This window comes from Salvelinus namaycush, chromosome 42, assembly GCF_016432855.1.
Source record: "Salvelinus namaycush isolate Seneca chromosome 42, SaNama_1.0, whole genome shotgun sequence".
NCBI lineage: Eukaryota > Metazoa > Chordata > Actinopteri > Salmoniformes > Salmonidae > Salvelinus > Salvelinus namaycush.
In genome coordinates this window covers 20,502,522-20,574,610 of record NC_052348.1, presented here as the reverse complement: position 1 = coordinate 20,574,610, position 72,089 = coordinate 20,502,522, and the positions used below count along the sequence as shown (strand labels likewise).

The 72,089-nt window shown below is 43.6% G+C and overlaps 3 protein-coding genes across 3 annotated transcripts; 1 reads left to right on the top strand and 2 right to left on the bottom strand.

The window, feature by feature from the left end:
* Positions 1-12,930: 12,930 nt before the first annotated feature.
* LOC120034781 (GTPase IMAP family member 9-like) lies at positions 12,931-14,836 on the top strand. Its single transcript, XM_038981387.1, has 2 exons — positions 12,931-13,333; positions 13,633-14,836. The coding sequence occupies exons 1-2, from the start codon at positions 13,327-13,329 to the stop codon at positions 14,529-14,531; spliced, it is 906 nt and encodes a 301-aa protein (XP_038837315.1). The 5' UTR covers positions 12,931-13,326; the 3' UTR covers positions 14,532-14,836.
* Positions 14,837-27,109: 12,273 nt separating this feature from the next.
* LOC120034780 (dual specificity testis-specific protein kinase 1-like) lies at positions 27,110-54,626 on the bottom strand. Its single transcript, XM_038981385.1, has 10 exons — positions 54,461-54,626; positions 53,228-53,906; positions 35,187-35,308; positions 34,624-34,672; positions 34,117-34,263; positions 33,862-33,944; positions 32,526-32,616; positions 31,663-31,746; positions 30,826-30,912; positions 27,110-30,635 (listed from the first exon to the last, which is right to left on the bottom strand). Exons 2-10 carry the CDS (start codon positions 53,465-53,467, stop codon positions 29,352-29,354), a joined length of 2,187 nt encoding a protein of 728 aa, XP_038837313.1. The 5' UTR covers positions 53,468-53,906; positions 54,461-54,626; the 3' UTR covers positions 27,110-29,351.
* Positions 54,627-56,599: 1,973 nt separating this feature from the next.
* LOC120035022 (fatty-acid amide hydrolase 2-A-like) lies at positions 56,600-65,568 on the bottom strand. The gene is made up of 11 exons (XM_038981771.1): positions 65,230-65,568; positions 64,053-64,135; positions 63,756-63,892; positions 63,070-63,279; positions 62,737-62,856; positions 58,778-58,913; positions 58,532-58,649; positions 57,990-58,109; positions 57,777-57,888; positions 57,360-57,548; positions 56,600-57,201 (listed from the first exon to the last, which is right to left on the bottom strand). Exons 1-11 carry the CDS (start codon positions 65,419-65,421, stop codon positions 56,972-56,974), a joined length of 1,647 nt encoding a protein of 548 aa, XP_038837699.1. The 5' UTR covers positions 65,422-65,568; the 3' UTR covers positions 56,600-56,971.
* Between the last annotated feature and the right edge of the window lie 6,521 nt (positions 65,569-72,089).

Sequence of the window (72,089 nt, the reverse complement as noted above, 5' to 3'; positions counted from 1 at the left end):
TCCAGAATTAATGTTCATTGGTACATCTGTTTTAGTAGTGTCAGCTCTGCTCGATATTTGAGGAGTCGAAGAAATATCTATTTGACCTTTATTTAACTAGGCAAGTCAGTTAAAAACAAATTCGTATTTACAATGACGGCCTACCCCGGCCAAACCAGAATGATGCTGGGCCAATTGTGCGGTCCCCGATGGGACTCCCGATCATGACCGGTTGTGATACAGCCCGGGATTGAACCACTGATAGTGGCGCCTCTATCAGTGTGATGCAGTGTGTTAGACCGCTGCACCACTCTGGAGCCCCAGGGTCCTAAATGTTCACTTTTCCTCTATTACAGGTCAATAATGTCTCCATGTGTTTCAAGTGTCCATACGACCGATTATTTTGGATCAAACCTCAAATGCAAATTGCGAGTTGAAATCGTTTGTCAGAGGAAGAAGTGATCTCTCATCTTTGTAGTTGTGAGTGGTAGGTGGAGGGACTTGGGAGAAAGAGGCAAAGCGAGAGGTTTCACTCTCGCCAAAAACTGTCCAAAATAAGCCCAATGCGTTTCTTTGCGTTTATTTTTAACCTTGTCGCCTGCCTCCCCGCCTTTGAGACAACAACTCCTATTTTTAGGGCGGAGACATGAGCATCTCGTCATTATATACATATCTCTGGTGTAAATGGGAAGGTGTGGATGGCTGAGCTTGTGCAGAGGTTTCTCTCACACCCCCTCTCCCTTGATTTAGCTAGCTAACTAGCATAATTAGCTGTACACTGGTCGAGATGGCTTGCTCGCATTGGTGTGCAGTTGTAACTTGCTTGTATAGCTAACTAACAAACAAACAACTATTTGCACTGTCAATTGAAGAAGCAGTGCCCAAGTCTCATCACATCATCCCTCAGTACTTGGAAAATCATATCAAGCGAATGGTTTTACGAATGCTCAGTTCTTGGGTCTCGAGCACTGCACGAGTGGAACTTTTTAAATGGAAGTTACGGAACTCCCTCGTGTGCTTCTGTTATGGGGAAAAGTCCTCAATTAAACTCTTGTGAAATGATGACTGTATGTAAGGGACTGCATACTGTTAGGATTTATGTTTATGCACTATAGCCTGTTAGCATCAATCAATCAAGTTTATTTTATATAGCCCTTCGTACATCAGCTAATATCTCGAAGTGCTGTACAGAAACCCAGCCTAAAAAACCCAAACAGCAAGCAATGCAGGTGTAGAAGCACGGTGGCTAGGAAAAACTCCCTAGAAAGGCCAAAACCTAGGAAGAAACCTAGAGAGGAACCAGGCTATGAGGGGTGGCCAGTCCTCTTCTGGCTGTGCCGGGTGGAGATTATAACAGAACTATGCCAAGATGTTCAAAATGTTCATAAGTGACAAGCATGGTCAAATAATAATCATGAATAATTTTCAGTTGGCTTTTCATAGCCGATCATTAAGAGTTGAAAACAGCAGGTCTGAGACAGGTGGCGGTTCCATAACCGCAGGCAGAACAGTTGAAACTGGAATAGCAGCAAGGCCAGGTGGACTGGGGACAGCAAGGAGTCATCATGCCCGGTAGTCCTGACGTATGGTCCTAGGGCTCAGGTCCTCCGAGAGAGAGAAAGAAAGAGAGAAGGAGAGAATTAGAGAGAGCAAAGATTTTTTAAATGTTCATAAATGACAAGCATGGTCAAATAATAATCAGGAATAAAAGTCAGTTGGCTTTTCATAGCTGATCATTAAGAGTTGAAAGCAGCAGGTCTGGGACAGGTATGGGTTCCATAACTGCAGGCAGAACAGTTGAAACTGGAACAGCAGCAAGGCCAGGTGGACTGGGGACAGCAAGGAGTCATCATGCCCGGTTTACCGTGACGTATGGTCCTAGGGCTCAGGTTCTCCGAGAGAGAGAAAGAAAGAGAGAACGAGAGAATTAGAGAGAGCATACTTAAATTCACACAGGACACTGGATAAGACAGGAGAAGTACTCCAGGTATAACCAACTGACCCTAGCCCCCCGACACATAAACTACTGCAGCATAAATACTGGAGGCTGAGACAGGAGGGGTCAGGAGACACTGTGGCCCCATCCGATGATACCCCCGGACAGGGCCAAACAGGAAGGATATAACCCCACCCACTTTGCCAAAGCACAGCCCCCGCACCACTAGAGGGATATCTTCAACCACCAACTTACAATCCTGAGACAAGGCCGAGTATAGCCCACAAAGATCTCCACCACAGCACAAACCAAGGGGGGGCGCCAACCCAGACAGGAAGATCACGTCAGTGACTCAACCCACTCAAGTGACGCACCCCTCCTAGGGACGGCGTGAAAGAGCACCAGTAAGCCAGTGACTCAGCCCCTGTAATAGGGTTAGAGGCAGAGAATCCCAGTGGAGAGAGGGGAACCGGCCAGGCAGAGACAGCAAGGGCGGTTCGTTGCTCCAGAGCCTTTCCGTTCACCTTCACACTCCTGGGCCAGACTACTCTCAATCATATGACCTACTGAAGAGATAAGTCTTCAGTAAAGACTTAAAGGTTGAGACCGCGTCTGCGTCTCTCACATGGGTAGGCAGACCGTTCCATAAAAATTGAGATCTATAGGAGAAAGCCCTGCCTCCCGCTGTTTGCTTAGAAATTCTAGGGACAATTAGGAGGCCTGCGTCTTGTGACCGTAGCGTACGTATAGGTATGTACGGCAGGACCAACTCGGAAAGATAGGTAGGAGCAAGCCCATGTAATGCTTTATAGGTTAACAGTAAAACCTTGAAATCAGCCCTTGCCTTAACAGGAAGCCAGTGTAGGGAAGCTAGCACTGGAGTAATATGATCAAATTTCTTGGTTCTAGTCAGGATTCTACCAGCCGTATTTAGCACTAACTGAAGTTTATTTAGTGCTTTATCCGGGTAGCCGGAAAGTAGAGCATTGCAGTAGTCTAACCTAGAAGTAACAAATGCATGGATTAATTTTTCTGCATAATTTTTGGACAGAAAATTTCTGATTTTTGCAATGTTACGTAGATGGAAAAAAGCTGTCCTTGAAACAGTCTTGATATGTTCGTCAAAAGAGAGATCAGGGTCAAGAGTAACGCCCGAGGTCCTTCACAGTTTTATTTGAGACGACTTTACAACCATCAAGATTAATTGTCAGATTTAACAGAAGATCTCTTTGTTTCTTGGGACCTAGAACAAGCATCTCTGTTTTGTCTGAGTTTAAAAGTAGAACGTTTTCAGCCATCCACTTCCTTATGTCTGAAACACAGGCTTCTAGCGAGGGCAATTTTGGGGCTTCACCATGTTTCATTGAAATGTACAGCTGTGTGTCATCTGCATAGCAGTGAAAGTTAACATTATGTTTTCGAATAACATCCCCAAGAGGTAAAATATATAGTGAAAACAATAGTGGTCCTAAAACGGAACCTTGAGGAACACCGAAATGTACAGTTGATTTGTCAGAGGACAAACCATCCACCGAGACAAACTGATATCTTTCCGACAGGTAAGATCTAAACCAGGCCAGAACTTGTCCGTGTAGACCAATTTGGGTTTCCAGTCTCTCCAAAAGAATGTGGTGATCGATGGTGTCAAAGGCAGCACTAAGGTCTAGTAGCACGAGGACAGATGCAGAGCCTCGGTCTGACGCCATTAAAAGGTCATTTACCACCTTCACAAGTGCATTCTCAGTGCTATGATGGGGTCTAAATTTTGCATATTGTTTGAAGATGAATATTGTTTTGTTACACACACACACACAAACAATACAGAGTGTGTGTGTAGGTGTGTGTGTAGGTGTAAGGACTGACCAACACAGGCCATAAAAGCTGTGGACAGTCTGGAGAGGGGAGGGGTGCATCACTCTAGGCCAACCAGGAAGGTTGGGAGACTGTTCAGTACCATATTAGGAATTGTGTGAGTGAAGAATCAAGGGGAGACACAAGACGGAGCTAATCTACCCAGCAACCAGATGTGGACAAAGGAACGCGCCAAGGGGCTTGGACAAGTCCGAGGGCCAGCAAAGGCGGGGCAAAGTCTAAACCGCGCCCAGCCTCTACTGTGACAGGCCAACATACGCGTTGGAACTAGGTCATCACGGTATAAGAACAGCTGTTTACGTACTTCCTGCCAGTTCCCTGTTTTTACCCTGCATGGTGATACAGCGAACCCGTATATACGAAATTGCATTTGCCATTCATTGTTTGCGGTAATTAAACATAATTAAAAATATACACATTACTGCAATGTGAAGTCCAAACCATAATTATACGCTTCGAACACACCGACTGTGTTTTAGCGCAAAATAGTTCGCAGAATCATTAAGATATGTGTGCAACGAAAGTTCAACATTCACCTTCTGCTATCATTTCTGTCAACCCGTTTCCACATACAGTTTGACGCATACATTCGATAAATCCAACGTATGCACCACACAGAACGCACTGCAACTGCCTCTGCAGGGCAATGCTGCAAGGCAAACAAAGCGTTCCATTGGAAATGAATGTTCTTCTGGGGTACCAAAACGCCAAACACAGTCGGTGTGTTTGAAGCGATAGCCTACAATCTAATTAACATAATTTAATTCCCCATCAAAATCAGCCTGTTTATGCTAGAGAGATTTTTTTGTTGTTGCCTGGGCTGCACCATGATTTACAAGAAATCACCTGACTAGAAAGCAACAACTTTCTTACGCCCCACAGTGCTATAAAACGTCGGCTGCATCTCCAATTGTAGACATACGACTCTTGATACCCAGCTCAACAGGCAGGCAAAGGTAAGGACGTCTATAAAGTTACTAATATAAGACATAAGCCTGAACCACATTCTTTTTGCATGTTTTGATGAAACAAATGAGTGTTCTTTCCAAATGGACATTAACAAAATGAAGAATGACTAAGTTTATTATTTGTGAAACGTTTTATTTTACAACAATTAATTTTATACAAATCCTTCTATAATAGGTTTATTGTAACGATTGAGTAACTAATGAATACATGTCATTTGTAAATGAATGCATTATTATGTCAGCATTATGATGTAGGCATTATGATGTAGGCGTTATGATGTAGGCGTTATGATGTAGGCGTTATGATGTAGGCGTTATGCCCATTCCTAAAACGGGACTAATATGGACTTATTACACACACTACACTTCAATTGATTTCTGACAATGAATTCTATAATTTTTCTGCCTGCACTATAAAAGCTCTCTTACCTTTTTTAAAGCTAGAATCCTTAATTGAAACGTTAACAAAGCGTCCTCCTCACCCGTTATGCTAAAAAGCTAAGGGCTGGAGCTGGAGAAATGTAAGCACTCTCAAATTCATAGACTGAGATATGGATAGACTGAGATTTAGGGTGGATTGCACCAACATGGACTGAGTTAAATCAAGCTTTATATATTAATCTTGTTGCACTAAACTTTAAACCTAGTTTAAAATTACTCCTAATTGTAATCGTTCTTCTAAACTAAGTTTAAGTTTTACTTTAAACTAAGATCACATTTTATCTTGTTACTCCATTGTTTTTAAATCAAATTTAAATGTAGTTCAGGGATTAAATCTAAACTGGTTGAGGTTGAAGTTAATCAAGTGTTGTATTTTTCGTGTAATAAGGTTTTTTGCTCATGTGGCCTCATGTATTGTCAACTAGCCAGCTAACTAATTTGACAAAATAATTTATTTAATCAGCCTGAACTGAAAACTCACAGGTTTGGTGCTGGTTTGTTTCCATATAAATATAATTTGAAAAAAATTGCTTTAGTGAATGCATTCTAGTTTTTATTAATTTAATTAGGCAAGTCAGTTAAGAAAAAATCTTATTTCCAATGACGGCCTAGGAACACCTTGTTCAGGAGCAGAACTACAGAGTTTTACCTTGTCAGCTCGGGGATTCGAACTTTCAACCTTCAATTACTAGTCCAACGCTCTAACCACTAGGCAACCTACCGCCACAAAATTAGGCTACCTGCTACTACTTCATAGTTTAGTTATTTAACTTTCGATTAACTCATCCAGGTTTTAAATTAAGTGGTGCAACACCTCTGATTTATTATAAACCTAGATGTACAATTTCTGGATGTAGTCTAATCTAAAATGATTATATGTCCATTGCGCTGCCGGTTCACCAGTATGAACGAAATCGCGAACAGCTTTTTTTGTTCCAGCCCTCAAGAACTGTTGTCTGCTGAAGATGATAATCCGTTTCCTTCTGCCAATTTATTGCCTGTATCCAGACTACTTGTCCCCAGAGCTTCTATACAGTTAATCTATTTCCGCAAGGTGTTGAGGCCAGAAACTAAGAAGAATGAGAGGCTCAATTAAAGATGTTGCAGAACTGCTGTATTTGAAGGACAGCTCCCTTCTGCCCAGTTTCCCTGACGTTGCAAAGGCAATAGCTGTATTTAACATCCATGTAAGTGTTGCTTCTGCGGAGAGATCCTTTTCTAAGCTACATCTCAAAAAATAACTACCATACTCAAGAAACACAATGTCTCAGGAATTATTGTCTGGGTTGGCAATATTCAGTATAGAAAACAGTCAGGTCTGCAACCTGGACCTACAGGCGGCGGTGAAAAACATTTGCACACAAAATACGGAAACACAACAAACGAGGACTTCAGGACACCAGGGGAGTCTTTAAAATGACAATATAATTGGATTGAATTGACCTTGAATACTGCAGCCCATTTGTGTAAGCTGTTAGCCATATAAAACCTGCTGAGTTCAACAATACATAGTGGCTGAATTTATCCTCAAGCCGACCACTTCATAACTCAGTGTTAAGCTGTTTGATGTGTCATTGTTATAAAATGTTTATAAATAGCAGCTACATATGGAATAGAGTTATAGATGTCGCACTGCATAATGAAACTATCCCTAGTAAGCTGGTGTTTTGAGGGTGTATTATTAGCCACTAATAGACTGGGTTTACTCACAACGTTCTATACAAGCTGGGAGAGAGGGTAATGAATGTCATGGAGGTTCAGGTGGCCTATGCAGACAATTGTATACTCAACAAAATAAACAATCGATTAGCTGATTAGTATGCTGTCGCATTGAACATTTATTTAATCATCTGCAATGTTTGAATTCCCAACTTTAATTACTGAATAAGTCATTACATTATTGTCAGCAGTCTAACAATGGCAGCATTGTTATACCGTGTTTAGCTTTGTGAAATGTTAGGCTTAATAACATGAGAAAATTACAACCAAATAGGCCTAGCAATAAACATGTATCTATTAGCTAAAGCAAAGCTAGGCCCTGGCACCACCGAAAGCCTTAGTCGATTTGATAGGCATGTTGAAATGTAAGAAGCATGGACGGTGGTCAGTAGTCTATAATTCATTGAATGTGAGGTTGGGCTGGTGTCGCCTACTGGTTAAATTCCTGTCTTTTCGCACGAATTAAGTAGCACAGAAATTCGTGTATTTTCGAACGATTTGAACCACAAAAAAATGCACAAAAACGAACGAAATCTGCTGAAATACATTTTGTACATATATGCGCGAATCGAATGTGAGGTTGGGCTGATAATTCAATGACGAGTTCCAGGAAGATGGCGGCGAGTGCAGACGAGATTTAATCTTGCTCTGAGTAACCTTAAGTTTTATCCCTCTCAAACTTACTTCAATATAACAAAAATTGGCTTATAGTAAACACAATAAAGAACAACGATTAGTTGACCGCTAATTTGATCTGAAACTTGGAAATGTTTAAGAAAGAAATGTGCGAAAGAGCAAAGGGAGGAGAAGGCAGTTGCTAGCTGACCACTCATACATCGGAGAAAACCGCCACCTGACTCCTCAGGAGAAGACATGGAGGAATCTGGACATTCGGCTGATTCTGAAAATCCAGTCAATAGTCCCGCACCCAAAAAGACACAGAAATAATTGTCTTTGCGCGAACTCCAGGTCAAAATAATCGATGCTGTCTCTGCAAAGATAAACGAAAGAGCCGATGGTCTGGAGAAAATGATACTCGAAAACACATAAAAAATCAGCAAACGGAGCGTTCTAGTTTTGAATTGTGGTGTTATGGTTTACAAGTTAAGACTTCTGTTAATACATATACATGAAGCAACTTTTTATAGAGAGGGTAGAGTTGAGATTGCATAGTATTTTTCTTTCTGTTCTATATGGACTTGAAGTTTATGTCAATCAATGCCAGGGGGTTACGAAACCTGTTGAAGAGAAAAGTAATTTTTGTGTTTTGTAAGGACTGCAACGCAGATCTTGTATTCGTTCAAGAAACACATTCATGCAAAGAGGACTATAATTATTGGATAAATCAGTGGGGCAGTGCCATTTATTTGGCCCACGGGACTAATCATTCAACTGAGGTTGCAATTTAAGCACACACTTTCAAAGGGAAATGTGTGTTTACTCAAATGGACACGGATGGACATGTAATGGACAGATTATTTGTGTTGTGTAATGAATATGGATACTGTTCTAGTCCTCCAAATAACTTACTTCTAGAGGTAATTGAAGAAATTCTTAAAAGTCTTCTGAGAAAATATCCATCCAGTCAGATTATAGTTGGTGGAGATTTTAATAAGGTTTATTCTAATGAGACTGATAGATTGCCCCATAGGCCTAACATTGGTGTGAACAGGTTGGTGAATTTCGGCCAAAGCCTGGACTTAATTGACATATGGAGAGTTAAAAACCCTGGAGAGAAACAGTACGCATGGAGTAATAGAGATTGTTCACTACAATCAAGAATTGACTTGTGGGTGATAACCTCTAGTCTTGAGCCCAACACTGTAGAGGTCAAAATACTGCCTGCAGTCCTGACGGATCATAAAGTCATATGGTTGACTGTAAGAATGTGCAGTAATGATGGTAAGAAATACTCTGGTGGTTATTGGAAATTAAATAACTAATTCTTATTGCATGATGATTTAAAAAATGGGATTAAGAATCTAATTTCTGTTTACTGGATTTTAGATTATCATTGGATATTGTGAAGCAGTTCTCCAAAATCTCGAGTTTGGTATTAAATCTTTCCAACTGTGAGGTGTTTGTTCTGAAAGGAGCTGTCAATCCAGGAGAGTGTAACATCTCTGAAAAAGATACTGTAACCTACCTCGGTGTAAAGATCACCAAACATCTTAAGGCTGTGAATGATCTTCATTTGAACCCTGTAACTGAATCTGTCAACAACACAAATATCCTCATGGTTAGGGAGGGATTTAAGTCTTCAAGGAAGGGTGCTTTTATGCAAAGCTGAGGGGCAATCTAGTGCATCCTATCTGTTTTCATCTATTGACATTCCCAAATCCACTTGCTGTACCTTAGATAGGCTTTTGTACAACTTCATATGGGAAAAAAAGCCACATAAGATAAAAGAGATGGTCACAAATCACAAACCAACAGGGTTTGTGATGGCGGTCTAAATGTCTCAGACTTCACTTTCTTCAATCAGATATAAAAAATCTATTTGTGTTAAAACGGTACATGAAAAATCCTCAGAGTTTCTGGAATATTATACCTCATTTTGTTTTTCAGAAGCTAGGAGGGCTTTAATTCTTTACTACAATGTCCATATATTGTGGGTAAACTTCCTGTGAAATTGGCGGCTTTTCACCAGCAGGCTTTAATGTGCTGGGCTTTTCTGTATAAACACAACTTTATGGTGACCAATAAAGTAAAGGAGATGTCATTTAAGATTATCCATATATTCTATCCGTGTAATAGCTTGATTTATAAATATATACCTGATATTACCAGTGAATGCAGTTGTTGTGAACTAGAAACTATTTATCACTAAATACTTATCTATTAACTTAACTATTTATCACTAAACTGTCATTGTTTATATAGTGAAGTTTTCTGGACTGATGTAAAACTATATCTTGGCTTCAAATTGCATACAACCATTGACATATCTAAGTTTGACATATTCTTTTTACTACACTGATTCCACAAACGTGAGTACGTCATAAATCTCTTTATTTTATTATGAAAACATTTCATACACAAATCAAAATTATGAAGAAAAAGCCCCTTTTCTTATTTTTTTTATCTGATTTGGAAAACTATATAGAGTCATTAAAACGTATACAAAACAAAATGTCATTTTTTTCACTATATGTCCCTATTTTAATTTATATAATGAGGATTTGTAATTATATGTTTATTTCTTTGTGGAATCCCTCTGGCTGTTCTGTTTATGTTTTGCATGTTACTGTTTAATATATATATATAAAAAAAAATATATTCCATAATTATAATTGTTTTTATGGGGGGGGGGGGGGGCAGAGAAACTGCCTTATACCAGTGTCCGAGGCCTAGGGGAATAAAACACCTGTTATAAATCAGATACAAACATGACATAATGCAGTGCAGGGCCGGCATTACAACTAATCATTTGGACAGGCATTTGATTTCCATAGGTTGGCACGTTTTTTTCCACGGGACCTCCTATGTGTTTACAATTGTTTTCCTCGTAAAGACATGTAAAACTGTAAAAATGTATTACATTTTAATGTGGCATGAACACAACCAGTCATGATGTTGTTTTCATCTGATTGTCAAACAAATCACTTGAAAAAGTAGGTTACCTTCACACCTTCGTCCAAAATAATTCCATCCGAACAATGGACTGTAAACTGACAACTTTTTCAATTCGCAAGCGGCTGAATCTGGCCCACCTGAGAAAGCATCCGAGCCAGCGAAACAGTGCCCCCTCTGTTTTACTATATATAGCCAATGTACTTGTATCGGATGCTGTCTGGCCTAAAAGAGTATGGCATGCCAGCATCAGATACACAGGCTATACATACTGAGACAGAGGGGCTCTGTTTTGCTTGCTCGGGTGCTTTATCGAAGTTTGAGACCCGCTAAGGGAATGGGGATGGGGGGGGGGGGGGTCTCAAATGGGGCGGCAGGTAGCCTAGTGGTCCCGGAGCTGACATGGAAACCATCTGTCGTTCTGCCCCTGAACAAGGCAGTTAACCCACTGTTCCTAGGCCGTCATTGAAAATAAGAATTTGTTCTTAACTGACTTGCCTCGTTAAATAAAATATATAATAGGGCCGCCAATAACTCCGACCATGAGTGCATGACAATCCAAAACGAATTTTTGCAGCCACACGTCAGGAGGTCTCTGCAAGCTTTGCATTGGCGATTTTAGCATGTACATCTTGGTGGGGTAAACTCAACCAATGTTTTTTTTAGATGCATGCCAGCAAAGCCACTACACAACACTAAACATTAATTAATACATTAATTTCACTTTATCGGTGACAAATGGTGTCCACAAACTGTTAGGGCCTGTATAAAGCTGTTTCGACAGCGGCTCTTTCCTTTCAGAGTAAATCCTTACCACCGCTCCACCTGGCTATCAGCAGAGCCTCGTCTGGCAGCGAAACACTTCATTCAACCTCATTTACCGCCCTTAAAAAATCATAGCTGATATGGCTGACTTGCTTAAATAAATATGGTTTCTACTGACTCCTTGTGGATTTGTGTAACTGTCTAAGAACCATATTCTCCTTCAATAATAACGAATGCCGACCTGAGTTGTGACTTTTGAACCATACACCAACAATATTACATGTATGTTCAGTAAATTTATCATGTTTGTTCTTATATCATTAACACAGCTCTGAGTATAAGCAAGTGCAGGCAAACGAGCTGCGACGAGGTAGAACCTATTGATTCAGCACTTTCAACATGGACAGAGACAGATATATTAGTTCAGATACATTCAGCAAGATGTTGAGTTAACTTCACTCTTCCTTAAGTCACCATACAGAGAGAGAGATGCGGTTAGCCAACCATTTAAGTATTTTATTAGTCCTATGTGGACTGAAAAGGAGGGGCAATGCAACCACGAGGATCCACTTTGCGCAAACAAAACGAATCTTGCAATATCAAACGGAATTACATGTTATATTACTGAACATTTTGTTGAAAAAAAATATTTGAACAGGAAGAGACTGTCACTGGCAAGTATAGTTTACAGACACAACAACATTATATTGTATCCCCTCCTGGAGAAAAGCACATGAGGTAATTATAATATACAAAGTAAGCAAAAAAAAGAAAATGTAATGGTTCATTCCAACATTGCCTTAAATGATGAATAAGACACTAATGCGATATACCTACTTAAGCAATATAACAATGGAGATGTACAAACTATGGCATAAGGGAACAATGAGCAGATAAGAGGCAAGCCATAATTTCATTTAAGACTGACGTCAACATGCCTATTTGTTCAGCACTTTTAAATAGCAACAGAATTCAGAACATGGGCCATTCTTACAGTATTACCTGTACCCTACCACAACCCCCATGGATCACTTCCTCATGTTCTCCGTCTAGAATGACCTCTTGGAGAAGAGATATTCTTGTTGTTTTTTTATTTACGGAAAGCCCGGGGCTATCCAACTCTCAGACATAATTTACAAACGAAGCATGTGTGTTTAGTGACTCCGCCAGATCAGAGGCAGTAGGGAAGACCAGGGATGTCATCTTGATACGTGTGTGAATTAGACCCTTTTCCTGTCTTGCTAAGCATTCAAAATGTAACGAGTACTTTTGGGTGTCAGGGAAAATGTATGGAGTAAAAAGTAAATTATTTTCTTTAGAAATGTAGTGAAGTAAAAGTACAAGTTATCAAAAATATAAATAGTAAAGTACGGATACCCCCCAAAAACTACTTAAGTAGTAATTTAAAGTATTTTTTACTTAAGTACTCTACACCACTCTCTTGTGTGTGCCTCTTCCTGGTCTCATTCCAGCATTGATGTCAGAGAGCCCTTTGAAACCACAGACTCATCAGTTGTAGCATAGATCTATTTTCCATCTTCAGATTCATTGGCACACACCTTCTGTGTCAACATTTTGAAAAGCTCCTGTTTGTTATTAGGGTTTCTGAGAAAGTCAGAGAACTTCCATGGAAGTTGGTTGTCTCACCAACTTGAGAGTCTTTTAGACTATCTTCTTTGTATGTGTCCCACATAATATTGATTATATTGCAGTTTTTCAACTGGTGCTCTACCCAAGGCAGAAAGACTACTGCGATATTCGCCAAATGTGGAAACTTTGTATGTTGGCAAGGAACGGACAATGACAGTTCCGTCAATGGCGTTTCCTTTATTTAGGCAGTTACCTGTAGAAAACATCATTGTTTATTTGCTCTTAGAGTTTGTATTTTATAGACAAAAAATATTAGTCTAAGAAGCAATGAGAGACTGAAAATGTAGCTTTAGTAGTTGTTCTGTAAGATCACACTTCTCTCTACAGAAACAACATTTTATTTTTCATCCAACAGAGACCCTGATTACTCTGGTTGGAAAGACTGTTCCTTTGAAAAGCTTGACAGCACTCCAAAACCCAAACATGACTGGTGAGTACTTAATCTACAAGACAGAGATACATTGGTTTATTTGTTTGATGCATTTTCACAAAATAATGTTTTATTACATTATTAATACATTTTAATAAAATGAATGTAGGCTTGAAACTTCATTTATAGATAATGTCCTTGTTAATTTGCTAACAGTTAATATTCTATAAACCATCAATGTTTAAGAAGTAATGTGAGACTGATCATATTCAGTAGCTGTTCTGTAAGATGACCAAACAGAAAGAACATCAACACCACACTTCTTTCTACAGTAACAACATGTCCTTCTTATCCAACAGAACAAAATAAAGAGGTCCGGATTGTTCTGGTTGGGAAGATTGGATCTGGGAAGAGCGCAACAGGAAACGCCATCCTGGGGAGAAAAGCGTTTGAATCCAAAATGTCCGCTATTTCTGTGACATCCTCAAGTAAAAAGAAAAGAGGAGAGGTGGGAGGGCAACATGTAGCTGTCATCGACACACCTGGCTTGTTTGACACCAAGTTAACACAGGAGGAGGCACTGAAAGAGATCTCACAGTGCCTGCTTTTCTCCGCTCCTGGTCCCCATGTGTTCCTGGTTGTGCTCAAGCTGGGAGGATTCACTGAAGAGCAGCAGAACATTGTGAAGATGATCCAGAAACTATTTGGTGATGAAGCATCGAAATACACCATGGTTGTCTTCACACATGGAGACCTTCTTGATGATGTAACAATTGAAGACTTCCTGCATGGAAATCCCAAACTGGAAAGTTTCATTGCCAAATGTAATGGGGGATATCATGTCTTCAAAAACAAAGATCAGAATCCCTCCCAGGTCACTGAGCTGCTTGAGAAGATAAACAAGATGGTGAAGGTGAATGGAGGAAGCCACTACACCACTGAGATGTTCCAGGAGGCTGAGAGAGCGATTGAAGAGGAGAAGAACAGGATCCTGAGAGAGAATGAAGAGAAGATACGCAGAGAGAGGGAAGAACTGAAGGCAAAGTTTGAAGGAGTGTGTCTAAGAGAAGAAGTAGAGAAGCTGGGGATAAAACAGGAAAGAGAAGCTAGAAAGAATGCTGAGAAATTTAACAACATGAGAACAGGTGCTGGAATTGGAGTGGCTTTGGGAACATTTGGAGGCCCAATTGGTATGTCAGTTGGTGCAGCAGTGGGAGTTGCAGTGGGAGCTGGTGTAAATGCATGCAGTACTCAATGAGAGTCCATAGCTAACAGTGCTGTACCTTCTACAAGTTGTTTGACTTCATTACATGATATTGAAAGCTTCCTCTATATACACAGAGTATACAAAACATTTGAAACACCTTCCTAATATTGAGAACTGTTAGAGAATAAGAGAGTGAAAGTTGACCTTGCCTTTTCTATCAATGTGGAAATGGTCCTAAAGACACAGGAAGACGGCAAATTTAAATGAAATGTTAGCTAAATCTGTTGCAACGTATCACTTCTCACTTCTGAGTCTTGTGTTTTGTCGTTCATTGTCTCTGTTCAAATCAACTTTAAAAAAACAAATAAATATAGTCTACTGTTATTGTAGCCTACATTAAGAATGATACTCAGGGGGTTGATGAACAAATATTCAGCTGTTTTTGTTATTATGTTTTACTGATCACAAGAAAAGGTTGTTGTATTGAGTTACATTTTATCAGGAGTAACAGACACCTGAAAAAGATGGGAGGCACTCACTAATACAGTATTACTTAGATGTATTATTAACACTCTCTAATAAAGTATTACTTAGATGTATTATTAACACTCACTAATAAAGTATTACTTAGATGTATTATTAACACTCACTAATAAAGTATTACTTAGATGTATTATTAACACTCACTAATAAAGTATTACTTAGATGTATTATTAACACTCACTAATAAAGTATTACTTAGATGTATTATTAACACTCACTAATACAGTATTACTTAGATGTATTATTAACACTCACTACTAAAGTATTACTTAGATGTATTATTAACACTCACTAATACAGTATTATTTAGATGTATTATTAACACTCACTACTAAAGTATTACTTAGATGTCTTATTAACACTCACTACTAAAGTATTACTTAGATGTATTATTAACACTCACTACTAAAGTATTACTTAGATGTATTATTAACACTCACTACTAAAGTATTACTTAGATGTATTATTAACACTCACTTCTAAAGTATTACTTAGATGTATTATTAACACTCACTACTAAAGTATTACTTAGATGTATTATTAACACTCACTAATAAAGTATTACTTAGATGTATTATTAACACTCACTAATAAAGTATTACTTAGATGTATTACTTAACACTCGCAATGGACTATTTCAGCCATCAAGCATTTCCCTTTTGGACATAATGTCATTAATTACATCATCTATGTTATAATTCTGTATTGTGTTGTTCTTATGACCTCACAGATCCATGGTTCTCATAATTGAAAGAAAGCCTCATTATCCACTACGCACCACAGTCAATATATTCCCTCATGTTGCATGAACTTAAACTTGATGCATTACTGACACTTTCAAGTCAACACAAAAGTGTCTAGAGGGCAGGGAGTTCTAATGCAAAGACCCATTTTCTATGAAATCATGTGACTTAGGCTGCTAAATCACACTCAAAGAGATGGTAGCATAACAGGAAGGATAGACCTAAAGGGGAAGTAACATTTCCGCAGAAGAGGTGGGAATGTGGCATATAAATGGTCTTCTTCAAATCTCTGTGCTTTGAGTAGAAGTTTTTTTCACCACCCCTAATAGTAGCAATTGTGGTGGTGACAGGGGCAGGAAGTTGAAATGTAAAATCATGTGACTTAAGCTGCACATATAGTGGTATGTCATATTATCAGAATATATTGTTTCTGTTCACACACATTTTAGGTAAAATTGTTTAATCAACCAAACGACCAATAAACCACTGATTGCTGTAAACAGGCAACAATATCCTGACCCACTTAATCAACATGAACATAATATCCTCAGGTGATCCCCCGGTCAAACACACACAACCAGACATTGATTGATTGATTGATTGATTGGAGACAGCTTGTTTCAATTACAGAACATGTCCTACCTGGAGCAACACTGGCGGATATTGCTGGAAATACCAGTAAAAGCACTGTGCCTCCATTGCCTCTCAAACAACAGGGACCCATTTGTCTCTGTTCAAAAGTAGTGCAAAATATAGGGAATAGAGTGTCTTTTCAGACACAACCAGTCAGTCAGCCTCAACAGGAACAATCAGCCTTATAAAACCAAGAGTGCGGCATACAGTAATGGTGTGTCACAAAACAGTATCTATTGTTGGGTTAGCTGTCACTCAAACTTTAACTGATTAACATTCTGACATGTCTTCAATAGTATGTTGTTCAGTCAGTGTCCACCTGGTGTCTTCTCACAGCCGCTAGAGTCCTCCTGTCCTGCTGTTCATATTACTGAATGTTAAGTGTAGTACTGGAGTTACAAATATAGACACTGTGTAATTTACTGCATTGTGTGGGGAGATATAGGTAACAAGTTACAGTATTGGGTTGTGGGTATAATAATCCAAGAAACTCTGAACAAATTGCTCAGATAATTGTTATACGTACATGTTTTCAATACCAATTATTAATAGACATATTGGTTATTAGCTTTTGTCTTGATTAGCTTGCTACTGATTAATAACAGGATCTAACAAATGTGGTTTGGAATGACCAAATGATTTAAATGGAACACAATGTATTATAGTATTGTGCAAGTTGGCATATGTTCTTATTCAATTCAAAATAAACATAGAAAATGTTCTACTCCGAAGTATTGTTGCGTTGTGTTATTCTGAATTGTGTCCATACTTTTTAAAATTAGTCATCTCAGGATCCTCACTCATGTACAATACCAGTCAAAAGTTTGCACAAACCTACTCATTCAAGGGTTCTTCTTTATTTTTACTATTTCTGCAATGTGGAATAATAGTGAAGACATTAAAACAATGAAATAACACATGCAGTTGAAGTCGGAAGTTTAAAACTCGTTTTTCAACCACTCCACAAATTTCTTGTTAACAAACTATAGTTTTGGCAAGTCGGTTAGGACATCTACTTTGTGCATGACACAAGTCATTTTTCCAACAATTCTTTACAGACAGATTATTTCACTGTATCACAATTCCAGTGGGTCAGAAGTTTACATACACTAAGTTGACTGTGCCTTTAAACAGCTTGGAAAATTCCAGAAAATGATGTCATGGCTTTAGGAACTTCTGATAGGCTAATTGACATCATTTGAGTCAATTGGAGGTGTACCTGTGGATGTTTTAAGGCCTACCTTCAAACTCAGTGCCTCTTTGCTTGACATCATGGGAAAATCAAAAGAAATCAGCCAAGACCTCAGAAGAAAAATTGTAGCCCTCCACAAGTCTGGTTCATCCTTGGGAGCAATTTACAAACTCCTGAAGGTACCACGTTCATCTGTACAAACAATAGTACGCAAGTATAAACACCATGGGACCACGCAGCCGTCATACCACTGAGGAAGGAGACGCGTTCTGTCTCCTAGAGATGAATGTACTTTGGTGCGAAGGAAAATCAATTCCAGAACAGCAAAGGACCTTGTGAAGATGCTGGAGGTCTAACATTTTTCTTCTGAGGTCTTGGCTGATTTCTTTAGAGTTTCCCATGATGTCAAGCAAAGAGGTGTTAAGTTTGAAGGTAGACCTTGAAATATATCCACAGGTACACCTCCAATTGACTCAAATTATGTCTACTTGGTAACACTGGAGGGCAATTGCACGCTCCCTCAAAACTTGAGACATCTGTGGCATTGTGTTGTTTGACAAAACTGCATATTTTAGTGGCCTTTTATTGTCCCCAGCACAAGGTGCACTTGTGATATGCCACACCTGTCAGGTGGATGGATTATATTGGCAGAAGAGAAATGCTCACTAACAGGGATGTAAACAAATGTGTGTACTAAATTTAAGAGAAATACTATTTTTGTGCATATGGAAAATGTCTGGGATGTTTTATTTCAGCTCATGGGACCAACACTTGACATGTTGCATTCATCATTTTGTACTGTAAGAATGTATGGGTTATTTATGAACGTTTTCTTTCCTGTAGTAAAATATATTCATCATACAGTATTCAAAGGACTGTATATACTTATTCAAACAAGTTGTTTTAATCTTTAATCAAGTGTTACGCAACTAGCAAAACAAGAATAATTTGTATTCTTGTCATTGTCTGGTTACTCTTTCAGGTCTTTGAACTGTTATAGGTTAATGTGTAACAGTAACGTGCTCAAATGTTGACTGTTGTTGGGGTCACCTGTCACATCTACTCCCGCTGACCAGCTCCGGCACTCGACTTCGCAGGTCTACTAACCACTGGTCCAGGCAGTCCATCTTCACGCACACCTGGCAACCCATCTTACACACACCTGGCAACCCATCTGTACGCACACCTGTGTCTCATCATCAGTCACACCTGGACTTCCTTACTCCGTTTACTTACCCTTTATATAGCACTCTGTTGTCATCAGGTAGTATTGTTTGTGTTTCCATGTCAGACGCTTCTCTTGTTTTGTATCGGTCCATGTTCGTTATTATTAGACTCACTAACTGCACCTGATTCCTGACTCCCTGCGTCTACGTTACATAACCTCTATTACATATTTTTAAAGAGACAGGGAGACTGCTTTGTTGTTTCAATTAAAGATTCTTGTTTTGAAAGAGAGCCTTTATAGTGCAGGCCTCAGTTACTGACTTCATTGTCAGACATTAGACATGCAGAATGTGCATTTAATATTGAAGTACATACACTGCTCAAAAAAATAAAGGGAACACTTAAACAACACAATGTAACACCAAGTCAATCACACTTCTGTGAAATCAAACTGTCCACTTAGGAAGCAACATTGATTGACAATAAATTTCACATGCTGTTGTGCAAATGGAATAGACAACAGGTGGAAATTATAGGCAATTAGCAAGACACCCTCAATAAAGGAGTGGTTCTGCAGGTGGTGACCACAGACCACTTCTCAGTTCCTATGCTTCCTGGCTGATGTTTTGGTCACTTTTGAATGCTGGCGGTGCTTTCACTCTAGTGGTAGCATGAGACGGAGTCTACAACCCACACAAGTGGCTCAGGTAGTGCAGCTCATCCAGGATGGCACATCAATGCGAGCTGTGGCAAGAAGGTTTGCTGTGTCTGTCAGCGTAGTGTCCAGAGCATGGAGGCGCTACCAGGAGACAGGCCAGTACATCAGGAGACGTGGAGGAGGCCGTAGGAGGGCAACAACCCAGCAGCAGGACCGCTACCTCCGCCTTTGTGCAAGGAGGGGCACTGCCAGAGCCCTGCAAAATGACCTCCAGCAGGCCACCTCCAGTTGGCTATGAAAAGCCAACTGACATATATTCCTGATTATTATTTGACCATGCTTGTCATTTATGAACATTTTGAAAATCTTGTCTCTCTCTAATTCTCTCCTTTTCTCTTTCTTTCTCTCTCTCGGAGGACCTGAGCCCTAGGACCATACATCAGGACTACCGGGCATGATGACTCCTTGCTGTCCCCAGTCCACCTGGCCTTGCTGCTATTCCAGTTTCAACTGTTCTGCCTGCGGTTATGGAACCGCCACCTGTCCCAGACCTGCTGTTTTCAACTCTTAATGATCGGCTATGAAAAGCCAACTGAAAATTATTCATGATTATTATTTGACCATGCTTGTCACTTATGAACATTTTGAACATCTTGGCATAGTTCTGTTATAATCTCCACCCGGCACAGCCAGAAGAGGACTGGCCACCCCTCATAGCCTGGTTCCTCTCTAGGTTTCTTCCTAGGTTTTGGCCTTTCTAGGGAGTTTTTCCTAGCCACCGTGCTTCTACACCTGCATTGCTTGCTGTTTGGGGTTTTAGGCTGGGTTCCTGTACAGCACTTCGAGATATTAGCTGATGTACGAAGGGCTATATAAAATAAACTTGATTTGATTTGATTTGAAAGCACCGCCAGCATTCAAAAGTGACCAAAACATCAGCCAGGAAGCATAGGAACTGAGAAGTGGTCTGTGGTCACCACCTGCAGAACCAGTCCTTTATTGGGGTGTGTCTTGCTAAGGGTTGGGGAGTAAAGGATTACATGTAAGGGATTACAAAAACCGGTAACTGTAATCCGTTCTGTTACTAGCAGAAATATTGTTAACAGATTGTAGATACTTTTGAGAAACTGATTACTTCGAGGATTACTTTTAAATTCAGAAAGGAGGTTTGCTGAAAAAATCTTTGACACTTCTCTGTTTTCTCAATGACATTCAAATCAGCATTGAAAAAAGGTTCAAGTTTAAATTTGCTCCACATGAGCGAGTCTGACCACAAGTCAGAGACTACTATGATGACACAGGAAATGTGTTTGATAGATCGCGGGGAAAAAAGCAAGAATAGGCTTTTGTAGGCTCAGTCCAAGCTATGTCTTCCAATGGTTCGACTGCTGTCGGCATCCAAAGTTTATTCAATTTGAAAAACGCTTGGAGGTAAGGATGACAGCAGTGGTGTAGTCTATGGCGATATGGATTTAACTTATTATTGATATCTACATAGTGAGTTGATGTGAATCACACTGCTGCTCTCTCAATTAGCTATTTGCGCTTTAATGATTGTGGTTGTTGTGGATAGCTGTTCACAAATCTAAAGATGTATTTGAGCCCAATAATGATTGAATTCAAGAGGTTTAGCCCTTGTGTGGTGTTCAGGTCTGTGGGACCCATTTTCAATGTTTACTAAAATAAAAATTATACAATTCATCATTTGTTCAACCTGAGATTGATTGGCCTTGTCTCATTTTCTTTGAAGAACATGTTAAATAACACATTTTCATTGAAGGCACACTGTGCACCCCCCTACGCTTTTGTCACGGCCGTTTAAAGGAGTGGACCAAGGCGCAGCGTTGTGAGCGTACATACTTCTTTATTAACTATGTCTCCAACAAAACAATAAACATCCAAAGAAACATGAAGCCAACGTAGTGCTCACAGGCAACTAAACATGGACAACTACGCACACAACCAACATGGAAAATGGCAACCTAAATATGCTCCCCAATCAGAGACAACGATAAACAGCTGTCTCTGATTGGGAACCAATTCAGGCCACCATAAACCTACATACCCCTAGACAATACAAAATCCCCATAGATAACCAAAAAACCCTAGACAAGGGAAAACACTAGACAATACAAAAGCTAAACAAACCACCCTTGTCACACCCTGACCTAACCAAATAATAAAGGAAACAAATATAACTAAAGTCAGGGCGTGACAGCATTTATATAACATGTGGTGTTCGGGTCCTCTGGACCTGTGGGTAATAGAAGTGTGGAAAAGGTGAAAACATTTTTTTTTTAATTACAAAAAGATTTGCTGTGTGCCTCACTGTCTCCCTCCTCCATGGGCCTACTGTTTCAATATAGCACCAATGACCTGTCTTTCTCCCTGCCTGTCTCCCGCTTTTCTTGCACTCTTTACCTTTTGTAGTGTGTGAAACTACACAATGTCTTGCGGGAACCTGCACAATGTTATTACAATACATTATATCGATACATTGTAAAACATTCTGTATTTTCCCCACACTCTACACCAGCTAGGTGTAAATTGGGGGAGTGACATAACAAATAGCATTTCATGTGTGGCTCCTTACCACATTCAATCAGTATGGAAAAGAATCTCTGCTCAGGGGCCCTTAGAAATAATTTTTGCAGAGAGAGAAGCTAGTGTGGAAGGAGCATTTTCCACTTTGGAAGATGAATAATTTCAATTCGATGTCTGACAGTGAGTTGGAAGAAGAGGATGAGATTGACCCTCAGCCAGCCCCAGGACCAGCACGTCAGCAGCCAGCTCATCAGCAGCCTGCAGGTGGAGAAATATGACTGTCAATGTGATAAGGATGCAACCAGGGCCAACGCCGATGGCAGTTATTCATGTGCAGGATATAAAGTCTTCTTTTGAACTGTTTATCCCAGACATCATCAAGATACTCATTCTGGACTGCACTGATATGGAGGGAAGGCGTCGATAACCAAGACACCAGACCAGCTCGGCGGCAGAGAGACACGCTAGCTGCAATCAGGTCAGTGTGGGACAAATGGGTGGACTGCCTGCCCCTGATTTACAACCCTGGGCCCAACGTTACTGTAGATGTGCAGCTTATGCCATTTAGTGGCTGCTGCCCCTTCAGGCAGTACATACCGTCTAAACCCGCAAAATATTTGTCCACCCACACAAGACACGATCAGGACACGCAGGTTGAAATATCAATGAACCAACTATATTCATTTGGGGACAGGTTGAAAAACATGTATGGGAAGCCAGCTAGCTTGCTTTTGCTAGCGAATTTGTCCTGGGATTTAAACATTAGATTTTTATTTTACCTGAAAAGCACAATGTCCTCTACTCCGACAATTAAAATGATACCACTACGAATAACCAACATTTACATTTTAGCGACCTTTTAACTTCTTTAGGGTATGTGGGACGGTAGCGTCCCACCTCTTCAACAGCCAGTGAAACTGCAGGGCGCCAAATTCAAAACAACAGAAATACCATAATTTAAATTCTTCAAACATACCAAGTATTTTACACCATTTTAAAGATACACTTGTTGTAAATTCAGCCAACGTGTCCGATTTCAAAAAGGTTTTACGACGAAAGCACACCAAATGATTATGTTAGGTATGAGCCAAGTCACAGAAAAAGACAGCCATTTTTCCAGCCAAAGAGAGCAGTAACAAAAAGCAGAAATAGAGATAAAATGAATCACTAACCTTTGATGATCTTCATCAGATGACACTCATAGGACTTCATGTTACACAATACATGTATGTTTTGTTCGATAAAGTTCATATTTATATCCAAAAATCTCAGTTTACATTGGCGCGTTATGTTCAGTAATGTTGTGCCTCAAAAACATCCGGCGAATTTGCAGAGAGCCACATCAATTTCCAGAAACACTCATCATAAACTTTGATGAAAGATACAAGTGTTATGCATAGTATTAAAGATAAACTTCTCCTTAATGCAACCGCTGTGTCAGATTTAAAAAAAGCATTACAGCAAAAGCACACCATGCAATAATCTGAGTACAGCGCTCAGGCACCAAAACAAGCCATACAGATACCCGCCATGTTGTGGAGTCAGTAAAAGTCAGTTATAAATATTCACTTACCTTTGATGATCTTCATCAGAATGCATTCCCAGGAATCCCAGTTCCACAATAAATGTTTGTTTTGTTCAATAAAGTTCATCTTTATGTCCAAATACCTCCTTTTTGTTAGCGCGTTTAGTTCACCAATCGAAATTCACAAGGCGTGGGCACTAAGTCCAGACGAAAAGTCAAAAAAGTTCCATTACAGTTAATAGAAACATGTCAAATGATGTATATAAACAATCTTTAGGATGTTTTTATCATAAATCTTCAATAATGTTTCAACCGGACAATTCCTTTGTCTTTAGAAATGAAAAGGAACGGAGCTCGCGCTCATGGCCGCACGCGAGACTTAGCTCAAGGCTTTCAGCCATACCCCTAGTTCAAACAGCTCTTATTTGCCCCCCTTTCATAGTAGAAGCCTGAAACAACGTTCTAAAGACTGTTGACATCTAGTGGAAGCCTTCGGAAGTGCAATCTGACCCCATTTACACTGTATATTGGATAGGCAATCACTTGAAAAACTACAAACCTCAGATTTCCCACTTCCTGGTTGGATTTTTCTCAGGTTTTCGCCTGCCATATGAGTTTTGTTATACTCACAGACATCATTCAAACAGTTTTAGAAACTTCAGAGTGTTTTCTATCCAAATCTACTAATAATATGCATATCTTAGCTTCTGGGCCTGAGTAGCAGGCAATTTACTCTGGGCATGCTTTTCATCCGGACGTGAAAATACTGCCCCCTATCCCAAACAGGTTGACATCGGGCCAATGCCGATGTTGGCATTTTTAGCTAATATCGTCCGATTCTGATATGCTCACCAATATATCGTGCATCCCTACTATGCTCCTATAAACCAATGAGGAGATGGGAGAGGCAGGACTTGCAGGGATTATAGTGTCACCAATAGAACCAAGTTCTATTTTAGCGCCTGGCTATGCAGACGCTCGTTGACGTGCGCAAGCAGTGTCGATGCAATTATTGAATAACATGTATGTGCAAATGTATTTTGCAACAGACGGTGTGGTCAGCATGTTAGACTGAGAGTCTAATGCATTAAATGTCCATTGCACTGCACACGATTGAAATGATGCATGCCAAGATAGACCAGAGAAAAGAGACTGTTGATATTGCAACCACACAAGTCTAACGGCGGTTCACCAGTATGAACAAAATTGAAACATCTTTTATGTTCCAGCCCTGAAGAACTGTTGTCTGCTAAAGATTATAATCTGTTTGCATCTGCCAATTTATTGTCTGTATCCAGACGTCCCTAGAGCTTCGTATACAGTTAATCTATTTCCATAAGGTGTTGAGGCCAGCAATTAAGCAGAATGAGAATAAATTACATTTGTTACAGAACTGTTGTATTTGAAGCACAACTCCCTCCCCAGTTTCCCTGATGTTGCTACCGTAATTTAGCTGTTTTTACCATCCCTGTAACTGTCACTTCTGTGGAGAGATCCTTTTCTAAAGTAAAACTCATAAAGGCCTGAAACCTGAACCTACAGACCGTGGAGAAAACATTTGATTAATAAAAAGTTGGACTTCAGTACACCAGGGAAGTCTCTCAAACTGGATTTCATTTACTTTGAATATTGCAGCCCATTTGTGTAGGCTGTTAGCCATATAAAACCTGCTGAGTTCAACAATACATAGTGGCTGAATTTATCCTCAAGCCAACTACTTTTTTCATCAGTGTTAGACTATATGATATGTATTATTTTTCTTTTAAACATCTAAACACTGTATATTCTGTAGCTATATTCTGCATAATTTTGAGGGTGGACTGACTGTATTATTTGGCATTAATAGACTGGTTTTATGCACAACTTTCTATCCAAGCTGGAAGGGAGCGTGATGTCATGAAGGTTTGGGTGGCCTATATAGCACATTTGTGCATATATAAAAAACAATCTATTGGTATCTGATAAGTATGCTGTTTAGCTTTGTGAAATGTTAGGCTTAACATGAGAAAATGTGTAAATAGGCTTACCAATAAACAGTTATCCATTAGCGAAAGCAAAGGTTAGCCCTGGCACAGCAGATGGCTTATCATCGATTTAATAGGCATGTCCCAATTTCAGCACCATGGACAGTGGTCGGCAGGCCATATTAGTAGTATATTGTTATTTTAGGGAGGGGGAGAAAGGCTTAAGCAAGTGTCTGTGACCTAGCAAAGTATTTTTTTAACAATGCAGATACAAACATGACATTTGCTATAGACTTTCCTCAGACGATATGATAACAAGGGGGTCCCATTTCAAGTGTAACCAGGAAGCAAGTTATTGTGTACATTCTAAATGGCTGCAGTAATAGCTGGTTTTTGATCAATAAAAACTGTTATGTAACAGATCAAATCCTGGTACAAACATCCCTCAGATTATATGAAAACATCCTAGAAGGGGTGCTCATTTAAAAACGTACCAAAATGTCCGCCAACGGAGATGGCAATGAATCCATAGTCATATTTAAAACAGCTTCTGCCGTAACATTTGCACACAAAACAACATGACATCATGTCATGCAACAAACGTATTCCTTAAATTCTGATTAGTGAAGAAAAAAAATACTTAGGGTCCTGGTTCACATAATGCAGGGCCGGCACCTGAACGAATCAGATGGACAGCCATTTGATTTCCACGAAGGGCCACCTTTTTTCCCACGGGACCTCCTTTGTGTTTTAAATGGGTTTTATAGTAAAAACATGTCATTTAACTCTGAACATGTATTCCCTTATAATGTGGAATGAACACAGCAAGTCATGATGTTTTCATCCGATTGTCAAACAAATCACTTAAAAAAGTACAGTAGGTTACCTTCACACGTTTGTCGCTCGCTTGGATGCTTTATCTGAGTTTGATGCGTGTTTCTGTCAGCACACGTTTGTCAAATAAATATATTTCATTTGGATGGTCAAGGAGGTGGGGCGGGCCAGACCCCATAAGGCCTGCCCATAACTCCGAGCCTGAGTGCATGACGATCCAGCATCCTGGCATCGATACAACCAAGAACAGAGAACACTTTTACTGCCACACATCAGGAGTTCTCTGCAAGCTTGGTCAGCCTCTGGTAAGAGTGTCATCAAAGGTGTCCAGGAATCAACTGGTTTAGTCCGTCCAGTACTTTCTGGTGAAAGTGCCGATTGGATGGTTTTCAGACTTGTTGACGAAATGCTTGTTTGGTACAGTGCTCTGTTTGAATGTTTGCAGCAGTGCAGACTGTGATGTTCTCCATCTAGATTGACCTATTGGAGAAGAGCTTCTTCCTCAGATCATTGACACAATCTAGGCTGGTTGTCTCGTCATAGAGAACACAGGTATCTCTCAAACAATGTGAAAGTGGACAAATCCAGATCATGGTGTTGAAATGGTTCAGCTGCCATGGAAACAAGGCATCAGTCACCTCTGGGCATTTCTATGTAAAAGGACCCATGAGCACCAACGTGAAGTTCATAGGATATAAAATAAATGGTGCTTAAATAAATTCAGTAGTTCTAAACCTGCCACTGCCTCCTGCCTACTCCGCTCTACACTAGTGACAAGGTGCTTCAACAAAGTACTGAGTAAAGAGTCTGAATACTTATGTAAATGTGCTATCAGTTTATTTTTTATACATTTGCAAAAATGTAAAAAAAACAGTTTTTGCTTTGTCATTATGGAGTGTTGTGTGTACAGTCAATTGATGGTGGAAAAAAACAATATCATCCATTTTAGAATAAGGCTGTAAAGTAACAAAATGGGGGAAAAAAATCAAGGGGTATGAACACTTTCTGAATGCACTGTATATACAGACACATAATGATGATACTTACAGTAACAATGGTAATCAGAAGTGTCTGTATGTAGAGGAAGGGTTCTAGTAGAAACAACAGAGCCCCTGTCCAGATACAACCCCTAACTAGCCCCTTCCTATAGGCCCTGGTGGAGATCTGAGAGGATCGGACAGGTTTAAGCAATATGGTGATATTCCACCTATCAGAGGACAAGGTGGAGCTATCACTATATTGATTCATCCTATCAAGTCCTCTCAGAGCTCTACAAGTGTCTAGAGGGGAAGGGTTGTTTCCGGAAAGGAACAGACACATATTTACATAATAATAAATTATTATTCCAACTAGCAACAGACCAACCAACATCCCAGCCAGCAGAAGGGTTTACTAGTTAGCTACATACATGATTTCATAAATAATGTTTTAATCAACAAGATTCTCAGCTTTAAAAAAGAAAGTGCATTACACTCCATGACTCGGTCGTTCCATGGACATATGGGTCGGTGTTCACACCATTGTCATTATGACATCATCAATATGGGACAGAACAGTGGAATTCTTTAGATGGATGCACACAGTTGTCCAGACTCTGTAAATCATGATGTTTAAACAGTGAAGTAATAAAGAGACTCTCTGGCCACTACAGTTGAGTGTGACTGGCTACGTCCCAATACACCGGTTTATGTTTCCTCCTCTTCCTTTCCTACAGATCACTAGCTGGATTAAGTGGTTAGAACTGGTTCTGAATGTTAATAGCTATAGCCATATAGTCATAAACCTTTTAAAGTCCCTCATATCAGTTAATATTATATAAATATGGCCGGGACCTTTTCCTGACCAAGTGACCCGACTAGGAAAAACCTCCAGGTCTATATCTAAAGCCTGGACTTTTCCCTGGTCTGGTCATGTATGGCTTCTCCTAGAAGGAAAGAGTTATGAGGAAAGGAAGAGACACAGCCTGAGCCACAATGGCCTGGTGTGCCTGGGTCCTCCAGGCCCGCAGAGGGAGACATGACCATGGGCCCTGGTCAAAAGTAGTGCACTATATAGGGAATAGGGTGCCATTTCAAATACAGTCAGTCAACCTCAACAGGTATGGAACAAGCAGCCCTATGAAATCAAGAGTGGAGTGATTCTCATCAATAGTGTAAAAAAACATTATAGTAAAGATTATGTACACCTCACTAACTTTATATTAAATGATTACACTCAGTTCTCTAATCTCACACACACAGGTACGGGGGAAATGACCTGCGAACCGTTAACATTTCAAAACAGACATCAGGGGACAAACCTTAGTCATTCAGTCACACACACACACACACACACTTTCTCTCCCTCTGACACACATACACAGAACTTAGAGTGAAATAATCAGTACAATACGTAAATAAGCTAGGAGAATTGCTTTTCATGCTGTTTCAAAGTTACACAAGCTGTTAACACACATACAAACACAGAGGAAACCTGGATCATAGTGGGTTAAGGGAAGAACACTGAGGTTTGAGGGAAGAAGAAGCACCTGTTTGAATTCAATACAAATCTCAAGCACCACCCAGACTAGTGAAGAATCATTAGTAGGAATCAAATAGAAAGATTCAAAGTGTAGAAAGTGAGTGAACAAACCAGCGACACACTGCAGTTATCAAATGACTCTAGGTCAACAACCAATAACCCACTTCTGGTTTCCTATTCTGCTTCTCCCATGTTACTCCCAATACAACCACCAGTGTCCCCACCACCTACTCAATCACACACACACATACGAGAAGAAATGTATGAATTCACACACACACACACACACACACACACACACACACACACACACACACACACACACACACACACACACACACACACACACACACACACACACACACACACACACACACACACAAGCTGTTCATCCACTTCAGGTAGCAGTAGTAATCATCAACATTATCAGTTCCTAATAGTAATAATAAATAGTAATAGCGACAATAAACAGAACCAGTCAAAGTCTCAGTAATGTCACTGGTGTTGATGTTGTTGTTGGTCAGTCAGCCCACTAGGGGGAGCCCTTCCTAAGTCTGTGCCTCCGGTAGGGGCAGACCAGGAACGCAAGGTGTGCTCGGAGGAGCGATACCGTTCACCCCGCAACAAAGCAGTCCGTTGGTTGCTGTGACAGCTGAAGGGTCACTGATGCCCCCCCCGTTGAGGTTCCGGTAGGGTCGTCGGGGCGGAACGCGGCGAGGGGTCGGCACCCCCTTCAGGCACACGGATGGAAAGCTCAGACCAATCAGACAGCATCCCGGACAGGAAATTACCTCATCTTGTTCAGGGGCGGGGCCAGCAGGGGGGCCCGGGATTGCGGCACGGTAGCCACTAGCCCTCCAGCCAATCGGATGGCCGACGACCACCATCGCCGAGATGTTGTTGTTGTCCAGATGAGGGAGAGGAGGGAGGGAGGAAGGGGCATTGGAGACTGGGTGGCACCAGCCGTTAGGCTGCAGAAACAGGGAGGAAGAGGACGAGGCTGGGTGTAGTCTCCCTGGTGTAGGGACAGCGCCCTCTAATGTGTCAGGAGACCTGCTGCAGTCCATAGGCTCCCCCAGAGAAAAACCTTCCTCTTCTTCCTCTTCCAGAGGACCCAGAGACACCATGTCCAGAGGCAGCCCTGAATCATCTGACACGTCCTCCACCATCCCTCCCTTCTCCTTCCTCTTTTCATCCTCCACCATCCCTCCCTTCTCCTTCCTCCTTTCATCCTCCACCATCCCTCCCTTCTCCTTCCTCCTTTCATCCTTCACCATCCCACCCTTCTCCTTCCTCCTTTTATCCTCCACCTCCTCTACCCCCTCCTCTTCTTCCTCTTTCCCCAAGCGCTGCAGGTCGGGGTCCCGGAGGAGGGAGAGGGTTCGCCCCGGCTCGGGGGTACAGGGGAGGGACTGGCAGCGTCGGGGGGGCCCGCGGAGTAAGAGGTTTCCCCTGAGGGGGGGAGAGGCGCAGGCTTCAGGCTGCTGGGGAAGGGTGAAGGTCAGGGAGATGACAGACTTGCTCGGGGTGTCGTAGAGCTTGATGCGGCCCCCGTTCAGGTCCTGCCGCAGGGAGAAGGGGTTGACCCGGGCCGGGGTGCCGAGTGGGGGCGTCGTTTGGGGAAGCATTTCAGACTGGCTCCGTGACAACTGCTGGTCGCCGGGGCGACAAAGGGAACTCCGTCGTCGGTAGGGGCTGATGTGGACGGTGGCGGGTTTTGAGGAGAGACAATCGCCCAGAGGGATGGCTGTCTTCCTCTCCTCCTCTCCTCTCTCCATCCCCTCCAGCAAGACCACTATCTCAGAGAATGAGGGACGTATCTTTGCATTCATCTGAGAAAGAGGGAGAAACAGAGTGAGGGGACCAGGAAGAGTGTAAACAGTGCCTACTTTTTGGAATGTATGGTTGGTTTTAGGTTGTCAATCTGTGCATTTACAGTAAGTATGTACACAGAGTCATGGATGCATGCAGTTATTATGAAGTCAGTCAATCTGTCAGGCTGTCAGTCTGTCTGTAACTTACATTGCAGCAGAGGACTGCAAGGTTGAGGAATGGTGTTGGACAGTCACCAACCAGGTTCTCAAAGGCATCTACATCGAGGCCAAAGTCCTGCACACACAGAGGATCATCATCATCATCTTTTAATGTAGCCGACTAGCTGTCAATCACTTTGTCTGACTAGGTTTAAACAACATGTTGTAGTTTTCCATAATATCCACTAGATGGAGACATACACTGTGATAGAGTTCTACTCATTAAAGTGGAACTGACAGAATTTTAGCAACATGAAATCTCATTCAAATCTGTTCATATAGACCCCCCAGGAAGAAAATGACATAAAACATTTTTTTTTTTTAAATATGACAAGCGAGCACTTAGATATTGTCATTTTCACATTGTCATAAATTCTTAGAATATTTGGGAATTACACACTGTATACTAAGTAAGGCAATTGTGAAAATTCTATAGAGTGGAAAAGCAGCCTTGCGTTTGGACAATTAATAGGCACTAATTAATCGGCCATTCCGATTAATCGGTCGACCTCTAGTCGTTACAGTAGTGAAAACACTGTCAATTCCACTTTAAACCTCACATGCAGCTGGAACTGCTGCCCTGTACTGCAGTGATTTTCTGGGTCAAAGTGGAAAAAAGTGGTGTAGAAAGGGTTGGATTAAGGGTTTACACTGTCAGTTTGTTATGTGATAGTATTAAAGCCTTGATTTAGGGTTGTGTGATCGTGTAAAAAGGAAAAGCATTGGTTAACCGTGTGCCTGTCATACACTGTGGGGTTGTGTGTGTGTGTGTGTGTGTGTGTGTGTGTGTGTGTGTGTGTGTGTGTGTGTGTGTGTGTGTGTGTACCTCAGTGCGAGGTAGGAAGTCCGGATCAGCCTCTATCCGGGCGATGATCTCACACAGGATGATTCCATAGGCAAACACATCCACCTAGGGGTCAGAGTCAGCCAATCACATCTAATCAATAACATTTCACTTGAAATATTCACAATAATACACCTTGAAAGAGTCTGGTCATTTGCTAGCAACATGCATATTAGCAAGACCCACTAGACACATCCAGAATAACACAGCAGGGACATGGAACAGTTGTCCTTACAGATTGTTTTATAGCATAGTGTTATTGCATTATATTACTGTGTTTGCTTCGTCTAATTATGCACCCGGACCAGTGAGATAACAGCCAGGAAAAAGTTGACTACTGTCAAAGATTTGTATAACTTAACTAAGATAGACCACAGCCTGTCCTTTCCAATGGAAACAAATGAGCCATAGTGGGCAGAACAAGCAATGAGGTAGGCAGAGCCAAGCACGAGCTAGCGAGATCCCATTGGCTCGTTCTACCATGCATTTGCATATTTTCATTAGGTAACGCCTACTCTGTAGTGCACGTGTGCAATAACTCAATTCGCCTTTGCACTCCTTCTAAACAATACAACTCTGGCAACGGGTTACAAAGTTACAAAACTTTGTCCACTCTTTTCGTAACAGATTGCAGCTGTGGGAACAGAAAAGTATTGAGATCAAATGTTTCATCGATGAGTAAATTAGCAGAATGTCGGCCAAAATTCATCTTCTTCCACTGCCGTCCTCTGGGCTTCCTCTCATCACCATATTTGTTAGTGACTGGAAATGCCAACCGGATGCTTCACATTTATACATCCGGTGAAATATCTGTATCATTGTTCTATCTGTGCTTCTGTTAGTACCTTTTCATCATAGACCTCTCCTCTCAGCACCTCTGGGGCCATCCAGTAGGGGGAGCCCACCACGGCCAGAGGCTGCTTATCAGCCCCGTCACTGGAGGAGAGGAAAATAACACATTAATATAGAACACATTTATTTTTCAGGAGAGAAAAACAGAATAGAATGTACAACGCATTTAACTAACTCATCTAGACTGTTGGCTATATGTGCATTCCTGAGGGGAGTATGGGGAGACAGTCATATAGTCCTCCTGTAATCTGGAGGAATCTTCTCACAGCACTAACCTGTAGTCTGGAATCTTCTCACAGCACTAACCTGTAGTCTGGAATCTTCTCACAGCACTAACCTGTAGTCTGGAATCTTCTCACAGCACTAACCTGTAGTCTGGAATCTTCTCACAGCACTAACCTGTAGTCTGGAATCTTCTCACAGCACTAACCTGTAGTCTGGAATCTTCTCACAGCACTAACCTGTAGTCTGGAATCTTCTCACAGCACTAACCTGTAGTCTGGAAACTTCTCACAGCATTAACCTGTAGTCTGGAATCTTCTCACAGCACTAACCTGTAGTCTGGAATCTTCTCACACCACTAACCTGTAGTCTGGAATCTTCTCACACCACTAACCTGTAGTCTGGAATCTTCTCACAGCACTAACCTGTAGTCTGGAATCTTCTCACAGCACTAACCTGTAGTCTGGAATCTTCTCACAGCACTAACCTGTAGTCTGGAATCTTCTCACAGCACTAACCTGTAGTCTGGAATCTTCTCACAGCACTAACCTGTAGTCTGGAATCTTCTCACAGCACTAACCTGTAGTCTGGAGTCTTCTCACAGCATTAACCTGTAGTCTGGAATCTTCTCACAGCACTAACCTGTAGTCTGGAATCTTCACACAGCACTAACCTGTAGTCTGGAATCTTCTCACAGCACTAACCTGTAGTCTGGAATCTTCTCACAGCACTAACCTATAGTCTGGAATCTTCTCACTGCACTAACCTGTAGTCTGGAATCTTCTCACAGTACTAACCTGTAGTCTGGAATCTTCTCACAGCATTAACCTGTAGTCTGGAATCTTCTCACAGTACTAACCTGTAGTCTGGAATCTTCTCACAGCACTAACCTGTAGTCTGGAATCTTCTCACAGAACTAACCTGTAGTCTGGAATCTTCTCACAGTACTAACCTGTAGTCTGGAATCTTCTCACAGCACTAACCTGTAGTCTGGAATATTCTCACAGCACTAACCTGTAGTCTGGAATCTTCTCACAGCACTAACCTGTAGTCTGGAATCTTCTCACAGCTTTAACCTGTAGTCTGGAATCTTCTCACAGCACTAACCTGTAGTCTGGAATCTTCTCTGCCAGACCAAAGTCTCCCACTACTGCAGTGAACACACCATTCTCACAGCGCACCAGACAGTTCTATGAGAGAGAGAGGAGAGAGAGAGGGGAGAGAGGAGAGAGAGAGGGGAGAGAGGGCATATGAGTGTGTGTGAGAGTCAGTGAGAGATGAAATTAACAATTAATGCAAGATGAAGTGAAGGGAGGTGTTACTATGTGTCTGTCTGGTCCCCTGTATGCTTCTACCTCCTACCTTGGAGGTGAGGTCTCTGTGGAAGATGCCCTTGCTGTGGAGGTACTGCAGGCCGCAGGAGATGTCCTGAGACAGACCCATCCTCACTGACCACGACAGATACCTGTCACTGTCCAGCAGCTGCTCCAGGTTACCCCCGTTGATGTACTGTAGGTAACCATGACAACATCACACACACACAGTTCATGAGATTGAGTCCAGTCCAGACACACAGATTCTGTGCATGCCTACACATATTACATGATCATTAACCCTACACTAAATGGATGTGGTTCCTGAGACGTTAAACATTTCCATAGGCACTGTCATGATCTAGTATTCTGTAGAGACCTTAGCCTATGCTCTTTGCAGGCCTGTGTAGAATTTAATTTAAATGGAATGCAACCCTTATCTTCACTACTTTTTATGGCCCATGTATACAGCCTATTCTGTTACCATGGCCACTATTGTCTCTGGAAGATAAAATGCAAGGACTCCCTCAGAGAGACAGAATCAGGATGAGTTTACCTCAGTTAGAGCATGGAGTTGGCCCTCGTGTACACACACTCCCAGGAACCTGAGCAGAGGGAGAGGGAAAGCATTCAAAATACACTGAAAACATCAACAATATATCATCTATACAGCTAAAAACAACTATGTGATTTCAAACCTATTTGACAGAGGTTTCAATGATTCCAATAATGTCTTAAAATTTGAAGAGAGTTTGTGTGTGTTTGTCCTCTGTCTGATAATGGTTGCACCATTTTACTAGCTAGTTTTCTGCCTGTCCGTCTTTCCAGATTACATTTTTTTTTTTTTAATTGACACAAGTTGTGTCTTTTCCCTTGGGTGGTGCTGTTGAGAGTTGACGCAAGTTCTACCCACAGCAAAGGTAGGCTACTACAGACACAAAACAACCACAAAGATTATAATAACTAACCCCTTCCATCTGTGACAACAACACAGTGAAACTACTAAATGGTCTGAGCGATGGTGACAGGGCAGCTGTGCAATATGCACTGCACATAGCCAAGTGTGTACATTGTGCATGCAGTGTGTGTGTGTGTGTGTGTGTCTAGCTCTAGACATACCCGAGTATATTGGGGTGGCAGAGCCGGTTCATGAGCTGGACCTCCCTGAGCATGTTGGCCTTGTTGCTGGCCAGAGTGTTCATCTTTAGGGCCATCACCTGGCCTGTCATCCTGTGCTGCACCTGCAGGGGGAGACAGAGAGCAGCACTGCTTCAGAACACCATAGAGATTATTATTAAAATTAAAATATTTAACCTTTATTAAACTAGATAAGTCAGTTAAGAACAAATTCTTATTTACAATAGCGGCCTACACCGGCCAAACCCGGACGACGCTAGACCAACTGTGCACCGCCCTATGAGACTCCCAATCACGGACGGTTGTCATACAGCCTACATTCGAACCAGGGTGTCTGTAGTGACGCCTCAAGCACTGAGACCGCTGCGCCACTATTGAGCCCCTAGTGGCACAGCTTAGGGTTTGAGGAGGGCAAGCTGATCCTAGATCTGTGCTTAGGGTTTGAGGAGCGCAAGCTGAGATGGGGTGAAAGAGAGGACTGGGTGGTATTCACTAGAGACAACCATAGAGATGAGGTGAGAGAGAGGACTGGGTGGTATCACTAGAGACAACCATAGAGATGAGGTGAGAGAGAGGACTGGGTGGTATTCACTAGAGACAACCATAGAGATGAATGAGAGAGAGGACTGGTTGGTATTCACTAGAGACAACCATAGAGATGGTGAGAGAGAGGACTGGGTGGTATCACTACAGACAACCATAGAGATGAATGAGAGAGAGGACTGGTTGGTATTTACTAGAGACAACCATAGAGATGGTGAGAGAGAGGACTGGGTGGTATTCACTAGAGACAACCATAGAGATGGTGAGAGAGAGGACTGGGTGGTATTCACTAAAGACAACCATAGAGATGGTGAGAGAGAGGACTGGGTGGTATTCACTAGAGACAACCATAGAGATGAGGTGAGAGAGAGGACTGGGTGGTATTCACTAGAGACAACCATAGAGATGGTGAGAGAGAGGACTGGGTGGTATTCACTAGAGACAACCATAGAGATGGTGAGAGAGAGGACTGGGTGGTATTCACTAGAGACAACCATAGAGATGGTGAGAGAGAGGACTGGGTGGTATTCACTAGAGACAACCATAGAGATGGTGAGAGAGAGGACTGGGTGGTATTCACTAGAGACAACCATAGAGATGGTGAGAGAGAGGACTGGGTGGTATCACTAGAGACAACCATAGAGATGGTGAGAGAGAGGACTGGGTGGTATCACTAGAGACAACCATAGAGATGAGGTGAGAGAGAGGACTGGGTGGTATTCACTAGAGACAACCAAAGAGATGAGGTGAGAGAGAGGACTGGTTGGTATTCACTAGAGACAACCATAGAGATGGTGAGAGAGAGGACTGGGTGGTATCACTACAGACAACCATAGAGATGAGGTGAGAGAGAGGACTGGGTGGTATTCACTAGAGACAACCATAGAGATGGTGAGAGAGAGGACTGGGTGGTATTCACTAGAGACAACCATAGAGATGGTGAGAGAGAGGACTGGGTGGTATTCACTAGAGACAACCATAGAGATGGTGAGAGAGAGGACTGGGTGGTATTCACTAGAGACAACCATAGAGATGAGGTGAGAGAGAGGACTGGGTGGTATTCACTAGAGACAACCATAGAGATGGTGAGAGAGAGGACTGGGTGGTATTCACTAGAGACAACCATAGAGATGAATGAGAGAGAGGACTGGGTGGTATTCACTAGAGACAACCATAGAGATGGTGAGAGAGAGGACTGGGTGGTATTCACTAGAGACAACCATAGAGATGAATGAGAGAGAGGACTGGTTGGTATTCACTAGAGACAACCATAGAGATGAGGTGAGAGAGAGGACTGGGTGGTATTCACTAGAGACAACCGTAGAGATGAGGTGAGAGAGAGGACTGGGTGGTATTCACTAGAGACAACCATAGAGATGGTGAGCGAGAGGACTGGGTGGTATTCACTAGAGACAACCATAGAGATGAGGTGAGAGAGAGGACTGGGTGGTATTCACTAGAGACAACCATAGAGATGGTGAGAGAGAGGACTGGGTGGTATTCACTAGAGACAACCATATTTCACTAAAAACTAAATGGCAGAAAGTGGACCGAAACAGGGAGGGACTAACTTGAACTTGGCATTATGAACAGTATATGAATAGAAGGTGTGTACAGCAGTAGTTATATAGGATGAGTCTTGACTGGAATACCGTATATAAAGGGGGTAAAACAGTATGGAAACATTATCAAAGTGACAGATGTAAAGCCACCAGTGCAGTCTGTAAGGTGCAGGGTAGAGTACCGGGTGGTAGCCGGCTAGTAACAGTGACTAAAGTTCAGGGCAGGGTACTGGGCAGAGACCGGCTAGTGGAGATTATTTAACAGTCTGATGGCCTAGCTTTGAAGCACCTGTACTGTCTCCACCTTCTAGATGGAAGCGGGGTGAACAGGACGTGGCTCAGATGACTGAGGTCCTTGATGATGTTCATGGCCTTCCTGTGACACCGGTGCTGTAGATGTCCTGGAGGGCAGGCAGTGTGTCTTCTTCACCACGCTGTCTATGTGAAGGGACCATTTTTGTTATGTCTTTAAAATAAAAAAAATAAATGTAGTCTCTTTTTATTTTTCCTTTTTATTTTTTTTATTTTGTGGTATCCAAATTGGTAGTTAGTCTTGTCCCATTGCTGCAACTCCCGTACGGACTCGGGAGAGGCGAAGGTCGAGAGCCGTGTGTCCTCTGAAACACAACTCAGCTGCACTACTTCTTGACACAACACTCGCTTAACCTGGAGGCCAGCCGCACCAATGTGTCGGAGGAAACACTGTACACCTGGCGACCGTGTCAGTGTGCATTGCGCCCGGCAAGCCACACTAATCGCTAGTGCGCGATGGGGCAAGAACATCCCTGCCGGCCAAACCTTCCCCTAACCCGGGCGACGCTGGGCCAAATGGGTCTCCCGGTCGCGGTCGGCAACTACAGAGCCTGGACTCTAACCAGGATCTCTAGTGGCACAGTTAGCACTGTGATGCAGTGCCTTGGCCTCCCGAGTGGTGCGGTTGTCTAAGGGACCATTCTTAAGGCTGTCAGTGATGTGCACGCCGAGGATCTTGAAGCTTTTGACCCTCTCCACTGTGGCCCTGTCGATGTGGATGGGGGCCTGCTCACTCTGCTGTCTCCTGAAGTCCACGATCAGCATTTTGTTGATGTTGAGGGAGAGGCTATTTTCTTGGCACCACTCTGCCAGGGCTCTCATCTCCTCCCTGTAGGCTGTCTCATCATCGTTGGTAATCAGGCTTACCTCTGTAGTGTCGTCAGCAAACTTGATGATTGAGTTGAAGACTTGCATGGCCACACAGTCATAGGTGAACAGAGAGTATAGAAGGGGGCTGACCAAACACCCCTGTGTGGCCACCGTGTTGAGGATCAGCGTGGCAGAGGTGTTGTAGCCCACCTATACCACTTGGGGTCGGCCTGTCAGGAAGTCCAGGACTCAGTTGCACCGGGAGGGGCTGAGACCCAGGGCCCTCAGCTTAGTGATGAGCTTGGAGGGTACTATGGTATTCTTACATATGGTATTCTTACATACAGTTGAAGTCAGAAGTTTACATACACCTTAGCCAAATACATTTAATCTCAGTTTTTCACAATTCCTGACATTTAATCGTAGTAAAAATTCCCTGTCTTAGGTCAGTTTGGATCAACACTTTATTTTAAGAATGTGAAATGTCAGAATAATAGTAGAGAGAAATATTTATTTCAGCTTTTATATCTTTCATCACATTCCCAGTGGGTCAAAAGTTTACATACACTCAATTAGTATTTGTTAGCATTGCTTTTAAATTGTTTAACTTGGGTCAAACGTTTCAGGTAGCATTCCACAACCTTCCCACAATAAGTTGGGTGAAATTTAGCCCATTCCTCCTGAGAAAGGCCATTTTGCCACAACTTTGGAAGTATGCTTGGGGTAATTGTCCATTGCGAAGACCCATTTGCGACCAAGCTTTAACTTCCTGACTAATGTCTTGAGATGTTGCTTCAACATATCCACATCATTTTCTTTCCTCATGATGCTATTTTGTGTCCCTCCTGCAGCAAAGCACCCCCACAACATGATGCTGCCACCCCCGTGCTTCACGGTTGGGATGGTGTTCTTCGGCTTGCAAGCATCCCCCTTTTTCCTCCAAACATAACGATGGTCATTATGGCCAAATAGTTCAATTTTTGTTTCATCAGACCAGAGGACATTTCTCCAAAAAGTACGATCTTTGTCCCCATGTGCAGTTGCAAACCGTAGTCTGGCTTTTTTATGGCGGTTTTGGAACAGTGGCTTCTTCCTTGCTGAGCAGCCTTTCGGGTTATGTTGATATAGGACTCGTTTTACTGTGGATATAGATACTTGTGTACCTGTTTCCTTCAGCATCTTCACAAGGTCCTTTGCTGTTGTTCTTGGATTGATTTGCACTTTTCGCACCAAAGTACGTTATTCTCTAGGAGACAGAATGTGTCTCCTTCCTGAACGGTATGACGGCTACGTGGTCCCATGGTGTTTATACTTGCGTACTATTGTTTGTACAGATGAACGCGGTACCTTCAGGCATTTGGAAATTGCTCCCAAAGATGAGCCAGACTTGTGGAGGTCTACAATTTTTCTTCTGAGGTCTTGGCTGATTTCTTTATATTTTTCCATGATGTCAAGCAAAGAGGCACTGATTTTGAAGGTAGGCCTTGAAATACATCCACAGGCACACCTCCATTTGACTCAAATGATGTCAATTAGCCTATCAGAAGATTCTAAAGCCATTACATAATTTTCTGGAATTTTCCAAGCTGTTTAAAGGCACAGTCAACTTACTGAATGTAAACTTCTGACCCACTGGAATTGTGATACAGGGAATTATAAGTGAAATAATCTGTCTGTAAACAATTGTTGGAAAAATGACTTGTGTCATGCACAAAGTAGATGCCCTAACTGACTTGGAAAAACTATAGTTTGTTAACAACAAATTTGTGGAGTGGTTGAAAACCGAGTTTTAATGACTCCAACCTAAGTGTATTTAAACTTCCGACTTCAACTGTAGGTATTTCTCTTGTCCGGGTGGGATAGGAACACAAACCTGGAGTATGATGAAGTTGCTCCTTCCTATACAGATGTAAGATCAGTTTAGAATCCCCCCCCTTAATGGTCTAGAGAGTTTGAGGAGGGCAAGCTGATCCCAGATCTGTGCTTGGGGCAGGTTAAGGTTCTGGAAAATAGGATTGTGAATGGAAATTAATTTTAGGTCCCCATGAGGATAGAAGAACATATCGTGTGTGTATTTAATAGCCGCTCCGCACTAATAGGCTTTCTGTATTTCCCATCACCCCTCTTGATCTGCACAAATCCAGGGTACCGTCACTGTGACATCACAACATAGACAAGACAGTCTCAGCCTCTTAAAACAGACACAGGGACACACACACACTACAGTATACACACACCCTCCAAACACACACCCTTAAACACTTTCAAGCAAAACCACACCAGTCAACTCTTAAAATGTAAACTAATTGGTTGTGGGACTAAAACATTGGCTGTAAAACTATTTCCATTGCAAAGACCAATGCAAAACAGTGTCAGCTTTAGTATCATTGACCTGTATTCTAATCAATCAGGATCATGCAGGGTGAATGAGGCAAGAACAGGATGTTGACAAACTAATCAAATGATTGGTGAATATTAACTATTGATGGCATGAGCGTTGTGTCATTGATCGAGAGAGAGAGATGGGGATTAAATCTGGGGCCTAATGTAAATGAAGCCACTCCTGTGACGCATATGGCAAGTTGAGAATCAGGTCTAGTGAACAGAACCAGGTCTAGTGAACAGAACCAGGTCTAGTGAACAGAACCAGGTCTAGTGAACAGAATCAGGTCTAGTGAACAGAACCAGATCTAGTGAACAGAACCAGATCTAGTGAACAGAACCAGGTCTAGTGAACAGAACCAGGTCTAGTGAACAGAACCAGGTCTAGTGAACAGAACCAGGTCTAGTGAACAGAACCAGGTCTAGTGAACAGAATCAGTTATAGTGAACAGAATCAGGTCTAGTGAACAGCATCAGGTCTAGTGAACAGAACCAGTTATAGTGAACAGAACCAGGTCTAGTGAACAGAATCAGGTCTAGTGAACAGAATCAGGTCTAGTGAACAGCATTAAACATAGTATTCCTCCCCAATATCCCCCCATTCCAGTCCCTGCATAGTGCTCTACTTCCTGCTGAAAGAAGTCAACGACCACAAAATGCTAATCCACCAAGCCTGTTTCCACTGCCGCTTTCCAATTGAGCCTCAGGGAAAAACTAAAGGGACGCGGCTGACCAGCAAACCAACGTTGATTGGTTAAAATGAAGGTTAAGATAGGGTTAGGGGTTAAGTGTTTGGTTAAGGTTAGGAATAACATTCAGATGTTGGCTAGTTGGGCTGTCAATGGGGTGTTGGTCAGAGAAGTCCCTCTGTCTCTCTAGCATGCCTCAGTGGAGGGCGTAAACATTTGAACGAGCCAATCGTGTCAGCCTTGGTATATTTGAATTATATTGTCGTTGATGTCTGTTATCAGGAAGTTGCCCCACACTATGCATGAGGTCATAATATATATTTAACCTCTTAAATGTTTCATCTCCAAGTTCAGTTTTATGACTAACTGAATAAACACTTCCCACTCTGACAGCATGATGATAACACCCTTCAGAAGCAAAGTACAGCCTTCACATACTGGGAGGTGCGCACACACACACACATACACACACACACGCACAAACACACAGGCACAGACACGCACACAGGCACAAACACACACACACAGGCAAACACGCACACAGGCACAAACACACACAGGCACAAACACACACACAGGCACAAACACACACAGGCACAAACACACACAGGCAAACACACACACAGGCACAAACACACACAGGCACAAACACACACAGGCACACGCACAAACACACACAGGCACAAACACACACACACAGGCAAACACGCACACAGGCACAAACACACACAGGCAAACACACACACAGGCACAAACACACACAGGCACAAACACACACAGGCACAAACACACACAGGCACACGCACAAACACACACAGGCACAAACACACACACGCACAAACACACACACGCACAAACACACACACGCACAAACACACACAGGCACAAACACACACACGCACAAACACACACAGGCACAAACACACACAGGCACAAACACACACACGCACAAACACACACAGGCACAAACACATGCGCACACGCACAAACATACACGTGTACAACATAAACACCCCAAGTTCCACCCATAGGGGATGTGACTAACTTATAGAGGAAGGAAATCAAGGCTCTTATCCAAGACAAACTGAAGTGTGCAAACAAATGAAAGGTTGGACTGTATTTGCAGACCCACCTAACTAGAGAGAGAGAGAGAGAGAGAGAGAGGTTCAGACCCACCTAACTAGAGAGAGAGAGAGAGAGAGAGAGAATAAACACTGGAGCTCAGGGATCTAATGCTTTTAATGCATAGTCATTTGACTGTTCTGCAGGCCTATATCAGCCTACGCAGATTTGTACATTGATGTTGTGTATCAGTAATGTACTGTATCTTGGCCCAGTGAACACATTGATGTTGTGTATCAGTAATGTACTGTACCTTGGCCCAGTGAACACATTGATGTTGTGTATCAGTAATGTACTGTACCTTGGCCCAGTGAACACATTGATGTTGTGTATCAGTAATGTACTGTATCTTGGCCCAGTGAACACATTGATGTTGTGTATCAGTAATGTACTGTACCTTGGCCCAGTGAACACATTGATGTTGTGTATCAGTAATGTACTGTATCTTGGCCCAGTGAACACATTGATGTTGTGTATCAGTAATGTACTGTACCTTGGCCCAGTGAACACATTGATGTTGTGTATCAGTAATGTAATGTATCTTGGCCCAGTGAACACATTGATGTTGTGTATCAGTAATGTACTGTATCTTGGCCCAGTGAACACATTGATGTTGTGTATCAGTAATGTACTGTATCTTGGCCCAGTGAACACATTGATGTTGTGTATCAGTAATGTACTGTACCTTGGCCCAGTGAACACATTGATGTTGTGTATCAGTAATGTACTGTACCTTGGCCCAGTGAACACATTGATGTTGTGTATCAGTAATGTACTGTACCTTGGCCCAGTGAACACATTGATGTTGTGTATCAGTAATGTACTGTATCTTGGCCCAGTGAACACATTGATGTTGTGTATCAGTAATGTACTGTATCTTGGCCCAGTGAACACATTGATGTTGTGTATCAGTAATGTACTGTACCTTGGCCCAGTGAACACATTGATGTTGTGTATCAGTAATGTACTGTACCTTGGCCCAGTGAACACATTGATGTTGTGTATCAGTAATGTACTGTATCTTGGCCCAGTGAACACATTGATGTTGTGTATCAGTAATGTACTGTATCTTGGCCCAGTGAACACATTGATGTTGTGTATCAGTAATGTACTGTATCTTGGCCCAGTGAACACATTGATGTTGTGTATCAGTAATGTACTGTATCTTGGCCCAGTGAACACATTGATGTTGTGTATCAGTAATGTACTCTACCTTGGCCCAGTGAACACATTGATGTTGTGTATCAGTAATGTACTGTATCTTGGCCCAGTGAACACATTGATGTTGTGTATCAGTAATGTACTGTACCTTGGCCCAGTGAACACATTGATGTTGTGTATCAGTAATGTACTGTATCTTGGCCCAGTGAACACATTGATGTTGTGTATCAGTAATGTACTGTACCTTGGCCCAGTGAACACATTGATGTTGTGTATCAGTAATGTACTGTACCTTGGCCCAGTGAACACATTGATGTTGTGTATCAGTAATGTACTGTACCTTGGCCCAGTGAACACATTGATGTTGTGTATCAGTAATGTACTGTATCTTGGCCCAGTGAACACATTGATGTTGTGTATCAGTAATGTACTGTACCTTGGCCCAGTGAACACATTGATGTTGTGTATCAGTAATGTACTGTATCTTGGCCCAGTGAACACATTGATGTTGTGTATCAGTAATGTACTGTACCTTGGCCCAGTGAACACATTGATGTTGTGTATCAGTAATGTACTGTACCTTGGCCCAGTGAACACATTGATGTTGTGTATCAGTAATGTACTGTATCTTGGCCCAGTGAACACATTGATGTTGTGTATCAGTAATGTACTGTATCTTGGCCCAGTGAACACATTGATGTTGTGTATCAGTAATGTACTGTACCTTGGCCCAGTGAACACATTGATGTTGTGTATCAGTAATGTACTGTACCTTGGCCCAGTGAACACATTGATGTTGTGTATCAGTAATGTACTGTACCTTGGCCCAGTGAACACATTGATGTTGTGTATCAGTAATGTACTGTACCTTGGCCCAGTGAACACATTGATGTTGTGTATCAGTAATGTACTGTATCTTGGCCCAGTGAACACATTGATGTTGTGTATCAGTAATGTAATGTATCTTGGCCCAGTGAACACATTGATGTTGTGTATCAGTAATGTACTGTACCTTGGCCCAGTGAACACATTGATGTTGTGTATCAGTAATGTACTGTATCTTGGCCCAGTGAACACATTGATGTTGTGTATCAGTAATGTACTGTATCTTGGCCCAGTGAACACATTGATGTTGTGTATCAGTAATGTACTGTACCTTGGCCCAGTGAACACATTGATGTTGTGTATCAGTAATGTACTGTACCTTGGCCCAGTGAACACATTGATGTTGTGTATCAGTAATGTACTGTATCTTGGCCCAGTGAACACATTGATGTTGTGTATCAGTAATGTACTGTATCTTGGCCCAGTGAACACATTGATGTTGTGTATCAGTAATGTACTGTATCTTGGCCCAGTGAACACATTGATGTTGTGTATCAGTAATGTACTGTACCTTGGCCCAGTGAACACATTGATGTTGTGTATCAGTAATGTACTGTATCTTGGCCCAGTGAACACATTGATGTTGTGTATCAGTAATGTACTGTATCTTGGCCCAGTGAACACATTGATGTTGTGTATCAGTAATGTAATGTATCTTGGCCCAGTGAACACATTGATGTTGTGTATCAGTAATGTACTGTATCTTGGCCCAGTGAACACATTGATGTTGTGTATCAGTAATGTACTGTATCTTGGCCCAGTGAACACATTGATGTTGTGTATCAGTAATGTACTGTATCTTGGCCCAGTGAACACATTGATGTTGTGTATCAGTAATGTACTGTATCTTGGCCCAGTGAACACATTGATGTTGTGTATCAGTAATGTAATGTATCTTGGCCCAGTGAACACATTGATGTTGTGTATCAGTAATGTACTGTATCTTGGCCCAGTGAACACATTGATGTTGTGTATCAGTAATGTACTATATCTTGGCCCAGTGAACACATTGATGTTGTGTATCAGTAATGTAATGTATCTTGGCCCAGTGAACACATTGATGTTGTGTATCAGTAATGTAATGTATCTTGGCCCAGTGAACACATTGATGTTGTGTATCAGTAATGTAATGTATCTTGGCCCAGTGAACACATTGATGTTGTGTATCAGTAATGTAATGTATCTTGGCCCAGTGAACACATTGATGTTGTGTATCAGTTATGTAATGTATCTTGGCCCAGTGAACACATTGATGTTGTGTATCAGTTATGTAATGTATCTTGGCCCAGTGAACACTAGAGGTCGACCGATTAATCAGAACGGCCGATTAATTAGCGCCGATTTCAAGTTTTCATAACAATCGGAAATCAGTATTTTTGGACACCGATTTGGCCTTTTTTTTTTTACATCTTTATTTAACGAGGCAAGTCAGTTAAGAACACATTCTTATTTTCAATGACGGCCTAGGAACGGTGGGTTAACTGCCTTGTTCAGGGGCAGAACGACAGATTTTTACCTTGTCAGCTCAGGGATTCAATCTTGCAACCTTCCAGTTAACTAGTCCAACACTCTAACCACCTGCCTCTCTTTGCACTCCACGAGGAGCCTGCCTGTTACGCGATTGCAGTAAGAAGCCAAGGTAAGTCGCTAGCTAGCATTAAACGTATCTTATAAAAAACAATCAATCAATCATAATCACTAGTTAACTACACATGGTTGATGATATTACTAGTTTATCTAGCGTGTCCTGCGTTGCATATAATCGATGCGGTGCGCATTTGCGAAAAAGGACTGTCGTTGCTCCAACGTGTACCTAACCATAAACATCAATGCCTTTCTTAAAATCAATACACAGAAGTATATATTTTTAAACCTGTATATTTAGCTAAAAGAAATCCAGGTTAGCAGGCAATATTAACCAGGTGAAATTGTGTCACTTCTCTTGCGTTCATTGCACGCAGAGTCAGGGTATATGCAACAGTTTGGGGCGCCTGGCTCGTTGCGAACTAATTTGCCATAATTTTACGTAATTATGACATAACATTGAAGGTTGTACAATGTAACAGGAATATTTAGATTTAGGGATGCCAACGTTAGATAAAATACCGAACAGTTCCGTATTTCAATGAAATAATAAACGTTTTGTTTTCGAAATGATAGTTTCCGGATTCGACCATATTAATGACCAAAGGCTCGTATTTCTGTGTGTTATTATGTTATAATTAAGTCTATGATTTGATATTTGATAGAGCAGTCTGACTGAGCGATGGTAGGCAGCAGCAGGCTCGTAAGCATTCATTCAAACAGCACTTTCGTGCGTTTTGCCAGCAGCTCTTCGCTGTGCTTCAAGCATTGCGCTGTTTATGACTTCAAGCCTATCAACTCCCGAGATTAGGCTGGTGTAACCGATATGAAATGGCTAGCTAGTTAGCGAGGTGCGCGCTAATAGCGTTTCAAACGTCACTCACTCTGAGACTTGGAGTAGTTGTTCCCCTTGCTCTGCATGGGTAACGCTGCTTCGAGGGTGGCTGTTGTCGATGTGTTCCTGGTTCGAGCCCAGGTAGGGGCGAGGAGAGGGACGGAAGCTATACTGTTACACTAGCAATACTAAAGTGCCTATAAGAACATCCAATAGTCAAAGGCATATGAAATACAAATGGTATAGAAAGAGATAGTCCTATAAATACTATAACTACAACCTAAAACCTCTTACCTTGGAATATTGAAGTCTCATGTTAAAAGGAACCACCAGCTTTCATATGTTCTCATGTTCTGAGCAAGGAACTTAAACGTTAGCTTTCTTACATGGCACATATTGCACTTTTACTTTCTTCTCCAACACTTTGTTCTTGCATTATTTAAACCAAATTGAACATGTTTCATTATTTATTTAAGGCTAAATTGATTTTTATTGATGTATTATATTAGGTTAAAATAAGTGTTCATTCAGTATTGTTGTAATTGTCATTATTACAAATACATTTTTTTAATTATTAAATATATATATATATATATATATATATATATTTTTTTTTTTTTTAAATCGGCATCGAGTTTTTGGTCCTCCAATAATCAGTATCTGTATCGGCTTTGAAAAATCATAAATCGGTCGACCTCTAGTGAACACGTTGACTGTCATGTTAATAGTCTGTGGTGGTGGTGGGAGACGTAACGACATGGGCATTTATACAGCAGTCACTGACCTTGAGGTTTGAAAACAAACACACACAAGTCCCCACACACTGATGTTCTCACCATCACACCTTCAGTTCACAGTGAAGTTGTTATAGTTTAAATTGAAGATGCACACACTGTAAACACACACACAGAAACACACACAGAAACACACACCGTAAACACACACACAGAAACACACACCATAAACACACACCATAAACACACACACAGGCTGTGAGGGCCTGAGAGGTAATCAGCTTAGTGTGAGCAGTGGGCCCGACCTGTTCTCCTGTAATCACACTGAGACACACACCTCTCTGGCTGGGCAGGGGCACAGTACCACTGAGACACACACCTCTCTGGCAGGGCAGGGCACAGTACCACTGAGACACACCTCTCTGGCAGGGGCACAGTACCACTGAGACACACACCTCTCTGTCAGGGCAGGGGCACAGTACCACTGAGACACACCTCTCTGGCAGGGCAGGGCACAGTACCACTGAGACACACACCTCTCTGACAGGGCAGGGCACAGTACCACTGAGACACACCTCTCTGGCAGGGGCACAGTACCACTGGCAGGGGCACAGTACCACTGAGACACACACCTCTCTGGCAGGGCAGGGGCACAGTACCACTGAGACACACACCTCTCTGGCAGGGGCACAGTACCACTGAGACACACACCTCTCTGGCAGGGGCACAGTACCACTGAGACACACACCTCTCTGGCAGGGCAGGGGCACAGTACCACTGAGACACACCTCTCTGGCAGGGCAGGGCACAGTACCACTGAGACACACACCTCTCTGACAGGGCAGGGCACAGTACCACTGAGACACACCTCTCTGGCAGGGGCACAGTACCACTGGCAGGGGCACAGTACCACTGAGACACACACCTCTCTGGCAGGGCAGGGGCACAGTACCACTGAGACACACACCTCTCTGGCAGGGGCACAGTACCACTGAGACACACACCTCTCTGGCAGGGCAGGGGCACAGTACCACTGAGACACATACCTCTCTGGCAGGGGCACAGTACCACTGAGACACACACCTCTCTGGCAGGGCAGGGGCACAGTACCACTGAGACACACACCTCTCTGGCAGGGGCACAGTACCACTGAGAGACACACCTCTCTGGCAGGGCAGGGGCACAGTACCACTGAGACACACACCTCCCTGGCAGGGCAGGGGCACAGTACCACTGAGACACACACCTCTCTGGCAGGGCAGGGGCACAGTACCACTGAGACACACACCTCTCTGGCAGGGCAGGGGCACAGTACCACTGAGACACACACCTCTCTGGCAGGGGCACAGTACCACTGAGACACATACCTCTCTGGCAGGGGCACAGTACCACTGAGACACATACCTCTCTGGCAGGGCAGGGCACAGTACCACTGAGACACACACCTCTCTGGCAGGGCAGGGCACAGTACCACTGAGACACACACCTCTCTGGCAGGGCAGGGGCACAGTACCACTGAGACACACACCTCTCTGGCAGGGGCACAGTGCCACTGAGACACACACCTCTCTGGCAGGGCAGGGGCACAGTACCACTGAGACACACACCTCTCTGGCAGGGCAGGGGCACAGTGCCACTGAGACACACACCTCTCTGGCAGGGGCACAGTGCCACTGAGACACACACCTCCCTGGCAGGGCAGGGGCACAGTACCACTGAGACACACACCTCCCTGGCAGGGCAGGGGCACAGTACGACTGAGAGACACACCTCCCTGGCAGGGCAGGGGCACAGTACGACTGAGAGACACACCTCTCTGGCAGGGCAGGGGCACAGTACCACTGAGACACACACCTCTCTGGCAGGGCAGGGCACAGTACCACTGAGACACACACCTCTCTGGCAGGGCAGGGGCACAGTACCACTGAGACACACACCTCTCTGGCAGGGCAGGGGCACAGTACCACTGAGACACACACCTCTCTGGCAGGGGCACAGTACCACTGAGACACACACCTCTCTGGCAGGGCAGGGGCACAGTACCACTGAGACACACACCTCTCTGGCAGGGCAGGGACACAGTACCACTGAGACACACACCTCTCTGGCAGGGCAGGGGCACAGTACCACTGAGACACACACCTCCCTAGCAGGGCAGGGGCACAGTGCCACTGAGACACACACCTCCCTGGCAGGGCAGGGGCACAGTGCCACTGAGACACACACCTCTCTGGCAGGGGCACAGTACCACTGAGACACACACCTCTCTGGCAGGGGCACAGTACCACTGAGACACACACCTCTCTGGCAGGGCAGGGGCACAGTGCCACTGAGACACACACCTCTCTGGCAGGGCAGGGGCACAGTACCACTGAGACACACACCTCTATGGCAGGGCAGGGGCACAGTACCACTGAGACACACACCTCTCTGGCAGGGGCACAGTGCCACTGAGACACACACCTCTCTGGCAGGGGCACAGTACCACTGAGACACATACCTCTCTGGCAGGGGCACAGTACCACTGAGACACATACCTCTCTGGCAGGGCAGGGCACAGTACCACTGAGACACACACCTCTCTGGCAGGGCAGGGCACAGTACCACTGAGACACACACCTCTCTGGCAGGGCAGGGGCACAGTACCACTGAGACACACACCTCTCTGGCAGGGGCACAGTGCCACTGAGACACACACCTCTCTGGCAGGGGCACAGTGCCACTGAGACACACACCTCTCTGGCAGGGCAGGGGCACAGTGCCACTGAGACACACACCTCTCTGGCAGGGGCACAGTACCACTGAGACACACACCTCTCTGGCAGGGCAGGGGCACAGTACCACTGAGACACACACCTCTCTGGCAGGGGCACAGTGCCACTGAGACACACACCTCTCTGGCAGGGGCACAGTGCCACTGAGACACACACCTCTCTGGCAGGGCAGGGGCACAGTGCCACTGAGACACACACCTCTCTGGCAGGGGCACAGTACCACTGAGACACACACCTCCCTGGCAGGGCAGGGGCACAGTACCACTGAGACACACACCTCCCTGGCAGGGCAGGGGCACAGTGCCACTGAGACACACACCTCCCTGGCAGGGCAGGGGCACAGTACCACTGAGACACACACCTCCCTGGCAGGGCAGGGGCACAGTACGACTGAGAGACACACCTCCCTGGCAGGGCAGGGGCACAGTACGACTGAGAGACACACCTCTCTGGCAGGGCAGGGGCACAGTACCACTGAGACACACACCTCTCTGGCAGGGCAGGGCACAGTACCACTGAGACACACACCTCTCTGGCAGGGCAGGGGCACAGTACCACTGAGACACACACCTCTCTGGCAGGGGCACAGTACCACTGAGACACACACCTCTCTGGCAGGGCAGGGGCACAGTACCACTGAGACACACACCTCTCTGGCAGGGCAGGGACACAGTACCACTGAGACACACACCTCTCTGGCAGGGCAGGGGCACAGTACCACTGAGACACACACCTCCCTAGCAGGGCAGGGGCACAGTGCCACTGAGACACACACCTCCCTGGCAGGGCAGGGGCACAGTGCCACTGAGACACACACCTCTCTGGCAGGGGCACAGTACCACTGAGACACACACCTCTCTGGCAGGGGCACAGTACCACTGAGACACACACCTCTCTGGCAGGGCAGGGGCACAGTGCCACTGAGACACACACCTCTCTGGCAGGGCAGGGGCACAGTACCACTGAGACACACACCTCTATGGCAGGGCAGGGGCACAGTACCACTGAGACACACACCTCTCTGGCAGGGGCACAGTGCCACTGAGACACACACCTCTCTGGCAGGGGCACAGTGCCACTGAGACACACACCTCTCTGGCAGGGCAGGGGCACAGTACCACTGAGACACACACCTCTCTGGCAGGGCAGGGGCACAGTACCACTGAGACACACACCTCTCTGGCAGGGCAGGGGCACACCTCTTCCACCATGTCGAAACCTTTTGTTAGTGTATACTGAACCGGTCACTAAGAATTAGGCTAGATCCCTGCCCAACAATTGCCTAAAGAGAGTAACCTTACTCCTTATAGTCCAAGGACCTTACATGTTCTGTTTAGAGGTGAATTGGCTCTGTCAGCCAAAACAGCCAAATAATCCATCTAAACATGAATCCATTCTCAGTTGTGATACAGTTCTAGAAACGTGAAGCTCTCTACTTTCATTTCACATCAACATTACTTCACAAATGCAAAATACACACTTACTGTACACTGTTTTTAACACAGTTGCAGCCGACAGTATTTTTCAGTGACACGTTTGTGGCGTCTGTTTTTCATTTACACAGGTGTTCAGAGACACAGACAGCTAATTAGCACAGGCAGTGCTCTCAGTCTTCTGTCTGTTTTCGGTAAACAAGATATGGAGATATGTCCGTGTGGGAACCCTAACCGAATAAAATGTAACTTTTTTAGCATAGAAATGTGAGTTATAGATTTGTCATCACATTGAGCGCAAGTCTAAAAAGCGGTAGATCTGTTCTATGTGTGCTATTTCTATGCTTCCCGTTCTTAAGTTTCGCTTTTGCATCTTTTACTTTCGGTTTTGAACACCAACTTCAAAACAGCTGAATATACAATATTTTTGGTTATTGAAAAGATATTTCAAAGCGGTTTAGATGGTACAATGATTCTCTATCCTCGAGTGCTTTAATGTTCAGACCGAGCGGCCCGGCTCTTAACAAAACTCCCCCTACTGAAGATGCCTTCCTCCAATTACTTATGTGTAATGTAATGAAACGGAGAGTCATGAGCAAGGGTTAGCTAGATCCTAGCAGCTGTACTAATGATATGTGTAATGTAATGAAACTGAGAGTCATGAGCAAGAGCCTGCTAGATCCTAGCAGCTGTATTAATGAGATGTGTAATGTAATGAAACGGAGAGTCATGAACAAGGGTTAGCTAGATCCTAGCAGCTGTACTAATGATATGTGTAATGTAATGAAACGGAGAGTCATGAGCAAGAGCCTGCTAGATCCTAGCAGCTGTACTAATGAGACGTGTCTCTCAGGGGGGTCATAGGGTGCTCTGTCATCTATACTGAGAATAACAAGGTTGTGATGTCTGCCGTCTACAGTCCTACACATATTTTCCTGTGTGTGACCTATAGACCTGTATATTATGATGAACCTTCTGTAGAAAGCTGGACTTGAGGAGGTGATGCCCTTGGTCAAAGGATGGGCACACTACTACTTCCTGTGCCATCAAGGTTCAGACCTCATGGATCATGGCAGATGTAGTAGTATGCTGCATATATATACAAGGAGGCTACACATAGTTTTTTAAGCATTTCAATATAATATTATACAGTGGTGAATTAATTGGTTTTGTTAATAACTTGCATTGAAGACTCACCTTGAACACCTCTGAAAAGAACCCTGACCCGATCTTCTCACATACGAAGTCATCGATGCGCGCCAGGCTGGAAACGGCGCTCCGCAGTGCCCGGTACGACGAGGGCCTGATCCGATTGGGCGCGTGAATACCGTGCAGCAGGGGCTCGGCAGCAACCTCCGCGTCGCTACTTTCTTCGTGCTCCATCACAGCGGCGCTTTCAGAGAGAGACACGTGCACGTTTAAACCGCAGTCCGGCATCCACGCGCGGTTCCCATCGCCCCGGAATGACAAATGTCCTCCCTCGTGCGAGGGGATTAATTGGTTGTTGAAACCCGGGTAGAGACCCCGTGTCGGCTGTTAAGGTCCTGATAAATCAATCGGGAAAATGAATAGGCGTTCCCTTCTCATCACTAGATCAGCATCACCTCTTGTCTCCCTCTCTTTCTACTCATTCAGTCCTCATGCGGAATCCAGCGTTCGGTGCGTGAGGAGGCTTGGTTCACTGCGTCATCCCGTTAACGGGTGATACAGGCACTGAACGGTACGGTCCTCGCTGCTGACGGTGGAGGAGGGAGGCGGAGGTGCATGCAGCCGGTTCCTTCTCCTATAGCCAGCCTATCACAATGTCTCAGTCGATGCAGGCTCGTCCTAGCGGCGATGGAACCTATTGCTGCATGCAGAAAGACCACAGCTGTCACTGTCAGGGAGAGAAGGGAGAGAAGTCGTTTAAGAACAGCCTATTATAGTTTATAGTTCATGCAGGTCAAAGGGAAAACCTTCAACTATAGTCAGCCATTCCCCCTCTTGTTAATGTTTCTAATCTTTCAGCACCACCTCATTGCACTAGTTTATTCTGAATCTGATCGGCTACAATGAATCAACACTAGCTACATTGTAGCCCTATCATTAATCCCGATCCCACCGGGTGTTTATAGGATCCAATGTTGCTGTCGCTGTAGCAGACGGCCGCTACTAAAGCACCTTGTGTGGCGATAAGCCCTCAGCTACTCGCTCCTCTCCGCTTGGCAAATAGAGCTGGTGAATTAAGCTGACTGACATAAACAGCGAAAATAGAAATTGCTGCAAGACAGATCATCAAAACAACACGAGCTTGATTGTACTTTCCATCAGACACTGTAGTGTTAATAATGGAAGAGCTCGCTCAGAATACAACCGTAAATTCATTACCGGGGGATTTCTGCCTGGACGATTGCTATAATGGCCGAATAAGCCGGATATCCAACGGTTTACCTTTTTTAGCAAAGCAGTATCGGATGATGTAGGAATTGTGTTGGCTTCTCGGTCAAAACAGTCACAATAAAATAATCGATCGTTACAATAACTGCAGATGGTCTATCGACGGTAAATCTACCGTGGATTTAGATCCGTTTCTTGGTCTGATTCCCGGTGCCGTCGATCTCTCCACCATAATAATAATGTTCTCTTGAAGCGCTTCTGAACGAGCTCTCTGATTGGACGAGACACGAGGCGGGGCCTGAGAGAAAATAACGTGAAGCGGAAGTGTCACTGCAATGACACTTTTTTTCTCTCTAATATTGTATTATTCTGTTACACTGTGCCGCTGATGCTTTTACTGTACACGCTGGAACTTGAAGCAATGGTGCCCCTCGCTGAAAACCCTGATGATGAGCTCAAACTACTGCAGATATTCAAACATATGGTCAGGTTAAAGAATATGGAAATAAATATGTTTCTTAGCAAATTCATACTCTTTTGACATTAAAGCAAGTAGCAGAATTGGCAAGCTCATTTGAATAAACATATTTTATTGCATATTTAACTGTTGTGATGTCAGTGGACATTATCCATTCAAAACAATGCTCTTTTGTATCGGCTGCATTTTTCCTTATCTTGGCACATAAAAACCTTAGGCCACAGGACAAAACAAAAGCACCATAGCTTCCACCAGGATGCAAAACATTACCTCACTGAGCATGACAAATTCCCCCGACCATCCACATCAGTTTGTAATGAGCACATGAAAGTCTGACAGCTCAAAGTGAAAGATAATTCTAATGCCCCGTTCATAACTGGGAACTCATGACGTCAGAAAGTCGGTGCTCTAGAATGATTTTACCCAGTCGGAGCTCGTTTGTTTCCTGAACCCGGCTGGTTTGAACAGACTGAGGTCGGAAGTCGGAGAATTCCGAGTTCCCAGTTGTTTTGAAGGCGGCATAATTCCACGGCCCTGAGTGATGACAGATTCTTATTACGGGACTGGTGTGTGCGTGGTAAATGAGGACATCATTGCGTGATTTCATTCTGAAGCGCAACACTCCAATCTGTGATGATTCAGTCACAGGAACCAACGTTTTTCCTAGCCACCGTGCTTCTACATCTGCATTGCTTTCTGTTTGGGGTTTTAGGCTGTGTTTCTGTATAGCACTTTGTGACATCGGCTGATGTAAAAAGGGCTTTATAAATACCTTTGATTGAGAATCCAAACAAAATCTGAATCGACTAGCTCAGGTTCTCCATTTCTCTTTCATTCATAGATCTGAACAGCACACAACCTTTGCAATGACAACCGGACATTCTATGCTATTGATAAAATGTAATTGGAGCATATACGCCCCCCGGTGGTCAAATTGAAGAAGACATTGTCAGCAGAAAAGATTGGCCTACATTCCTGAGATTGTGGGTGGGTTTCCCAGATACAGATTAAGGCCACTCTTGGATTTACAAGCATGCTCAATGGCTTAATCTGTGTCTGGGAAACCAGCCTGAAGTGTACCATTGCTGCTAGGGGGAAATATAATGGTCAGTTTCACAGAGAAAATGTCAAAAACACACTTAGGAAATACAATGTTGTCCTCAGTATAATGTACATTTTATTATAATATTTGTTCTGGCATAATTGTAGTAGGACAGTAACAATTAACATTTAATATGAAACATTATCACAAAGATATCCTTTCAAACGATCATAATATGCACATGTCTTTATACAGTAGATCACGTTAACCTTTTAACTTGTTGAAAAAGTGCCAGTCATTGAAGAGACGTGGTATATCACATCACCCATCAATGCCCGTCATTTTAACATGGACTACACCATGACACATTACATTCTCATAATACATTCTCTCGCCAATAAGGTTCCAACGTCTCTTTAGTTGTGGACAAATAGAGTGTACAGAGAGAAAACCTTATTGGACATTACACACAAAAAAAACCCTGATGCAACATATAGCTGTCGGACAGTCACAATCTGCATCCCAAATGGCACCCTATTCCCGATAGAGTGCACTACTATTGACCAGGACCCATAGTAGTGCAATATGTAAGTAGTGCACTATGTGGGGAATAGGGCTCTGGTCAAATGTAGGGCACTATGTAAGGAATAGGGCTCTGGTTAAATGTAGGGCACTATGAAGGGAATAGGGCTCTGGTCAAATGTAGGGCACTATGTAGGGAATAGGGTTATGGTCAAATGTAGTGTACTATATAGGGAGTCATTTGGGACACAAGGCAGGAACACACAACTACTGGACACATAAAGGCTCTTTGGACAAGCACAGGGCACTTTGTGACGAAGACACAACAGACATACTGTGGTGGACGAGAGACTCAGTAACCTGGCGAGAGTCTGTTGTTAAAGAACGAATGAGAAGGCTGGACGACTGACAGGACGGCATGTGCAAAGAGACCGTGTGAGTGTGTCTGCCTTTCTGTGTCAGTGCATACATTCCTCTGTCTTCTAGGACTTTCATTAATCTCAGAGTAAACATCTCTGTATTTTCACGATGTGGTCGTTGACGTCCCGCGTGAGGTATCTAGCTGGGTGGTGGCAGTGGCCATGCTCCCCGGGTCTCTCCAACCTCCGAAGGTCTTCTCCAGGAACACAGCGGTGGCCAGGGAGAGACGGTCCTGCTGCTTCCCCACTACCAGCTGCAGTCCCAAGGGTAAACCCTCCTCGCTCAGCCCCAACGGACACTGGGTCACCGGAAGACCCAGAATGTTAAAGATACCTGTGAGGGATGAGAGAAGGGTACCGTGAACTGTACTTCAGGCAATGGCTGTCATTTAGGGTTAGATAATGTCCTGACCAGGTAAAGCTCATACGAGGCTCTGCAAACTACTTCCTACCTTCCACCACTGACAACAAGCTAGCTAAAGCACCACTGACCAGTGTAGGAGAAGTTGAAGGGGGTGAAGAGGGGATGGTGGTGTTTGGGGGCGAGGTGAGGGTGAGAGGGGTAGAGCAGCACCCCGTCTGTTCCCAACAGTTCCTCCAGGTCCTTCTGGAGAGATTCCTTCTGCTGCAGGATGAACTGGGTGGGCTGGGCCCTCTGGAACATCTCTACCAGGACCAGACCTGAGGGGAGCTCTGGTTACGTCATTTACAGCAATGTGCCCCACATTCAAGACCACCGAGTTAAATGAAAGACAATATAACATTATACCCAGTTACAGACATCATGAAATGGTTGATAAGGGAGAGGAGGACGAGGAGAGAGAGAAAAGGAGGGAGGAACAGAGAAGTAGGGGAGGCCTACAACATGTCCTTAAACCATCACACAACCATCACATAACCATCACACACCTAGAGCAGCCACGGTGTGCTTAGAGAGTCCCACAGTCCACTTAGCAATCTCCCATAGAGGCCACACCTTCTTCCCATGGTCAGACATCAGCTCTGCAAACGATGTGGGCTGCTGTTGGACGAACAGGCATATAGACCATTAAGGCAATACTATACATTCAAGCACTCACCATGCACTCTGAGACAAGCAACAACTCACAAATAGATACACACCTTTCCATCCTTCCCCGGGGCTCCCATCATTGCACTCCAGATCTGGAAGGAGTATTTGAGCTGAGGAATCTTCAGCTGCTGAACTTTGACCCCCAGGTCTGCCTCCAGACGCTGAACCACCTGGGGAAGACATGGTGACTATGAATTCTCTAATGTTCTCTCCGGCTCTTTATTTCCATCTTCTAATCTTCCTGTTTCTACCCTCTCCTTTATCTCTTATCTCCTTTATCTCTTACTCTCTCTCTACCTCCCTTTCTCTCAATAATTGTCTCTCTGCTCCTCCAACTCACCCTCCTCTGAGCCAGGACTATCTGTTTGTCTACAGGAGATACCAGAGGAACTCTCCTGTCTCCCTCCCCTCCTCCCTCTCTCACCCTCCTCTGAGCCAGGACTATCTGTTTGTCTACAGGAGACACCAGAGGAACCCTCCTGTCTCCCTCCCCTCCTCCCCCTCTCCCCCTCCTCTGAGCCAGGACTATCTGTTTGTCTACAGGAGATACCAGAGGAACTCTCCTGTTTCCATCCCCTCCTCCCTCTCTCACCCTCCTCTGAGCCAGGACTAGCTGCTGGTCGACAGGAGACACCAGAGGAGAGCCTCCATCGTGAGGAACAGAGAAGAACCGTAATCTCTTCAGGTCCACCTCAGACGACAGAGACAACCTGCAGAGGGGGAGTGAGAGAGAGAGAGAATGAAGGGGAGACAGAAAGAGAGAAGACGTGGTCATATCTGGGTGTTATTAACGTGCAGTCATTGTTTATCTGTGCATGTTGTTGATGTCCCTCTGTACCTGTCAGCGTTGGCTCCTCCCATAACTCTGAGCATGGGCAGCAGGTCCTGGGCGTAGCGACACATTGGGCCTGTACACAGGAAACCAGGCTGCTGCCCCGAGGCCGGGGGGAACTGACCCACGTTAGACACTACACCTACAGACAGACAGACAGAGACAGACAGACAGAGAGGGAGAGAGAACTGACCCACGTTAGATACTACACCTACAGACAGACAGAGAGAGAGAGAGAAAACTGACCCACGTTAGATACTACACCTATACTGTAGAAAGACAATTGTTTAAAGACAGATTATTTCACTGTATCACAATTCCAGTGGGTCAGAAGTTTACATACATTAAGTTGACTGTGCCTTTAAACAGCTTGGAAAATTCCAGAAATGATGTCATGGCTTTAGAAGCTTCTGACAGGCTAATTGACATCATTGGAGGTGTACCTGTGGATGTACTTCAAGGCCTACCTTCAAACTCAGTGCCTCTTTGCTTGACATCATGGGAAAATCAAAATAAATCAGCCAAGACCTCAGAAAAAAATGAGATCTCCACAAGTCTGGTTCATCTTTGGGAGCAATTTCCAAACGCCTGAAGGTACCACGTTCATCTGTACAAACAATAGTACACAAGTATAAACACCATGGGACCACGCAGCCAACATACCGCTCAGGAAGGAGACGCGTTCTGTCTCCTAGAGATAAACGTACTTTGGTGTGAAAAGTGCAAATCAATCCCAGAACAAGAGCAAAGGACCTTGTGAAGATGCTGTAGGAAATAGGTACAAAAGTATCTATATCCACAATAAAACGAGTCCTATATCGACATAACCTGAACAGTCACCCAGCAAGGAAGAAGCTATTGCTCCAAATCCACCATAAAAAAAAGCCAGACTACGGTTTGCAACTGCACATGGGGACAAAGATCGTACTTTTTGGAGAAATGTCCTCTGGTCTGATGAAACAAAAATAGAACTGTTTGGCCATAATTACCATTGTTATGTTTGGAGGAAAAAGGGGGATGCTTGCAAGCCGAAGAACACCATCCCAACCGTGAAGCATGGGAATGGCAGCATCATGTTGTGGGGGTACTTTGCTGTAGGAGGGACTGGTGCACATCACAAAATAGATGCCATCATGAGGCAGGAAAATTATGTGGATATATTGAAGCAACATCTCAAGACATCAGTCAGGAAGTTAAAGCTTGGTCGTAAATGGGTCTTCCAAATGGACAATGACCCCAAGCATACTTCCAAAGTTGTGGCAAAATGGCTTAAGGATAACAAAGTCAAGGTATTGGAGTGGCCATCACAAAGCCCTGACCTCAATCCTATAGAAAATGTATGGTCAGAACTGAAAAAGTGTGCGAGCAAAGAGGCCTACAAACCTGACTCAGTTACACCAGCTCTGTCAGGAGGAACGGGCCAAAATTCACCCAATTTATTGTGGGAAACTTGTGGAAGGCTACCCAAAACGTTTGACCCAAGTTAAACAATTTAAAGGCAATGCTACTAAATACTAATTGAATGTATGTAAACTTCTGACCCACTGGGAATGTGATGAAAGAAATAAAAGCTGAAATAAATCATTCTCTCTACTATTATACTGACATTTCACATTCTTTAAATAAAGTGGTGATCCTAACTGACCTAAGACAGGGAATTTTTACTAGGATTAAATGTCAGTATTTGTGAAAAACTGAGTTGAAATATATTTGGCTAAGGTGTATGTAAACTTCCGACTTCAACTGTAGATTCAATGGTTGTAAAGATGGGGAGAGGTCTGTCTGTAATAAAGAGATGCTCTGCTTTTTTTTTTCTTCACACTCCACAAAGCAAGTCCTGCAGGCTCTAGTTTTGTCTTATCTTGATTATTGTCCAGTCATATGGTCAAGTGTTGCAAAGAAAGACCTAGTCAAGCTGTTGCTCATTGTAATCAGAGGACTAATATAAATACTATGTATGCCAGTCTCTCTTGGCTAAGAGTCGAGGAGAGCCTGACTGCATCACTTCTTATTTTATAATAAACATTAGTGTTGAAAAGCACCAAATTGTTTACATAGTAAACTTACAGTGCATTCGGAAAGTATTCACACCCCTTAACCTTTTCCACATTTTGTTACATTACAGCCTTATTCTAAAACAGATTAAAGTTTGTTTCCCTTCAACAATCTACACACAATACCCCATAATGACAAAGCAAAAACAGGTTTTTAGAAATGTTTGCTAATGTATAAAAAATAAAAATATCTGATTTACATAAGTATTCAGACCCTTTACTCAATAGTTTGTTGAAGCACCTTTGGCAGCAATTACAGTCTTTGAGTCTTCTTGGGTATGACGCTAAAAGCTTGGCACACCTGTATTTGGGGAGTTTCTCCCATTCTTCTCTGCAGATCTTCTCAAGCTCTGTCAGGTTGGATGGGGAGCGTCGCTGCACAGCTATTTTCAGCTCTCCAGAGATGCTCGATCGGGTTCAAGTCCGGACTCTGGCTCAGCCACTCAAGGACATTCAGAGACTTGTCCCATAGCCACTCTTGCGTTGTCTTGGCTGTGTGCTTAGGGTCGTTGTCCTGTTTGAAGGTGAACCTTCGCCCCTGTTTGAGGTCCTGAGCACTCTGCAGCAGGTTTTAATCTCTCTGTACTTTGCTCCATTCATCTTTGCCTCGATTCTGACTAGTCTCCCAGTCCCTGCCGCTGAAAAACATCCCCACAGCATGATGCTGTCACCACCATGCTTCACTGTAGGGATGGTGCCAGGTTCCTCCAGATATGACTCTTGGCATGCAGGCCAAACAGTTCAATCTTGGTTTCTTCAGACCAGAGAATTATGTTTGTCATGGTCTGATAGTCCTTTAGGTTCTTTTTTGCAAACTCCAAGCGGGCTGTCATGTGCCTTTTACTGAGGAGTGGCTTCCGTCTGGCCACACTACCATAAAGGTCTGATTGGTGGAGTGCTGCAGAGATGGTTGTCCTTCTAGAATGTTCTCCCATCTCCACAGAGTGAACTCTAGAGCTCTGTCAAAGTGACCATAGGGTTCTTGGTCACATCCATGGACCAAGGCTTTTCTCCCCCAATTGCTCAGTTTGGCCGGGCGGCCAGCTCCAGGAAGAGTCTTGGTGGTTTCAAACTTCTTCAATTTAAGAATGATGGAGGCCGCTGTGTTCTTGGGGATCTTCAATGCTGCAAAAAAATGTTGGTACCTTTCCCCAGATCTGTGCCTGGACACAATCCTGTCTCGGAGCTCTATGGACAATTCCTTCGACCTCATGGCTTGATTTTTGCTCTGACATGCACTGTCAACTGTCTGACCTCATATAGACAGGTGTGTCCCTTTACAAATCATGTCCAATCAATTTAGTTTACTACAAGAGGACTCCAATCAAGTTGTAGAAACATCACAAGGATGATCAATGGAAACAGGATGCACCTGAGCTCAATTTTGAGTCTCATAGCAAAGGGTCTGAATACTTATGTAGTTTTTTAATACATTTGAAAACATTTCTAAAAATCCACTGTATACACACACTTACCCCACCAGTCATTTCACCAGGGGTCTTTTCACAGTCCCCAAATCCACAACAAACTCAAGAAAGCCTCCAGTATTATATAGATTATTCAATGGAACTCTGTAGAATGTGTGCCCTTTTTAAATGTATGTAGTTCTGTCCTTGAGCTGTTCTTGTCTATTAATGTTCTGTATTATGTCATGTTTCATGTTTTGTGTGGACCCCAGGAAGAGTAGCTGCTGCTTTCGCAACAGCTAATAGCAAATACTAAAATACACACACACCTGCAATTAAACAACCACACGCACGACTAGAAGAAACTGGCCCCGTTACATCCTACAGAGACAGCAGATTGGTGCGAGTGTCTCACACACACAGGATGTGTCTCTACAACACGGGATAGATACAAACCTCCATGCACACACCACTCACACACAGGTGTCAGACTGGACGCCCTCACCTGATGTTGGCTTGTGGCCGAAGATGCCGTTGAAGAATGCTGGGATGCGAATACTGCCCCCAACATCTGAGCCAACCCCTATCACGGAACCACCGCCGCCCAAAATACTGCCCTCCCCTCCTGAGAGAGACAGACAGAGAGATAAAGGTCATACAAGATGGTAGAAACACTTGGAGTCACACTGACATACAACAATATATTGAAGGTTGACAGAAAAGGTATCATTCTATGATCTACTCCTACTCTATTCCTCCCTATTCCAAACATTCTGTTGCCATTCCATTGGATTCCATCCATTCTATTCCATTGGAGAATGACAGCGGTGTAACTAACCGGAGCTTCCCCCTGGTATTCTCTCCAGGTCGTATGGGTTATTGGTGATTCCATACAGGTGGTTATGGGACTCAAGCCACATGCAGAGCTCACTACAGTTAGTCACCCCCAGAGGAATGGCCCCTGCCCTCTTCAGCAGAGCCACCGGGGGAGCGTCCGTTGCCGAAATCACCCCCCGCCGTGACACCAGCCCTGTGGAGTTAGGCATACCTGGGGAGAAGAGAGAGAGGGGCACGAGAGGGAGAGAGATGGTAAATGGGGACAGTGAACAAGGCATTGGAACAAACAAGGCTTCTATTTCAACTGTAGTAGTTCAGTAGGTTTCCCATTTCAGCAGGTTTAGACCTTGAGAGTGAGGGAACGGCACAGAGACAGATAGACTTTAGCAACAAATGTTGCATCAAGGACAACCAGTGGGGAAAGAACCCTGATTGCAGCACAGGCACAACTACAGGTCAGGGTATCGGCCATGTTGATCATATTATCCTCACTATAAGTAGCATTAGTAGCCTGTCCTGGACGCAAGACTCCATACTTTAACATCAAACGTTGCATCAAATATTGAAATACAACTGACAGCAGTACTGCTGCAGGTCAGGGACCCTAATTACCAGAGTACCAGGGTACGTAGAAATATAGTGACTCTGTTCTAATCATCATTAGAAGAAGTAGCATTAGCAGCCTACCCTGGAGGGAGAAGGCCTCTTTGACAGTGAACGGGACACCCAGTAGAGGAAGCCTGTCCTCCAGAACATCCTCTCCTCCTGTCTCCTCCTCGATCAGCTTATCCACCTGGGCTGCCTCCTGCAGGGCCAAGGAAAACCTGAGAGAGATGGAGGGAGGGATGCAGGGAGAAGAGAGAGAGAGGGGGGGTTGGTAGGAGGGACGGACAGAGAATAGGAGGTAAGAGATAAAGGGAGGACGGGAGTGTGGCTTGACTTGAAATGCACAGTGAAAGTAGGTGTCCTCTCTGTCTCTCTCACCTGTCCTTGACCATGGCATTGATGAGAGGGTTAATCTCTTGGATGCGGTCTATGTAGGTCTGTACCACCTCCACACTGGTTACCTGAGAGAACAGGGGCAATTATATCAATTACAGTCTGATTCATCAAGATATGCTCTGTGCCCCAAATGCCACCCTATTCCCTGTTAGTGCACTCCCTTTGACCAGAAGTAGTGCATTACATAGGGAATAGGGTGCCATTTGGGATACAACATGATCAATCCAAAAAATAAATGAGACGCACAACCGTGAATATTTAGGATGAATATGTCTATTCTCGTACGCTGTAAACACTGTAAAAAGTTATTCTGAGAGAGTACAATTGGCAGGATGTATAGTGATATTTCCCAGATGTTCAAAGCGCTGTAACGTTACATAGCAGAGAGAGAACGGGAGTAGGGGAAAGAGTTCCTATTGTTTCTGTCTCTATCCCAAAATAGCACACTATTCCCTTTATAGTGCACTACTTTCAACCAGAACCCTTTGAGTCTTGGTCAAAAGAAGTGCACTATATAGGTCACCAGTTGCCATTTGGGATGTACCGTCCTCTGACTACAGTGACCTTTGTGCAGGTGAAGTAAAGTCCCCTCCGGTGGCTCTACGTGGCCCCCTGCCACTATTGTTTACGTTCTGGAAGTAAATCCCTCTTAACAGGGAGCCCGGCTCAACCACCAAAGCCACACAAATCTGTGTCCCAACTGGTACCTTATTATGTAGTGCACTGCTTTTGAACAGAGCCCTGTAAAGAATAGGGAACCAAACTACGGTATATCCTCTGGGATGTGACAGGATGTGTTTGAAAACACAACCAACTTGAATGTATTTTATATGAAATGCTAATTCAATAGGCTACTTTATTCAAGTAGGCCCAGAGTAATACAAGTACTATTAGGTACGAAGTACAGTAAACTACTATGTCAGTAAACTACTGTCGTGTGAGTTATTACTAGCCTACATATCCCAGCATTCGTCAGTGCCACCGAGTCACCTTGCAGAATCTTTCTCTTCCCTAAACAATCCCGAGCTGCGATGCATAATAAAACAAGCAACTGGCAGTTCTTCATTTATCCCGGACATATCTATATGAATACACGTTATGTCACGATCTACCGGGTGGCATTTAACTACCTAACAACACTTTAATAAAGTTCACCTGCCTCTCTCCGTCGAATCATGCGGGCGAGCCGCATCGCGGGGACCTTCAACAGTGGGTTGGTGATTGGTGGGAGCCTCCTCACCGACCTGTCCGCTCCCCGCCGCTGAGCGAGCAGCTGGAAGACGGCAAACAGCATCCCGACCGCTCCCCGCAGCATCGAGGCCAGGAACCGTTCGAACCATGTCAGCGCCATTACTACCGATAGCGGAAGACTAGCTATTTTGACATGAGATTTCGGGTGCCAGAAATTGCCAGACTACTAAAAAATATCCACTGCTCAGTCTCTATCCACTCTCCCAGAATGCAACGGGGGTGCTGTAATAAAATGAACCTCTGCTAGCTGCAGGTGTTATGTCAGACTCTCTGTTTCTTGTATGAAAGTTAGCCGGAACTTCCGTAGGGGACCCCATACAATCAGATATGTTATATCACCTTTAAGGAAGAAAGACTGCGGTCAGAGTGCAGTATAACTACAGTATGCAGAAAACATTTTTCTTACTGCAATAATTTTGCGGTGTAACTGTAATTAGAGTGCAGTATAACTGCAGTTCAACAGCAGTACAATGCAGTTATTCTACAATTACTGCGTCCAAAATACCACAGTCGACTGCAGTTACTGCACTTTTCAAAACTGCTATCTTTTTGTTGTCAGGGCACAATCACCATGAAAACTGTCTTATCTGCTGAAACTACACAGTGATACAATTACATTACATTGTTGTCATACAGTTTATTGTAGCTGCAACAGCTGTCATTGCAGTGTCGTTATTCCGTTTACCGCCACTAGATGGAAGCAAATATCTCAGTCCAACGCTTCAGCTTCCTCCATTTTGACCCGCAGAAACAGTACACACACACACAAAACACCGCACACACGCACGATTTAGTATTTTAGACTGGTTTTTAACACCTTTCATTTGAAGGCCTACCTGTAAAACATGCAGTAGGAAGGAATAGGCTGCTCAAAATACAGTTATTCATATGTCGAATTGTCTAAAGTAAAAATAAAATAAAAACATTATGCTTTGGTCTTGAGCTTTACTGATGAGTGAGCTGCCTGTAATGGTTATCAAGCACCAATAGCAATCTCTCATTAGCCTGCACATCTTGATTGATAGACAAACCATCCAATAGAGAGGCAGGAGGCGGGACCTCAGTTCCTTCCAGCCATTACAATGCGCTTGTCCTCCTATAGCTCCTCCCACCAGCCTCCACTGACAGAAAACTAACCATAGAGATACAGAACAATGTGAATGTGATGAGCCATGGAATATCTGTGCAGCTTCGCTCCTTCAATGGTTTCCACTCGTGTTGCTTTGGCTAACAATAACGTTAGAAACCAATAAATGAACACCTGTCCAGTGAAAATCTCCCAAAGTTAATATTCTGTTAACTCCTACCCAAATAATGTTGTTGACTCATCCTTTACTCGAATTTGTGGCCTAAGCATAAATTGGAGAAAAAATATATCAAACAAAAAAAATATGTCTCCACCTCAAACTTGTATCTCAAACAGAGCGTTTAAAAAATGCTTGCTATTTCTTCATAAGGAATGATGTCATCCTCCTGAGGATGAGCTGGCCAATCAGCAGTCTACTCACATTAATATTTTTATGACCGGTATATGCCCCATTCTGTTGTTGGGGTGACACCTTTCCAACACAGAAAAGCATTTTAACATAACGTACTTATTTACAATTTTGGGGAACTTTAACTATTTCACTCATATTTTTATAAATTATAGGTAATAATTTATAGAAATCTGGAAACACTGGAGAGTTACTTTAACATACACCTGGCATGCTTTTTTCATTCAAATACCTTACTTTTCGCTCAAAAAGATAATTTGAGTGTCTTCACGGAAGTAGACCGTTTTTTACCCAATCGCTACAGCCAGTGCCTCAAAGAACCGCTGCCGACAACAAATACTTAGAACGTTTGCTGTAGTAGCAGATATGAACAAGGTCAAGTTTGACAGAGGTGAGATGAAGGAGAGGAGTGTGGATATCTACGTCAGTGAAGACACCCTGAGAGACGGTGAGACCAGCACCAAGAGAGAAGAGACAGCAGACACTGCTCCTAATAATGGACCAACACACCACAAGTCTCTCTTATTTGTCTACAAAGCCTGAGAGCTCAGGGAAGAGACCCTTCCTAGTTGCTGCAGTGTGTCTGGGGCTGCTGTGTGTTCTCCTGGCTGGGATCATAGGCCTGTTTGCCTACTGTGAGTATACGGCCCTCATTACATTCACTAGACTTGATGCTGTGTGTTCTCCTACTGGCTGGGATCATAGACCTGTCTGTCTACTGTGAGTATAAGGCCCTCATTACATTCACTAGACTTGATGCTGTGTGTTCTCCTACTGGCTGGGATCATAGGCCTGTCTGTCTACTGTGAGTATAAGGCCCTCATTACATTCACTAGACTTGATGCTGTGTGTTCTCCTACTGGCTGGGATCATAGGCCTGTTTGTCTACTGTGAGTATAAGGCCCTCATTACATTCACCAGACTTGATGCTGTGTGTTCTCCTACTGGCTGGGATCATAGGCCTGTCTGTCTACTGTGAGTATAAGGCCCTCATTACATTCACTAGACTTGATGCTGTGTGTTCTCCTACTGGCTGGGATCATAGGCCTGTCTGTCTACTGTGAGTATAAGGCCCTCATTACATTCACTAGACTTGATGCTGTGTGTTCTCCTACTGGCTGGGATCATAGGCCTGTCTGTCTACTGTGAGTATAAGGCCCTCATTACATTCACTAGACTTGATGCTGTGTGTTCTCCTACTGGCTGGGATCATAGGCCTGTCTGTCTACTGTGAGTGACGGCCCTCATTACATTCACTAGACTTGATGCTGTGTGTTCTCCTACTGGCTGGGATCATAGGCCTGTTTGTCTACTGTGAGTATAAGGCCCTCATTACATTCACTAGACTTGATGCTGTGTGTTCTCCTACTGGCTGGGATCATAGGCCTGTTTGTCTACTGTGAGTATAAGGCCCTCATTACATTCACTAGACTTGATGCTGTGTGTTCTCCTACTGGCTGGGATCATAGGCCTGTTTGTCTACTGTGAGTATAAGGCCCTCATTACATTCACTAGACTTGATGCTGTGTGTTCTCCTACTGGCTGGGATCATAGGCCTGTCTGTCTACTGTGAGTATAAGGCCCTCATTACATTCACTAGACTTGATGCTGTGTGTTCTCCTACTGGCTGGGATCATAGGCCTGTCTGTCTACTGTGAGTATACGGCCCTCATTACATTCACTAGACTTGATGCTGTGTGTTCTCCTACTGGCTGGGATCATAGGCCTGTCTGTCTACTGTGAGTATAAGGCCCTCATTACATTCACTAGACTTGATGCTGTGTGTTCTCCTACTGGCTGGGATCATAGGCCTGTCTGTCTACTGTGAGTATAAGGCCCTCATTACATTCACTAGACTTGATGCTGTGTGTTCTCCTACTGGCTGGGATCATAGGCCTGTCTGTCTACTGTGAGTATACGGCCCTCATTACATTCACTAGACTTGATGCTGTGTGTTCTCCTACTGGCTGGGATCATAGGCCTGTTTGTCTACTGTGAGTATAAGGCCCTCATTACATTCACTAGACTTGTTGCTGTGTGTTCTCCTACTGGCTGGGATCATAGGCCTGTCTGTCTACTGTGAGTATAAGGCCCTCATTACATTCACTAGACTTGATGCTGTGTGTTCTCCTACTGGCTGGGATCATAGGCCTGTCTGTCTACTGTGAGTATACGGCCCTCATTACATTCACTAGACTTGATGCTGTGTGTTCTCCTACTGGCTGGGATCAAATGCCTGTCAATTTCAATTTTATTTTATATAGCCCTTCGTACATCAGCTAATATCTCGAAGTGCTGTACAGAAACCCAGCCTAAAACCCCAAACAGCTAGTAATGCAGGTGTAGAAGCACGGTGGCTAGGAAAAACTCCCTAGAAAGGCCAAAACCTAGGAAGAAACCTAGAGAGGAACCAGGCTATGAGGGGTGGCCAGTCCTCTTCTGGCTGTGCCGGGTGGAGATTATAACAGAACTATGCCAAGATGTTCAAAAATGTTCATAAGTGACAAGCATGTTCAAATAATAATCATGAATAATTTTCAGTTGGCTTTTCATAGCTGATCATTAAGAGTTGAAAAACAACAGGTCTGGGACAGGTGGCGGTTCCATAACCGCAGGCAGAACAGCTGAAACTGGAATAGCAGCAAGGCCAGGCGGACTGGGGACAGCAAGGAGTCACCACGGGCGGCAGTCCCGACGCATGGTCCTAGGGCCCAGGTCCTCCGAGAGAAAGAAAGAGAGAAGGAGAAAATTAGAGAGAGCCAAGATTTTCAAAATGTTCATAAATGACAAGCATGGTCAAATAATAATCAGGAATAAATCTCAGTTGGCTTTTCATAGCCGATCATTAAGAGTTGAAAACAGCAGGTCTGGGACAGGTAGGGGTTCCGTAACCGCAGGCAGAACAGTTGAAACTGGAATAGCAGCAAGGCCAGGCGGACTGGGGACAGCAAGGTGTCATCATGCCCGGTAGTCCTGACGTATGGTCCTAGGGCTCAGGTTCTCAGAGAGAAAGAGAGAACGAGAGAATTAGAGAGAGCATACTTAAATTCACACAGGACACTGGATAAGACAGGAGAAGTACTCCAGGTATAACCAACTGACCCTAGCCCCCCGACACATAAACTACTGCAGCATAAATACTGGAGGCTGAGACAGGAGCGGTCAGGAGACACTGTGGCCCCATCCGAAGAAACCCCCGGACAGGGCCAAACAGGAAGGATATAACCCCACCCACTTTGCCAAAGCACAGCCCCCGCACCACTAGAGGGATATCCTCAACCACCAACTTACAATCCTGAGACAAGGCCGAGTATAGCCCACAAAGATCTCCACCACAGCACAAACCAAGGGGGGGCGCCAACCCAGACAGGAAGATCACGTCAGTAACTCAACCCACTCAAGTGACGCACCCCTCCTAGGGACGGCATGAAGGAGCACCAGCAAGCCAGTGACTCAGCCCCTGTAACAGGGTTAGAGGCAGAGAATCCCAGTGGAGAGAGGGGAACCGGCCTGGCAGAGACAGCAAGGGCGGTTCGTTGCTCCAGAGCCTTTCCGTTCACCTTCACACTCCTGGGCCAGACTACACTCAATCATATGACCTACTGAAGAGATAAGTCTTCAGTAAAGACTTAAAGGTTGAGACCGAGTCTGCGTCTCTCACATGGGTAGGCAGACTGTTCCATAAAAATGGAGATCTATAGGAGAAAGCCCTGCCTCCCGCTGTTTGCTTAGAAATTCTAGGGACAATTAGGAGGCCTGCGTCTTGTGACCGTAGCGTACGTATTGGTATGTACGGCAGGACCAACTCGGAAAGATAGGTAGGAGCAAGCCCATGTAACGCTTTATAGGTTAACAGTAAAACCTTGAAATCAGCCCTTGCCTTAACAGGAAGCCAGTGTAGGGAAACTAGCACTGGAGTAATATGATCAAATTTCTTGGTTCTAGTCAGGATTCTAGCAGCCGTATTTAGCACTAACTGAAGTTTATTTAGTGCTTTATCCGGGTAGCCGGAAAGTAGAGCATTGCAGTAGTCTAACCTAGAAGTAACAAATGCATGGATTAATTTTTCTGCATCATTTTTGGACAGAAAATTTCTGATTTTTGCAATGTTACGTAGATGGAAAAAAGCTGTCCTTGAAACAGTCTTGATATGTTCGTCAAAAGAGAGATCAGGGTCAAGAGTAACGCCGAGGTCCTTCACAGTTTTATTTGAGACGACTTTACAACCATCAAGATGAATTGTCAGATTTAACAGAAGATCTCTTTGTTTCTTGGGACCTAGAACAAGCATCTCTGTTTTGTCCGAGTTTAAAAGTAGAAAGTTTTCAGCCATCCACTTCCTTATGTCTGAAACACAGGCTTCTAGCGAGGGCAATTTTGGGGCTTCACCATGTTTCATTGAAATGTACAGCTGTGTGTCATCCGCATAGCAGTGAAAGTTAACATTATGTTTTCGAATAACATCCCCAAGAGGTAAAATATGTAGTGAAAACAATAGTGGTCCTAAAACGGAACCTTGAGGAACACCGAAATGTACAGTTGATTTGTCAGAGGTCAGACCATTCACAGAGACAAACTGATATCTTTCCGACAGGTAAGATCTAAACCAGGCCAGAACTTGTCCGTGTAGACCAATTTGGGTTTCCAGTCTCTCCAAAAGAATGTGGTGATCGATGGTGTCAAAGGCAGCACTAAGGTCTAGTAGCACGAGGACAGATGCAGAGCCTCGGTCTGACGCCATTAAAAGGTCATTTACCACCTTCACAAGTGCAGTCTCAGTGCTATGATGGGGTCTAAAACCAGACTGAAGCATTTCGTATACATTGTTTGTCTTCAGAAAGGCAGTGAGTTGCTGCGCAACAGCTTTTTCTAAAATTTTTGAGAGGAATGGAAGATTCGATATAGGCCGATAGTTTTTTATATTTTCCGGGTCAAGGTTTGGCTTTTTCAAGAGAGGCTTTATCACTGCCACTTTTAATGAGTTTGGTACACATCCGGTGGATAGAGAGCTGTTTATTATGTTCAACATAGGAGGGCCAAGCACAGGAAGCAGCTCCTTCAGCAGTTTAGTAGGAATAGGATCCAGTATGCAGCTTGAAGGTTTAGAGGCCATGATTATTTTCATCATTGTGTCAAGAGATATAGTACTAAAACACTTAAGTGTCTCTCCCGATCCCAGGCCCTCGCAGAGCTGTGCAGATCCAGGACAGCTAAGCCCTGGAGGAATACGCAGATTCAAAGAGGAGTCCGTAATTTGCTTTCTAATGGTCAT

Coding starts and splice junctions, on each gene's coding strand:
- LOC120035022 (XM_038981771.1), bottom strand. CDS start 65,421: ATGGCGCTGACATGGTTCGAACGGTTCCTGGCCTCGATGCTGCGGGGA. Junction 58,110..58,531: donor TAGTCCTGGCTCAGAGGAGG/GTGAGAGAGGGA, acceptor TGTCTTCCCCAG/GTGGTTCAGCGTCTGGAGGC. Junction 57,549..57,776: donor GCACACCGTGGCTGCTCTAG/GTGTGTGATGGT, acceptor AGCTCCCCTCAG/GTCTGGTCCTGGTAGAGATG.
- LOC120034780 (XM_038981385.1), bottom strand. CDS start 53,467: ATGCCGGACTGCGGTTTAAACGTGCACGTGTCTCTCTCTGAAAGCGCC. Junction 35,309..53,227: donor TCTTTTCAGAGGTGTTCAAG/GTGAGTCTTCAA, acceptor CTCCCCCTGCAG/GTGCAGCACAGGATGACAGG. Junction 34,673..35,186: donor TGCCACCCCAATATACTCGG/GTATGTCTAGAG, acceptor CCCTCTGCTCAG/GTTCCTGGGAGTGTGTGTAC.